General features: G+C 37.6%; 2 protein-coding genes across 2 annotated transcripts; both read left to right on the top strand.

The window, feature by feature from the left end:
• Nucleotides 1–33,966: 33,966 nt before the first annotated feature.
• Nucleotides 33,967–43,187, top strand: LOC110909069. Its single transcript, XM_022154076.2, has 6 exons — nucleotides 33,967–34,105; nucleotides 34,198–34,378; nucleotides 35,618–36,124; nucleotides 38,810–38,941; nucleotides 41,231–42,174; nucleotides 42,291–43,187. The coding sequence occupies exons 2-6, from the start codon at nucleotides 34,198–34,200 to the stop codon at nucleotides 42,810–42,812; spliced, it is 2,286 nt and encodes a 761-aa protein (XP_022009768.1). The 5' UTR covers nucleotides 33,967–34,105; the 3' UTR covers nucleotides 42,813–43,187.
• Nucleotides 43,188–57,006: 13,819 nt separating this feature from the next.
• Nucleotides 57,007–58,530, top strand: LOC110909068. Its single transcript, XM_022154075.2, has 2 exons — nucleotides 57,007–57,653; nucleotides 58,042–58,530. The coding sequence occupies exons 1-2, from the start codon at nucleotides 57,305–57,307 to the stop codon at nucleotides 58,125–58,127; spliced, it is 435 nt and encodes a 144-aa protein (XP_022009767.1). The 5' UTR covers nucleotides 57,007–57,304; the 3' UTR covers nucleotides 58,128–58,530.
• Nucleotides 58,531–72,089: the final 13,559 nt, after the last annotated feature.

Below are 72,089 nucleotides of genomic sequence, written 5' to 3'. Positions count from 1 at the left end.
ATCCTAACGGGTCTTTTAACATAGCCTAAGCTTAGACCGGTTAGTTTCAAAGAATAAATATGGTTTAATCGCGAGGAAGGCGAACAACCGAATAGGAATGTGACTTAGACCCTATAAGCTTGGATACTTTTATTACATGGGTAAACTAAACACATTCTGGATTTAGAGACTAAGATGTTACGGTTTGACCCGCTTCGGCTAACGTGCGTAGACTAGTCACATAAGCCGATCCGAACGCGAAAGTGCGTAACGGGTAACCGTATAAGTCATATGCAAGTTTTCCTGAGATTATATGCACCAAATGTGTTGTAATATCAGTAAGGTATGTCCCATTATGCCCCGAATGATTTTAAATTCAATTTACGCCTTATAAGGGCATTTTGGTCATTTTAAAGGGTATGAAAGAGTTAAACTAAGATTCTGAGTCTTATATCTGAATAAATCAGTAATTATACTTAGTTTATCATGTTATAACAGTAGGGTATCATATATATGTGAATTTTATTGATTACAACCATCTTATGTACCAAAAGGGCGTTTTGGTAATTTCACATAAGCTTAAAGGGTCAAAACTGGGAATCTGAGTTTCTAACTCTGGTTTACTGTTATAATATAAATTTTTATAAAATATATCAGTAGGTATTAGACCTTTTATATAAAAACTAGTTTTGACATATACTATGTCGTAAAAATGCCTAAAAAGGCGATTTGGAGCCATTTCCGGGTTTTAAAAGAAAAGCTGATATTTTTATAATTCCAAAAGGTTCAAAATGTTATATTTAACATAATAAATCAGTAGGAAAAAGTTTGGGGTCAAAAGGTTTTGTAAAACTCATTCAATGGCCGAAAAGGGCAAAACCGGCATAAGCTGAATTAAGCTTAAAACCTCTAGTTATGCTCATTCTAAAAATAAATAAAAATCTTTAAAATTCCCAAAATATTATTATATAACAGTGGGTATAAAGTTTTTGTATAAAATCTAAGTTTAAATAGGCTATGCGTTAATTACGCTAATTATTCACTAAGAAGGCTTCTAATTACGCTAATGAGCATAACTCTTAATCTAGACTTCAAACTGATGTCAAATTTTGGGAACAAGTTTATAATTCAGTAACTAAGATGTCTACCCTTTTATATTTTCAAAAATCATGATTTTTAGACCTTTGGGCATAATGGTCAACATATGTGCATTTAACGGAATCATGCATATGAACAAGATATCTAATGAACCGAGTTGTATAATCACTGGAGGATATACTAACATGTTTATTAGGTTCAAAAGAAGCGCTAAGGCAGTCTTAATCTTGACTAAAACGGGTCAGAACTGAAAGTCAAAGCGAAAGTCAAACTATGCGACTTTCGGTTCCGAACAGGGTCTAAACAGAAAATTGTCGAGTTGAACATGTTGGAACATGTTCTTATACTTAATACCAAGTTATATTAATGTTCAAACAGGTTACATGCAACCTACATTGCTAATTATGTATTAATTTGAAATTAAGCATCCTGTTGACTTTTTATAGTTAGCATTGACTCGACAATTGACATGCTTAGAGTGGGAATCTGGAAATACCCTTTTAAGGGTTTGTTACCCACTTAATTACCTTCCTAAAGGTATTCTTAATTCGTGATTTGACAGAGCACATTATGATTAATCACGAAGTCAAACCTTAATTACGATGGTTTGACTTTTACTTAATTAGTTAAGCTAGAATGGATTAAAGGAGGTTAAGAGCACTTACAAGAGTCCTAAGAAGGATTAGGGACCTAAAGAAAATGGGTTGCTGACCAGGAAAGCTCCAAGAGTGCCCTTGAGTGAAGTGTGAATGAGCAAGTCCTAAATGGTCACCACTCAAGTCCCTTTTATAGTGAACTAAGAGGCTTTAGATCATGCCAAGATAGTCTAGGATAGTTAGGAGATGATCCCAGGTGTCCCTAGAGAGCTATTTACTGCCTAGCAAGCCCATGGTTTAAGTCGGTTAACAGGCTGAACAGGCAGCTGTCCATTTTCTGCTGCCAGTGACCTCCTTACGGACCGTAAGCACAAGGTCTTGCGGTCAGTATGCTCCTCTTACGGACCGTAAGCTCAAACCTTTACGGTTCATAACCGACCCTTGCGGAACATGCCCAGGTACCCTGCTTACGGACCGTAAGCCAAAGGCCTTGCGGTCCGTATCCGATGACCAGAGACAAAAGTTTGGGAACTTTTAAGTCTTGACCATGCAACCTTGAAATGTCGGAATCCCCATGCTTTTACTGCAATGTAGGGCCCATTAACTCAGACCTTGCATGCTTGCATGCCTTCTACCATGCTCCCCTCAAAATTTTGGATTCTTATGGGATATAAATGACGGAAATAACAAGAAGGTCTTGGATTCTTTAATAATTGGGCAATTTTATTTAACCACTTCCAATTGCTTTTAAACAAAGGTTAAAATCAGAATTTTATTTAGAGTTTTGAAGTAACATTCCCAATAATCCAATTTCCGTATAAAAGATGGAACTCCATTTATTTAGAACAATCCGGTTAGTATATAAGATGTTTCGTCACACAATTGATGGGTCTTGGGACTTAAATTTCGGGTCGCTCAGAGGTGCTTTAATAACATGTCGCCCTTGGGCCGTTCAGAGGTATTTTTAATAACATGACGCCCTTTTTAAAATCCTACCATACATATATTTACTTGATCCGGGTTCCTGACACGTGTCCTCCATGATACGTGTCTTTATTCTATTGGACAGGAATTTTCGAGGTGTTACATCCTCACCCCCTTAAAAGAAATCTCGACCTCGAGATTTACTGAAACAATTGAGGGTATTTCTCTTTCATCGTGGATTCTAATTCCCACGTATAATCAGGACCTCTGCGGCCCTCCCATTTGACCTTGACAATGGGTACATACTTCCTTCGAAGCTTCTTTACCTGTCGGTCCTCAATCGACACAGGTTTTTCTATAAACTTCAAGCTTTCGTCTATATGCACATCCGTATGCGGTATGACTAGCGATTCATCAGCTAGACATTTCTTCAGATTGCAGATGTGGAACACGTTATGAATACCACTAAGCTCCTCTGGTAAGTTCAACTTGTAAGCCACTGATCCTACACATTCGATGATCTCGAATGGTCCGATATACCTCGGGCTTAACTTACCTTTCTTGCCAAATCTCATTACCCCTTTCCATGGTGATACCTTGAGCAAAACTTTATCGCCAACCTCGAACTTGAGGGATTTTCGCTTACCATCAGCATAGCTCTTTTGCCTATCACGGGCAACTTTTAGGTGCTCACTAATCTGGGTAATCTTGTCCGTTGTCTCCAGGACTAATTCTGGTCCTGATAACTGGACGTCTCCTACCTCTGCCCAACAAATGGGTGTTCTGCAACTTCTACCATATAATGCCTCAAAAGGCGCAGCCTTAATGCTGGTGTGGTAGCTATTATTGTAGGAAAATTCGATCAGAGGTAGGTGCCTATCCCAACTTCCTCCTAGGTCAATCACGCATGCACGAAGCATGTCTTCCAAGGTTTGAATAGTACGCTCACTTTGCCCATCCGTCTGAGGATGATAAGCTGTACTAAAATTCAATTGCGTACCCAGAGACTTTTGGAAACTCTTCCAGAAATGAGATGTGTATCTGGTATCCTTATCGGAGATGATAGATACTGGTACGCCATGCAGGGATACAATCTTATCCACGTACAGTTGGGCTAGCATGTCGGAACTGAAAGTTTCTCTAATGGGTAGGAAATGTGCTGACTTGGTCAGTCGATCAACTATCATCCAAATAGTGTCATTTCCTTTCTGCGTCTTAGGCAACTTGGTGATTAAATCCATTGTTACCATTTCCCATTTCCAAGTGGGAATTTCAGGCTGTTGTAGCAATCCTGACGGTTTCTGATGCTCGGCCTTAACTTGAGCGCACGTCAGACATTTAGCCACATGGGTGACTATAGACTTTTTCAAGCCTATCCACCAATAATTTGCCTTTACATCCTGGTACATCTTATCCGCTCCAGGATGGACGGAATATCTGGAGATGTGGGCTTCCTTAAGGATGACGTCTCGAAGTCCTCCATAAACAGGAACCCATATTCTTCCATTTAGTCTCAGGATTCCGTCCTTGCCATAGGATAACTGCTCTTCAGTTACTCCTAGCTTTTCATTAGGGTAGTTAGCTACTAATACTGCCTCTTTCTGTGCGGCTAACAACCTTTCATTTAGACTGTTCCTGACTTCAATGCTTTTGGCATTGATCCTGATTGGTTTTACCCTCTCCTTTCTGCTCAAGGCATCTGCGACTACATTAGCCTTGCCTGGATGGTATCTGATTTCACAATCATAATCATTCAGAGTTTCCATCCAACGTCGCTGTCTCATATTCAATTCCTTCTGTTTGAACAGGTGTTGGAGGCTTTTGTGATCGGAATAGATCACACATTTGGTACCATATAAATAGTGTCTCCACAACTTTAGTGCAAATACAACGGCACCCAACTCGAGATCATGGGTGGTGTAATTCTTCTCATGCACCTTCAATTGTCGTGAAGCATAGGCAATGACCTTGCCTTTCTGCATTAACACACAACCCATTCCGGTGTGTGATGCATCACAGTAGACTAAAAATTCATCAATCCCATCAGGTAACGTCAACACGGGAGCGTTACTCAATTTCTGCTTCAAAATGTCGAATGACTCTTGCTGCTTAGGTCCCCAATTGAACTTGCTATTCTTGCGAGTCAGCAAAGTTAGGGGTGCTGCAATTCTTGAGAAATTCTCGATGAATCTCCTGTAGTAGCCTGCTAAACCTAGGAAACTGCGGATTTCCGTAGGCGTCTTTGGCTCCTGCCAATTCATGATAGCTTCAACTTTAGCGGGATCCACCTGAATACCGCGCTCACTGACCACATGTCCAAGAAATTGGACTTCTCAACCAAAATTCACATTTTGAAAATTTTGCATATAGCTTTTCTTGATGAAGCAATTTCAAAATGCAACGGAGGTGCTTCTCGTGGTCAACTTGATTCTTGGAATAAATGAGAATGTCGTCGATGAAGACGATGACAAATTTGTCCAAATATGGCTTACAGACGCGATTCATGAGATCCATGAAAGCGGCAGATGCGTTAGTGAGCCCGAAAGGCATCACTAGGAACTCGTAGTGACCATAACGAGTCCTAAACGCAGTCTTGTGCACATCTTCATCCTTAACCTTCAACTGATGATATCCCGACCTCAGATCTATCTTGGAGAAATAGCTTGCCCCTTGAAGTTGATCAAACAAATCGTCGATCCTAGGCAAAGGATACCTATTCTTGATAGTAACCTTGTTAAGCTCTCGGTAATCGATACATAATCGCATCGAACCGTCTTTCTTCTTGACAAATAAGATCGGCGCTCCCTAAGGAGACGAACTAGGTCTAATGAAACCCTTGGCTAGCAAATCGTCTAGCTGTGTTCTTAATTCCTTCATCTCCGTAGGTGCTAGTCTATAAGGTGCTTTAGCGATAGGTGCAGCTCCAGGAATGATATCGATCCTGAATTCCACTTGCCTGTCTGGTGGCAAACCAGGCAGTTCTTCTGGAAAAACTTCAGGGTACTCCGAGATAACGGGAATGTCCTCAATCTTGGGCTTCTGTTCATCAATGGTCACTTGTGCCATATAGATAACACAACCATTCTTCAAACATTTGGATGCTTTGAGCATAGACACTTGCTCAGGCAATCCATGATGTGTATCTCCCTGAATGGTGAGAGGCTCACCGGATGGAGTCTTGATTACTACTTGCTTCCTATTGCATACAATCTGGGCTTGGTTATGCGATAACCAATCCATGCCCAATACTACATCGAAACCGGCTAACTTAAAGGGTAGCAGGGAAAGAGGAAAAGAGTGGTTCCTAATGGATATAGCACATCCATCTAATACGGTTGAGACGGTCTCTAAAGTTCCATCTGCCAACTCTACCTCATAATTTTCACTTAAGGCTTTAACAGGCAATCCCAATAGCTCACAGAATTTTCTATCCACAAACGATTTATCTGCTCCAGAATCAAACAATACTCTTGCGTAAACGTCATTAATGAGAAACGTACCAGTTATGACGTTATCGTTTTGGATGGCCTCCTGCACATTCATCTGGAAGACCCTAGCATTGGTCTTCTTCCCATCTTCAGTCTTCTTGACATTCTTTGGGCAGTTGGTCTTGATGTGCCCCTTTTCATTGCAACTGTAACAAGTTGCATCTTTCAACTTCTTTCACTCAAGAGTTCTGTGCTCAGAAGACTTACATATCCCACACATCTTGGGTTGGGATTTCTGTTCGAACCTGCACCTCCCAAAATGGTGCTTCCTACAAACCTTGCACTTGGGCCTATCGCCCGACTGTTGCTCGCTCCTCCTGGCCTCAGATCCCTTCTTACTGTCACGGTTTCCCCTATGTTTCTTGCTCGATCGACGTGAATTATCATCTTCACGTTTCCTCTTGTCAGAATCCGCATTCTTCAAGGTTCTTAGTCTCACTGCATCTTGAGTGAGGGACAGAGATAAATCGGTTACAGATCTGAATGTGATAGGTCTAGAGGCCTTCACACTAGCCTTGATTTCTGGGGCTAAACCCCCAATAAAACGCGCGATTCTCTTGGGTTCAGGGGTTACCAGGTAAGGAACCATTCTGGACAAGGTGTTGAAACTGGTGAGGTATGCCTGGCAGTCTAGGTTTTTCATAACCAGAGATAGGAATTCAGATTCTATTCGTTCAACCTCATGCTGAGGGCAGTAGTTATCCTTGACAAGAGCAACAAATTGCTTCCAAGACATATTGTACAAGGAAACTTTTCCATAATCCTGGATCAACGCTCCCCACCAAGCTAGAGCCTCCCCCTTGAAAGACTGGGATGCAAACTTAACCATATCCCTCTCAGCACAACCACTGATGTCTACCACTGTCTCTATCTCGTCAAGCCATGTCATACAGTCTACTGCCCCTTTTTCTCCAGTAAACTCTCGAGGTTTACAAGATACAAAATATTTATACGTGCAACCCTTAGCACGTGGGGCTTCATCAAACACGATCTTCTTGGGGTGAACACTGTTTTCATTCGAGGAGTGTCGGTCATCATCTTTCTTAGATTTGGGTGGAGTAGGTGGTGGTTTGTTGTGAGCTTCAGAATGATTCTTTGGTTTAGCATGCGGTGTAGGTAAGGTTCTACAACGGGTCTCACTGTACTCACTGTACTGTCGTTCTAAGGCTTTTGCAACCGCATCATTCACAATTGCTTTTAACTCAGCACCAGTTACTAGGAATTTTGCATCATCACGGTTCCCTACCGGATGGCTATTGACTTCCTCTGATCCAGCCATGTAGCTTCAATTGCTACATATAAATGATGGGCAAGGTTTTAACTCAAAGGCTCTTATAGTATTTTATGTTTTATTAACCAAGGTTTTAAATTGCCATTTTAGGTTAATTCGTTAAAAGATTAGGATTTTACTATTATCCTATGATACTTTATTATTGGCACATAAGGCCTAGTCACAAGGACAGTTAAAATAAATAATTAAGATTTTATAGTATCTAGGTGTGTTAGGTTGAATCATAGTTCATTTCCATTTAATAACAGGGAGTCATAAGCTATCACTGTCCTTAGTCACGGAGGACATTTAATTATTGCCCACAGGCACTTCACTTCAAAGAAGTGGTTAAATAATTAAGGGAATTTAAAATTAACCCTTTATGAGAGATGGCATGTGTGACTTTGCTGATTCACAGTTTGCCAGAATCTTTAACACACTAACAGATGTTAATATTTGGAATCTATTGTGTGGGTTGTACCATCTTGGCCAGGTTTGCAATAACACAAAGGCTAGGTTTTACCTCCAAGATTCTTTAATAATCAACGCAGAATAGTCCTAAATTGAGATGTTAATTATGGATCTTAACCTAATTATGGAACTACCATCTTGGCCTTGTTTTATAAACCAAAAGGCTAGGTCTTGGTTCTCTTTAGATTTTACCAAATTTAATATAATGGCAGATCTTTTTAATTTTCATTAATTTTCATATTTCATGCAGATAATTAATCAAAATGAAAACTTAATTAAACCATCTCATAAATTGTCTTAAACAAGTACAACATTTGCCCAAAACGGGACTTCTAAAAAAAAACAAATGCCCACGCAGGGGCGGAATTCAAGAACAAACCCACGCAGGGGTTAACTAACCAAACATGCTCACGCAGGAGCAGAGTACAAAATAACAAGCTCACGCAGGAGCTGAATACTGAAGCAAAAAGTCCACGCAGGGACTGAATTATAACTAAATAAAAATAACAAGGATCTTCAATAGTCCCTCCTTTTGGACTTTCCCTTGATCAGATCTGATAGTCCTTTGAAGAATCCTCTGTTGTGTCTGCGCTCAGTCTGAATTTCTCGTTCACAACGGTCTAGTCTCTCAAGGACTTCTTGCTGGCGTTCTGGAGGAATTATCTGTGGCTGTGGCGGCTGGTACACCGGTGGAGGAGGCGGCGGATGCTGGTACCCAAAAGTCGGGTAGCCAATAGTCCATAGGCCACCATAAGGCCCCTCTGGGTGACTAGCGTTGTAATCCCATGCTTCCTGATATGGATCCACACTAGCGTAGTTGTAGTTGTAGTGGGTATGCGCCGGTTGCTCAAAAGGATTATACGCCGCTGAACCGGCGTAAGCAGGGATTGGGTTATCGAAACCCAACGGTGGTGCCACAGGTACTGAGTTGATTTCTGGAATGGGGCTTGATGGACCCCCCAATTGTGGTTCTTCTTCTTCCTCCTGAAGTGGCGGATAATGGCTGCCACTTGATGGTTGGGGTGTGCTGATGCGGACACCTCCTCGCACGGACATCCGTGCGTTCGACCTCCTCCGCCTCGGTGGCTCCGGAGGCGGCTGCTGTTCCACTGGTGGTGGTGGTGGCGGAGTAACTGCCACGAAACGAGAATCCTGAGAAGGATCCTGTTGCTGTTGTTGCTGCTGCTGGTATAGGGACGAGTGGTGTGAGGGGGTAAAATACCAGTCGATGTTTCGGAACCTCTCCTCGTAGCTATCTGGACCGCGATAAGGCGATCCGTGGAAAGATGATCCGTCTGAGATCTCTATCGGGTGGTTGGGCGTCCCCGTAGCAGGCTCCATAGGGTCAGTATCCTCGTCCATATCGTTATCCCCAGAGAAGTGGTCTTCCGGTCCAAGTGGGTTAAAACCCACGGGTTCTGGAAAAAAGTTGGCCGGATTGAACCGGCTCTGGAAGGTTGGGGTTGGGTCACCAAAGGAGTGGTGAGAGTTGGATCTCTGCAGAGGTATAAAGGCTGGTGGTTGGTCGTTGGGCTCGTTTTCTGATTGGGGCCCAAAGGAGTGCTGGTAAGAAGGTGAAGAGCTGAGGGAAACTGACCGTCTCCCGGGTTCAACATAGAGCCTCCATGGCTCTTGCGGGCTGGTGCTCATAGTAATGGATGGGGTTCGCCGGTGCGAAGGCCCGGCTTCGTGATCATGACCCGTGACGGGTCCCTTGCCTCGACCGCTGAGAAATCTTGGTGGCATGATGACCTGCATACATGATTTAAATAACAACCACAGTATAATTATAAAAGACTCAAAATAAAACAAAACAGAGTTGGTCCTATGTTCAATGTCTAGACTTGGAGCTCGAAGAATGTGCAATTTGTGCACTGAGATTAAACACAAAAGGCTAGTGTTTAATTCACTCAGTGTTGGCTCTGATACCAACCTGTCACACCCCGAATTTCCACGTGTCACCGGTGGGCCCGGTGGGGGATTAACGTGACGTAGTTGATATCATCATAGTCAAACAACACAAATTATAATGCACAGCGGAAGCAAAAGAAATAGATTTATTTCAACCATCGAATGTAATATTTAAGTATCACAAGTAGTCGAAATAGATCCACAGGCGGATCGGAATAAAAGGAGAAAATTGTTCAACAGATAAATGCATCCCAAAGCTTGCGAGACTCTATGATGCTAAGGAGAGACCAGCCTATTACGTAGAGCACCTGCACTTAATCTTTTTGGGGAAAATACGTCAGTTTACACTGGTAAATACAATTTAACTGACTCATTTTGAAAAGGTTTTAAAAATTGATTTAAATGCTCAAGGCACAAAACATTTTATAACTTGGGAATAATTAATCAAAGTTAAACTTGTAAAAGATTTACATGTTTGTTGTGCGTTCGGTCGCCCGAGTCGTGTCGGGTTTAAGGTTAATTGACACACCACTTAGTATAAGTTCGCGGCGGGAAGCCAATGTTTATACCTTAATAATGGACATAATACCGGGTGTACGCCTACACCCGGGTGTCAAGGTCGTGGCCAAAAATGATGCCAAGGATATCCGGGACATGGTCAATAAGCTCCCAAAGGCGTAAAAACAAACAAAACCAAGTTTTCAAACGGGTCACATTGATAATACCCAACTACTAATGAATTGGGGTCAATTGCCCGACCAAGCGGTATTTTATATACCGTACCCCCAAGCCCGTATAGGGAAAATAAGTTAAAAGTATTTACCTGAGAAAGTATAAACCACAAAAGCAAAAATGCAAGTGTCTTTTACTGGGCTCCTATTCTGGAACGAAGGTTTATAACAACCTATTAGAATCCTAACGGGTCTTTTAACATAGCCTAAGCTTAGACCGGTTAGTTTCAAAGAATAAATATGGTTTAATCGCGAGGAAGGCGAACAACCGAATAGGAATGTGACTTAGACCCTACAAGCTTGGATACTTGTATTACATGGGTAAACTAAACACATTCTGGATTTAGAGACTAAGATGTTACGGTTTGACCCGCTTCGGCTAACGTGCGTAGACTAGTCACATAAGCCGATCCGAACGCGAAAGTGCGTAACGGGTAATCGTATAAGTCATATGCAAGTTTTTCTGAGATTATATGCACCAAATGTGTTGTAATATCAGTAAGGTATGTCCCATTATGCCCCGAATGATTTTAAATTCAATTTACGCCTTATAAGGGCATTTTGGTCATTTTAAAGGGTATGAAAGAGTTAAACTAAGATTCTGAGTCTTATATCTGAATAAATCAGTAATTATACTTAGTTTATCATGTTATAACAGTAGGGTATCATATATATATATGAATTTTATTGATTACAACCATCTTATGTACCAAAAGGGCATTTTGGTAATTTCACATAAGCTTAAAGGGTCAAAACTGGGAGTCTGAGTTTCTAACTCTGGTTTACTGTTATAATATAAATTTTTATAAAATATATCAGTAGGTATTAGACCTTTTATATAAAAACTAGTTTTGACATATACTATGTCGTAAAAATGCCTAAAAAGGCGATTTGGAGCCATTTCCGGGTTTTAAAAGAAAAGCTGATAAATTTATAATTCCAGAAGGTTCAAAATGTTATATTTAACATAATAAATCAGTAGGAAAAAGTTTGGGGTCAAAAGGTTTTGTAAAACTCATTTTATGGCCGAAAAGGGCAAAACCGGCATAAGCCGAATTAAGCTTAAAACCTCTAGTTATGCTCATTCTAAAAATAAATAAAAATCTTTAAAATTCCCAAAATATTATTATATAACAGTGGGTATAAAGTTTTTGTATAAAAATCTAAGTTTAAATAGGCTATGCGTTAATTACGCTAATTATTCACTAAGAAGGCTTCTAATTACGCTAATGAGCATAACTCTTAATCTAGACTTCAAACTGATGTCAAATTTTGGGAACAAGCTTATAATTCAGTAACTAAGATGTCTACCCTTGATGGTTTTTTCAAAAATCATGATTTTTAGACCTTTGGGCATAATGGTCAACATATGTGCATTTAACGGAATCATGCATATGAACAAGATATCTAATGAACCGAGTTGTATAATCACTGGAGGATATACTAACATGTTTATTAGGTTCAAAAGAATCTCTAAGGCAATCTTAATCTTGACTAAAACGGGTCAGAACTGAAAGTCAAAGCGAAAGTCAAACTATGCGACTTTCGGTTCCGAACCGGGTCTAAACAGAAAATTGTCGAGTTGAACATGTTGGAACATGTTCTTATACTTATTACCAAGTTATATTAATGTTCAAACAGATTACATGCAACCTACATTGCTAATTATGTATTAATTTGAAATTAAGCATCCTGTTGACTTTTTATAGTTAGCATTGACTCGACAATTGACATGCTTAGAGTGGGAATCTGGAAATACCCTTTTAAGGGTTTGTTACCCACTTAATTACCTTCCTAAAGGTATTCTTAATTCGTGATTTGACAGAGCACATTATGATTAATCACGAAGTCAAACCTTAATTACGATGGTTTGACTTTTACTTAATTAGTTAAGCTAGAATGGATTAAAGGAGGTTAAGAGCACTTACAAGAGTCCTAAGAAGGATTAGGGACCTAAAGAAAATGGGTTGCTGACCAGGAAAGCTCCAAGAGTGCCCTTGAGTGAAGTGTGAATGAGCAAGTCCTAAATGGTCACCACTCAAGTCCCTTTTATAGTGAACTAAGAGGCTTTAGATCATGCCAAGATAGTCTAGGATAGTTAGGAGATGATCCAAGGTGTCCCTAGAGAGCTATTTACTGCCTAGCAAGCCCATGGTTTCAAAATTTTACGTTTTAAGTCGGTTAACAGGCTGAACAGGCAGCTGTCCATTTTCTGCTGCCAGCGACCTCCCTACGGACCGTAAGCACAAGGTCTTGCGGTCCGTATGCTCCTCTTACGGACCGTAAGCTCAAACCTTTACGGTTCGTAACCGACCCTTGCGGAACATGCCCATGTACCCTGCTTACGGACCGTAAGCCAAAGGCCTTGCGGTCCGTATCCGATGACCAGAGACAAAAGTTTGGGAACTTTTAAGTCTTGACCATGCAACCTTGAAATGTCGGAATCCCCATGCTTTTACTGCAATGTAGGGCCCATTAACTCAGACCTTGCATGCTTGCATGCCTTCTACCATGCCCCCCTCAAAATTTTGGATTCTTATGGGATATAAATGACGGAAATAACAAGAAGGTCTTGGATTCTTTAATAATTGGGCAATTTTATTTAACCACTTCCAATTGCTTTTAAACAAAGGTTAAAATCAGAATTTTATTTAGAGTTTTGAAGTAACATTCCCAATAATCCAATTTCCGTATAAAAGATGGAACTCCATTTATTTAGAACAATCCGGTTAGTATATAAGATGTTTCGTCACACAATTGATGGGTCTTGGGACTTAAAATTCGGGTCGCTCAGAGGTGCTTTAATAACATGCCGCCCTTGGGCCGTTCAGAGGTATTTTTAATAACATGACGCCCTTTTTAAAATCCTACCATACATCTATTTACTTGATCCGGGTTCCTGACACGTGTCCTCCATGATACGTGTCTTTATTCTATTGGACAGGAATTTTCGAGGTGTTACAGTGCTTGCTATCATTATGGCTATAAATAGCATTGCAAAATCCATTTTGAACATCTCCTCATCGGCATAACTATTTTCTCTGATCTTGTTGACGATTTTCTTACAACTAATCGGGGTCTTCACAAACCGGGTTTTCCATGTATCCACACGTTTCTCAGCATCAGCACGTCCTTCTGCATCGCTCACCACCTGTATACCTCCGTAAGGTACACCCATTATTCTACGAATGCCCTCTTTATCAACTTTTATTTTTCTGTCCCCAAGATTGATTTCCATTTTTTCTTTATCTAGCCTATCGACCACAAAATACGCCAACGATGCATTTATGTCTGATACTTTGAGATTCAGTATCTTTCCAAATCCCATTTTACGAAACACGTTTCTCTGCCACCTCGTCAAGATGCTAACAGCTTCGAACAATTTGTTAGGTGACGTACGCGTCCTTATCGACGGTAACTCTTTACAACGCTTCGCTCTCGCACATTTCTTGCTGTTACTTTTTCCTTTTTTGGTTGTCCTTGCTTGCTTCCTTTTTTTGAATTTGAAAATCTGGTCAACCGCATTCATCTCACAATCTTCTTCGTAATCTAAACAATTATCAAAACCGTTAACAACTTATTATAACAACTTTTCTATACATATATCAATGCAAACAATACCTCCTTTCATGTCTTCGTCTTCGCTGTCCATGCGTTCCGCGTTAGTCGTCTTCTTCATTCGTTTCCCACAACCCTCGGTAGCTACATCAAAATCTAATCAATACACATTTTCCCATTATTGTATACACAGTCAATTTTCATAACAGTTGACTACATATGTCATAATTTCACTTACATCTACCAGCCTTTTCCTTCCCATTTCGGGATGTGTGTTCCTCATTATTTGTTTTCGTCTTGCATACCTCGTCGTGTCCTGAAGTAAAAAACCACAACCATTAGGACGCTAAATAGAACTTCGGGCGCATAGGCCTCGATTTGTTACGGTAATAAATATGAATGCATATATGTTATACCGTCTTGTATATTGGAGAAGGGCACACAGACAACTTTAAATGTTTGACCACTCGGAAGCCTACATGCTTTTCATTTAAATCTCTTTCCTAAAACTGTTACATACACACAAAAAGCAACGGTTACACAAGCACTTTCACACGTTACGATGTTTAAACAACCAATCTACCTGTGCTATTACTAACACCCACATTTGCTCCTTCATTCCTTTTAACATCATCCATCTTAATACCTGTTTAAACATAGGGGCATACAAAAAGTGCGTTACTATATAGACCAAAATTATTTACAATGTGTTACTATATAAATTGAAAGTATCTAACATACAAACTTTACATGCAAAGTAAATACTGTTTGATAATCTTTTAATCTAAAGCCAACATACAATACACTTATGTACATCTTTTCAATTACAAATAACATCTGTGTACCTATCGATATGTACTTGAAAACCCCCATTTACACATACATCAAATTGGTATACACCTTAACTACATTAATATCCACATATGTACTTCAGTTAAAAACTTGCTAATTATACCCTCTTTACATACAGTACATAGGTGTAGACTAACAACCTTACATCATCATACGAAGATAAAAACCAAGCTACAACCAATGGATACACTTGTGTACTCCAACTATAACTTTTTTTTATCTATTTTCTATGAAAAAAATCACATTTTTACACACACATCAAACTGTTGTACACAATAACTACATGAAACTTCACTTGTGTACTTCATGTTTATACTCATTTTTCTGAACAAGATAAATATACCTTCTGTAACTACCATATACACAAGTGTACACAAAAAATTTATCACCAAAATATGAAGAACACATGCATCCCCCAACCCATGGCTAGACTAAGGATTTCCGGTGACAGAGTGCATCGTCGAACATCCGATTCCGAACCCACATTCCGACGGCACAGGGTGCTCATGTCATTGAATGAAAACTCAGCCAAAAATACAATCTTATACGACAATCACTCTATTAAACATATAACACAACACCATATTGATTCCAAACGATCCGGTTGAACAAACCCTAACTTTTCGATTATCTAAAACAACGAAATTAACACTAATGTACATCAATAATCAGTGTAGTGAAGTATAAACTTATTGTCTTCAACCTTAGGTTCTCTACCGTCGCTGGATTGCTTCTCCATCAACATTGTTCTAATCGCCGGTTTGGGGTTTTTTGAAAGAGTGATATTCTGATAATTAGCTAGCTTCAAGGATATTTAGTTATACCTATTTTACGGGGAGAAAAAGATATCTCTGAATCAAATTATAACAATACGTTTCTTTTTGCCATATTTAAAAAGGTTGTAATTTGACATAAATATCCCTACTATTTAATTATACCTATTTTATTTTATTAAATAATTAATAAATTGGATTACAATCAAATCTGAAGATCTAACAAAACCAATGGCTAGGATTTGTTCATTTTGTTCACAACTTAACCCTTGCTCACTCTAGAACCCTACCTTATATATATATATATATATATATATATATATAAATATATATATATATATTGAAAAAGTATATCGTACATTACGGCTTAACGTACTTCACGTACACCAACGTGCGTGATTTATTCTATAACATGCGTGATTAATGTTTTTAATATGCGTGATTATTGTGTTTTCAACATGCGTGATTTTGGGTTTTTAAGTTATAACGTGCGTGATTTTAAAATGAACGTGCGTAATTACCTGTCGTACGTGATGTACGTTAAGCCGTAATGTACGTTAACCTTCCTCATACATATATATATATATATATATATATATATGGGGAGGGGATCAGGAGAAAACTACATATAAATGAGAAAACTAAATAACTAACTTAAAAAGCCTAAAGAACATAACAATTTTTTATTAAAAATCGCTATTTTTTATATATAAAAAAAATTAAAAAAAAAACTTGTACTGCACATGTGCATTATATGTGTACTACACATGTGCATTACATGCTTAAAATTAGCTTTTGAGTATAGTTTAGCTTTTAGGGTTAGGTTTTTTGGAGGTTTAGGATTAGGTTTTTAGGTGTTTTTATTAAAAATCGCTATTTTTTATATATAAAAAAAATTAAAAAAAAAACTTGTACTGCACATGTGCATTATATGTGTACTACACATGCGCATTACATGCTTAAAATTAGCTTTTGAGTATAGTTTAGCTTTTAGGGTTAGGTTTTTTGGAGGTTTAGGATTAGGTTTTTAGGTGTGTGTGTGTGGGGGGGGGGATGGCGGGTGGAGGTTAAGGTTTTTTTTCAGGTTAATGTTTAGAGTTTAGTTTTAGGTTTTCGAGAGGGGGGGTGGGGGTTTAGGTTCTTGTGGGGTGGGGGTGGGGGTTTAGGCTTTTGGTGAGATGATGAATTTAGGTTTTTGGTGGGGGTGGGGGGGTGGGGATGGGGGTTTAGGTTTTTGGGGGTGGGTTAAGTGGTTTAGGCTTTTGGTGAGATTATTGCACATGTGCAGTACAAAAAAATATTTTTTTAAAATCTTTTTATATATAAAAACTAGCGAAAATTAATAAAAAAAATTGTAAAAAAAAAATTGGTATGTTTTTAGGCTTTTTTAGTTAGTTTTTTTTGTTTTCTCATTTAAACTAGTTTTCTAATGATCCATCCCTTATATATATAGGCCGGTTAACGTATAAAATGTCTTAACGTGCGATGCGTACACGATGCATCGTCAACATGCGAAATCTGGTAACTAAACACGCGAATTTGTTTTGATAACATGCAATATTGTTTTAATAACATGTGATAGTACAACACAAATTATAGTATGTTGTTTTAATAACATGCGAATAAGATAAGAAAGAATTACAACACAAAGAGTGAATTACAAGTTTTGTCCTTTATCTTTATACCTAATTTCAGCCGTTGTTTTTTATGTTTAAAATTGATGAGTTTGTCCTTATTGTTTAAAAATCCTACATGTTATGTCCTTTAGTGCTAACCCAGTTAGATATTTCTGTTAAATCTGATCATGTGACTTTCATGTGAGGGTATCATTGTCATTTCATCTCTACATGTAAATAAATTAATTACCCAAAAATTTAAAAAAAATACTTTAAAACAAAAGATTTAAATAAATAAAAACGTTACCACTTACCACCACCCCGCCGTTACCATTTACCACCACCTGCTTCCACCACCTCCAACCCAGCCCAACCCACCCATCTCTCTCATGGCCGTAAGCCACCAGCCTCCGGTTTATTCTTTATGTCTTTTCACACCATATAAAACACCAAATAACCCAATTTACGAAGTTAAAAAATAATCCCAAAAATTAAAACTATACCAACCAAGCAACAAATAGAATCAAACTAAAAACTAATAATAAGCAAAATTCAAGTTACATATTGTATAAGAGCTCACAAAAATCATCACATCTCTTCCTCTCTCTTTCTCTACCTTTTGTAATAACAACCACCATCAGACACCACCATCGGACACCGCCACCGCCACCACCACCACCACTACCGGGTTTCATCGATCAGATCTAAAAGGAGGCAGTGGCTAGAATTTCAAACCTGAAAAAAAAGGGCTAGGAACTGAATTTGGGGTTTTAACACCTGCTACCTACAGCGATAACCACCACAACCAGCCACCAATCTGCCGCCACCACTAACACCGACAACCAAAACCACCTAATCAACCACCATAACCTACCGTCAATACCATCCACCACCATTATACCACATCCACCATCGACATCTTCCCCAAAAAACCCACCACCGCTGAATCCCACCACCGTCTGTCAAAATCACCCCACTTTTATTCACCCTCCTGCCCGCAAACCCCAAACCCCGTACAATCTTTCCACCCAAACTGTCACACCCTGGCTTTGCGGAAGCGTGGTTAATTTGGTGTGACTTCTTAATACCATAGCTTAATCATAACAAAGCTATATGAATTAAAAACATGCAAGATCATCCATTAAGTTTTGAAAACCAAATACAATACCATTGTTTTAACGGGAAAACACCCTAACAACCTTAACATTGTTCAACAAACATAAACATCAACATAAACACAGTTTAAGGACTGTGACTTGTCCAGGAAAGAGTCACATTCCCTAAACCCCGGATGACCTCGTACTAGTGCAGCGGGAAAACGTGCCATACCGTGCCAGATCCTTTAATTCCCTGAAATACATGTAAGTTGAAAAATCAACAATAATGTTGAGCGAGTTCATGTGTAAGTGAGTAAATAAACCTTTGTTCGTATAAAAATCCTGGTATGTAGCAAATAAGGAAAAAGAGATCACCAATGGTTTGCAAGGCCATTGATATGTGTGAAATGCAAGTAGTAAGGCTCAAACCTAGCAGATTTATGCGTCGGGTACAAAGTCATCCCAAGGTCCGTTATGCTGGGCCTGGGACTGGGCTCGCTACACCCAAATAGATCTATCGCTCCTGCCCCTCGGTCCTACCCTGAGGATTAATGACCTCAAGTTTCCGCCTACCCATTCACATGATATAAAGTAGTAAACCTCCTTACGCTAACCATACCATGTATAAAGTATTCATAAACATTGTAACATGTATTTCACCCCCGCAGTTTAGAAAACTGAAAACAGTTAAGAGAAAAGGGGGAAATGAACTCACAGTCGGTGCGTCTCTACCAAGTATACTCCAAATCAAGCAGCTGTGCAACGACCTACATGTACTAATTCTATTAGACGGACGGCCGTGCCTTAGCTTTATGGTTTAGGTTTTTGGGAAATAGTTAGACAACTATTTCGTGTTTACATTCCGTGCATACTTGGTAATTATTTTCCTTCCCAAGGATGGGGGATTTAATACATTTGTGTTCGAAATATATTATTAAGTCTTACTTAATATATATTTATTTCCAACTTCAAAATATAAATATTTTTCTCAAAAATATTATATTTTCATTTCACATAATTTCCCCAAAAATAATACGTCGACAAAATTACGCGTTCATAAATCTTTCCGTATAATGCGTAAGTGACGTTTTAACGATCGAGTGGTAATAATAATTACCGATGTAACTTATATATTTATTGTGAAAGCGTTCGTATTATTTTGGATTCGTTAACGTTCGTAAATATTATTTTTACTCTAAATATAATATTTATACACTTCACAAAATAGTGACAAATAATGTTGTGAGAAAATATATTTACTAAATAAATATATATTTATCACGTTTAAGTTTGTGAAAATCCCACCTCCGATATTTGTAAATAAAGTCGTGGCGAAACTTATATTTCGAAAACATGTCAAAAAGTATTTCTAACACTTATAGTGAAAATATTTCTAAGTGTTAGGTTTTTGGAAAAATTTCGCCAGAGTTTCCCCTGTAACTAGAGGTGGCCACGCTTTCAAGCGTATCATTTTCTTTTACAAAACAATTCAACAACTTCTTTATTTGATCAAAACAACTTTCATCACAACAAACTAGTTAACAAGTATGTAAATTGCATAAATCACATGAACTTGTAGTTTTTCCAAAATTATAGTGTAAATCTCATCATTTTTAGCGGATCTTTATATAAAGTAATTTGATCTTGTAAAAACCTCGTTTTTAGAGAAAATCCGTCTTTACAACTTCTAATCATTTTTACAAAATTGTTATTTTATCGAAACTTTTGTGTTACACAAGTGCTTACACACTTGTGTGTTCTAAAAATCATACTTGTAAGTGTAAGATCCGTTTTTAGAAAACATGATTTCTGTGATATGTGGTTCTTTGAAAATACCACCTGCAGATACGTAGATCTGCTAGTTTTAAATACTATTTCACAAGTAAAACACTTTTACACAAGTTCATGATTCGCGTGTGGTAGAGTTTCACCTTTTAACCCTTGTTTTATTCAAAACAACCTTATGTCATGATTCATGACCATGACCAACCCGGGTTAAACGATGATCCGAGCTACCACAACATAGATCTGGTCCAAATAATCACAAGATTCAGATACTACAACATTTACACAACTCATGAGCTTTTAACCATCTTTTACATGCTTTTTAGTAGACTTTAAAGCTTCAAATTGCAAGATTCCGAGTTTTAACCATTACATAACATATTAACCACTCTAGATTAGTTGAAGAGAGTGTTTTAAGTGACATACCACTAGCTCGAGGCTAGGGAAGAATCTACACGCAAATGAGGTGGATAAAAGCTAGAGAAAGAGGTCCTTCGCCTTCCGTTTGCACCAAGCTTCCTAATACGGGATCCTTGATGCTTGTGTATGCTTGGAATATGAAGATCAAACTCGAAAATGGATGTATGGGGGAGGGGGGTTTCGGCCGAGAGGTGTAGAGAGCAAGAGAGTAGTTTGTGTGTTGTATTATGTGTTGTGATTATCTCATGTGCCATTACTTACTACTTATAGACAAATGGGATGATTATCGTCCAAGATATCTTGTGTCTTTGTGATATTAAACATCTAGATTATAATAATCAAAAGTATTCAAGGCTTGTCTCCCCTAGTTGGGGCCGATTTCAATGGGGGGGGGGGGGGTTCTAGTTCGTTTGCAACAGAATTGGTTAGATACTAGTTAAGATAAGTAGGTTAGTTAAGTAGTTAACTCGGTTAGTTGTGTCTAGTGTTTTATGGCAAGTGTTAGGGTGTTCAGGGACCCTAACTGGCTCAGAAAAAGATAAACAATGTTCATGACAATATTTTCATGTCTCGGGTAAAGTCCGGTTGTTCGGTTGGATAGTAATCCGTTAAAGCGCTTAATAAAGCTTTTAAGTGTCATTAACGCCCTTTTTAGTGACACAACTTATTCCTGACACTTTGGAAGGTGTCTAGTAATATTTTTCTCATGTTTTGGCACTTTATTAGCTAGCCAGGGGCTGAATTGTTCATTAAAGTGCTGTGTTTTGTGCTTAGTGTACGTTTTAGGCACATCCAGTCATTGTAACTTATTCCTAGAGACACAGTTCTACAACCCTTGTATCCCTACACTCACTATGGGTGTAGTAAAATCTTTCTGGCTCATACAGGCCTTAGAGGCAATATCTGCCTGATGCTGGCTTTATCAGCATGTTCAATAGGTTATCCGTTCATAGTGCTACTGTGCTTTTGTGCATCATGTTTATCACTAGAGTTCAGTATGTAAATAATGTAGTGACGGAAATCAAAGTATGATGCAGGAATATACAAGTATCAGAAATCAAGTAGCAGTTCATCAGTAATTTCAGTTACGCACAGTAATCAAGCAGCAATTAATTATTAATTAAACCGTACGGATACCTGGTTTAGTGAGGGTTGTCACATTCTCCCCCCGTTAGAAAAATTTCGTCCCGAAATTTTAAGTTCTGCTTCTAGTCGCAGGGTTCTTGGGAAATAAGTGGGGGTATTTCTCTTTCATTCGGTCCTCACGTTCCCAGGTGTATTCAGGACCATGTATGGCATTCCAACGAACCTTGACGAGCTTGACACTGCTCCGGCGGGTCTTGTTCACTTTCCAATCCGTAACCTCAATGGGTTCTTCAATGAAATGGAGCGTGCCGTCTACATGAATTTCGTCGGTAGGAATGACAACGGTATCTTGCGTTGGACTCTTCCTCAAATTTGATACGTGGAACGTATCGTGAACACCATTCAATTCGGCAGGTAGATCCAACTTGTATGCTACGGACCCAATTCTTTCCAGAATCCTGAACGGACCAATATACCGCGGATTCAACTTTCCACGCTTCCCAAAGCGTGCCACACCCTTCCAGGGTGATACCTTCAACAAAACCATATCGCCAACCTCAAACTCTAGAGGTTTCCTGTTTCGATCCGCGTAGGCTTTCTGACGGTCACGAGCCGCACTAATGCGATCTCGGATCTGTGCAATCTTATCTGTGGTTTCCTGGACCACATCAGGACCAACCAACTGTCTATCACCTGCGTCTGACCAACAAAGCGGTGATCTGCATTTGCGCCCATATAGAGCTTCGAATGGCGCGGCACCAATACTGGTGTGGTAGCTGTTGTTGTATGAAAATTCAACCAAAGGCAAATGCTTATCCCAGCTACCGCCCAAATCCATAACACATGCTCTCAGCATGTCTCCCAAAGTCTGAATCGTCCGCTCGCTTTGACCGTCGGTCTGCGGGTGAAACGCGGTGCTCATATTCAACTTCGAGCCAAAAGCTTCTTGGAAGGATTGCCAAATCCTTGAGACGAACCTTCCGTCTCTATCAGAGATGATCGAGAGAGGTACTCCATGGCGTGTAACAATCTCTTTCATGTAAATTTCGGCCAACTTGCTTGTATTATCCTTCTCTCTGATAGGTAAGAAGTGTGCGGACTTCGTTAGTCGATCCACTATCACCCAGATAGTGTCATGGCCTCTTGGCATTCTTGGCAACTTTGTAATAAAATCCATGGAGATTTGTTCCCATTTCCACTTGGGAATCTCTGGTTGTTGTAGAAGTCCTGAAGGCTTCTGGTATTCCGCTTTGACCTTAGCGCAAGTTAAACATTTGCTCACATAAACAGCCACATCGCCTTTCATCCTAGGCCACTAGTAATAATCCTTAAGATCTTGGTACATCTTATCCGCTCCAGGGTGGATAGAGTACCGCGACTTGTGAGCTTCATCGAAAATAAATTTCCTTAAGCCTCCAAACAAAGGAACCCAAATCCTTTTCTCAAAACATAACGTTCCTTCCCCGTTTGGTACCAATAACTTCTCCATCCCACGGAGATATTCCTCTTCAAGGTTTCTTTCCTTGAGAGCCTCTTTCTGCGCTGCACGAATGCGCAAGGAAAGATTGGTCTGAATAATCATTTCTAAAGCCCTAACCCTTATGGGCTTGATCCTCTCCTTTCGACTTAGGGCATCGGTGACCACATTCGCCTTCCCTGGGTGATACTTTATCTCGCAGTCGTAGTCATTCAACAACTCAACCCATCGTCTTTGCCTCATATTCAACTCCTTCTGGTTGAATATATGCTGTAGGCTCTTGTGATGTGTGAAGATCGTACATTTCGTACCATAAAGGTAGTGCCTCCAGATCTTTAAAGCAAAAACCACTGCGCCAAGCTCCAAATCATGAGTGGTATAGTTCTTTTCGTGCACTTTCAACTGACGCGATGCGTAAGCAATAACCTTTTGGCGTTGCATCAACACACAACCCAATCCTTGACGCGAAGCGTCGCAGTATACCACAAAATCATCCGTACCCTCTGGTAGTGCTAAGATCGGCGCATTACAAAGCTTTTCTTTCAATATCTGAAACGCTTCTTCCTGTTTGATTCCCCAATCAAACTTCTTATCCTTCTGCGTGAGGAGCGTTAATGGTTGAGCGATCTCTGAAAAATTCTCAATGAATCTTCGGTAATAGCCAGCCATACCCAAGAATTGCCGAATCTCGGTTGGCGTCTTTGGCGTTTCCCAATCCTTGATCGCCTCGATCTTGGTTGGATCCACGTGGATTCCATCTCCATTTACCACGTGCCCAAGGAATTGCACTTCTCGTAGCCAAAACTCGCACTTAGAGAACTTGGCGTACAACTGTTCCTTCTTTAGCAGCTCCAGAATGGCTCTTAAATGCTGCTCGTGCTCAGCCTTCGTCTTTGAATAAATCAAAATATCATCGATGAATACAATCACGAACTTATCCAAGTACGGCTTACAAACTCGATTCATTAGATCCATGAACACTGCAGGTGCCTTTGTCAACCCAAACGGCATAACGAGGAACTCGTAGTGTCCATATCGAGTTCTGAAGGCTGTCTTTGGGATACTCTCCTCTTGTATCCTTAGCTGATGGTATCCAGATCGAAGATCGATCTTAGAGTAAAAACTTGAGCCTTGCAGTTGGTCAAACAGATCATCAATCCTTGGCAGGGGGTATCTATTCTTGATCGTCAACTTGTTCAACTCCCGGTAGTCGATGCACATCCGAAAACTACCGTCCTTCTTCTTGATAAACAAAACTGGAGCTCCCCAAGGCGAGAAGCTCGGTCGGATAAATCCCTTGTCTAACAACTCTTGAAGTTGTGTCGACAGTTCCTGCATCTCAGACGGAGCAAGTCTATAAGGTGCCTTAGCCACAGGCGCGGCGCCTGGAACTAAGTCAATGCGGAACTCCACTTGCCTCTGAGGCGGCAAGCCAGGCAAATCTTCTGGGAAGACTTCTGGGTATTCCCTCACGACAGGGATGTCTTCGATCTTTGGTTCTTCAGCTTTCTTATTCACAATGTGTGCCAGAAAAGCAACACATCCTTTCTGCAAACACTTTCTTGCTTTCAGGCAGCTAATAATTCTTAACGGCGTCTCACGGTTCTCTCCGTGAACAACAATGGTCTCACCATCATCGGTCGGGATATGAACGACCTTCTCATGACAAACTATCTCGGCCTTGTTGCCTGATAACCAATCCATTCCTACTACCACGTCGAAGCTTCCCAACTTGACTGGTAGTAGATCCAGAGCAACTCACGCTCTCCCAATTCAATCACACAACCCCTGACGACTTCATTGGCTTCTACTAACTTCCCATTAGCCAATTCAATCGAGTACGGAACATCTAACTTACTAGCGGCTAAACCAAGCATATTCTTAAACTCTAATGATACGTAGCTATAATCGGCACCAGTATCAAACAAAACGGATGCATAGCGTTGGTTTACAGGGAACGTACCAGTGACAACATTGGGATCCTGGCGCGCTTCCCTTGCTTCAAGGTTGAAAACCCTTCCGTGGGCTTGGTTCAACTCTGGGCAATTCCTCTTGTAATGCCCAAGATCACCACAGTTGAAGCATTCGGATCTTTGCCCATTTCCACCAGCATTTCCAACTTGATTGTTCCTCTGGTTACGATTTACAGCGCCTGCTTGATTAGCATTGTTGACTCTATTCCAATCACCTCCATTGTTCCCTTGTGGGCGATTTCCATTTCCGCCCCGGTTGGTGTTTCTGTTTCCGAATCCTCCCTGGCCTCTCTGGCCAGCTATGGCCCAACAAGAATCCTTCAAGTGGCCAGTCTTTCCACAAGCTTCACAAACTTTCAAACCACAACGGCCAGAATGGTGGCGCTGGCAGGTATTACACTTGGGTTGGGTGCCCATGTATCCTTTTCCTTTCTTCCCACCACCAGCTGTAACCTGAGCTGGCATGCTTGATTCCCCTTTCTTAACCACACCGCTAGTGCCTTGCTTGAAGTTCGAAAACTTCCGCTTGTTACCTCCTGATGACTCCACATGAGTCTCTTTCTTCTTTGGCTCAGCTTCATCAAACTTGTTCAGGCGAATAGCTTCCTCGGTGAGAGCTACGCTCAAATCAATCGCCTCAGTAATAGTCGCAGGCTTGGAGGAGGTCACCATGCTTATGATTTGAGGAGCTAATCCCCAAATAAAACGTTCAATCCTTTTGAACTCTGGAGTGACCATGTAGGGGACCACATGCGATAAGTCGTGGAACCTCTGAACGTATTCTGCGATCTTTGGACCTTCCATCTTTAAATGCCAGAACTCTGTCTCCAATCTCTGGATTTCAGCGCGGGAACAGTACTTCTTGCGCATAAGTTCCTTCAGTTCGGTCCAGGTCAGCGCATAAGCAGCAGCTTCACCAAGCGTCTGTACTTGCAAATTCCACCAAGATAGGGCTCCATCCAAGAATAGCCCAGAGATATAGGTGACTTGCTGATCCAGTGCGCATTTGCTCATGCGAAGAATAGATTCAGTTTTCTCAGCCCAACGAACAAAGGCGACAGCACCTCCTGTGCCATCAAAATTGACTGGCTTGCAGTCCAGAAACTGCTTGTAGGTGCACCCTGCTCGTACAGTATAACATGTGAACGGCATTAGCATCTTTGCTATAGATATCCAATTAGGTCATGGTATGTCTAAATGACTTAGTATTACCATGAGGTGGGTTGTTGTTGTTGCCAGTGTTGCCAGAGTTGCTTCCACTCATTCCTCCTTGAGAGGCAGCATATTGTGCGTTGGCAGCAGCAATGATCTGCTGGAGTTCTGCCTGATTGGTAGGCATTTGCGGTTCTTGATGTCTCGGCGGCATCTTCTAAAGATGTGTTTACGTCGGTCAGGCCATAATAAAACGCGCGTATATAATAATAGTAATAGTACATAACATCTCATGTTATCAGTATATCATTCACATATCATCTCATGTCACAAATATCATTCACACAACATCCTGTGTCATAAAAAAAATAAATAATCAATCAAGCATCAAATATGATGAGAATACTGCGATTGCCATATATCGAGACCACATAGTAAGTGTATCAGTACATCACTGTGTCATACAATCATCAATCAACTAGGGGCTACATCACCCCTGTCCAAAAACTATATCAAGTCAGTGTCAAATACATCAAATACATGTCAACAAAAGTCAGAATCATCATGTAGTCTCCAAAAATGCTGTGTAGCCAAAAGCAATCGCGGTCCTCTCACCAACGTCTACCCAAACGGTACTGATGAGCTCTATACAGATGGCGGTGGAGGAGGGGGAAAGTGAGTGTAAAACAAATGACGTAACTGGAGCCAGTCCTCCTCCATGGCTCTCTGAGTACGAATGAAAGAAACAACCTGTTGCTCTAGTGCAAAGAGGCGTGCAGCATAATCTGGAGGTACAGGTCGAGAAGGCTGTAAAGGAGAATGTGTCTGACCGTGACACGGACATGGTGGCAGCTGAGCTCTCTCAAGCTCCTGGATGTGCTGCGTGTGGTGCTGAAAAACGAAAGACATCAACACGTCCTCAATAGTGTGCCCCACATGGAAGGGATGGTAGGGGTCGGTCGGTGGCATAACCGGTGGTGACGACCAAAGGAGTGGCGCACTGGTGGGATCAAAAGGTGCCACACGAAAAGGAGAAACAGGGGGTATAACAGGTGGAAACTGTGGCATGAAAGGAACAAATGTCGGCACATGCCCAAAGGGATGGGCCGAAGATCCCTCTCCAGGTCACGCTGGAGGTGTAAACTGAGGAACTGAAAGAGAGAAATCAATATGTCGTGCATCAGTGATGTGTGGGGGAATAGGTGGAACATCCTCATCAACAGGAATCCACCCGTGCTGTGCGTGCTCATCTGGTGGATCCATGTGTGCTGCGAACAGTGCATGCTCGGGCTCTAGTGGAACGGGATCAGGTGGGGGAGCAACAAAAGGGTGAACGGGTGCAATGTGATCAACAGGATGGTCAACAGGTATATCAACAACAGGTGGGGGATCAACAGGATCAGCAGCAACGACATGATCGCCCTCCAACAACGGAACATCCACGGGGTGATCGTCAACAGGTGGGTCAGCAAACACAGGCTCAATAAGAGGTGCGTCAGCATGAACTGGGTCATGCTCAAACGCATGGTCTAAAGCAGCTGCCTGCTCAGGAGCCATGGCAGGCTCAGGATCATCAAAAGCCATCTCGAAGTCAAACTCGGGGTCAATGGGATCGACTGGGTCAGCTGGATCCTCCATGGGCTGATCCATAGGTATAAACTCTATATCCTGATCCAGGTCGAATCCCGGGGGAAAGATAGGATCAGAATCCTCCACATCATCATGGTCAAACGCAAAACTAGGAATAGGAGCAACAGAGGATGCCTGGTCAGGATCTGAACCATGCGAAAAGTGTTGTGCGCTCAGAGTGTGGGAAGGTGCGGATGCCACAGACTCAAAGGAGTCTGGGACCGGGGAGTGCGCAGGCGAATCCTTGGCGGGAGCATCAGCGATCATCAGAAGATCGCCAGCAGGAAGAAGAGCCGCGTCCTGGATCTCATCCTCGATAGGCTCGTCATCATACAGATCAATGTCGCCGTCAGCCTCGGCGTCAAGAAGTAAATCATACGCAGGATAAACCGCTAAGGGTATGGGAGCTGGAATCTCCACTAACGGTAGGTACTCAACGAGAGGGCCATCTGCAGGCTCACCAGCACCATCAGGTAGTGCAAAGGGCTGGAAGTCGTCCTCATCAGTGCTAGAAACGTCCGACGTGTGCACCTCGTGCTCTGAAGAGGCTAGGTCATCTGATACTACAGGTATAGGTCCACTGGTGTCCGAATCGCCTGTACCGGGCGAGTCCATGAGTCTGTAACACAAACACAAATATGCACAAATAATCAGTCATACAATCAGGTAATCACATAAGTCACCAAGTAAGAAGTCACATAATTTTCCTAGTCCCACTAGCCTCCCAGTCTCTAAGACTGACACTCCTAGTCCCACTAGCCAAATTCTTCCCAGTCTCTAAGACTGCTCTATCATCTACCTCGACCTCTTAGATCGAGCCTCGGCCTCCGAGACCGAGCCTCAGCCTCCAAGACTGAGCCTACACTTCCTAGTCTCACTAGCCATCTACCTCGATCTCTAAGATCGATCCTCGGCCTCCAAGACCGAGCCTCAGCCTCCAAGACTGAGCCTAAAAATAATAAACATCTACCTCGATCTCTAAGATCGAGCCTCGGCCTCCAAGACCGAGCCTCAGCCTCCAAGACTGAGCCTAATCATAAATAAAATGTGCTCAACATTTGTTTATAAAAAGGTTTTGGATCTGGACTTAAGTGGTATGCAATAAAAATGTTTTCGTGAGAGCCCTAGTGATCATAGTCTAGACTCGAGAAGGAATCCTAGTTCGCTATGATCAGAGCTCTGATACCAAGCTATCACACCCTGGCTTTGCGGAAGCGTGGTTAATTTGGTGTGACTTCTTAATACCATAGCTTAATCATAACAAAGCTATATGAATTAAAAACATGCAAGATCATCCATTAAGTTTTGAAAACCAAATACAATACCATTGTTTTAACGGGAAAACACCCTAACAACCTTAACATTGTTCAACAAACATAAACATCAACATAAACACAGTTTAAGGACTGTGACTTGTCCAGGAAAGAGTCACGTGCCATACCGTGCCAGATCCTTTAATTCCCTGAAATACATGTAAGTTGAAAAATCAACAATAATGTTGAGCGAGTTCATGTGTAAGTGAGTAAATAAACCTTTGTTCGTATAAAAATCCTGGTATGTAGCAAATAAGGAAAAAGAGATCACCAATGGTTTGCAAGGCCATTGATATGTGTGAAATGCAAGTAGGAAGGCTAAACCTAGCAGATTTATGCGTCGGGTACAAAGTCATCCCGAGGTCCGTTATGCTGGGCCTGGGACTGGGCTCGCTACACCCAAATAGATCTATCGCTCCTGCCCCTCGGTCCTACCCTGAGGATTAATGACCTCAAGTTTCCGCCTACCCATTCACAAGATCTAAAGTAGTAAACCTCCTTACGCTAACCATACCATGTATAAAGTATTCATAAACATTGTAACATGTATTTCACCCCCGCAGTTTAGAAAACTGAAAACAGTTAAGAGAAAAGGGGGACATGAACTCACAGTCGGTGCGTCTCTACCAAGTATACTCCAAATCAAGCAGCTGTGCAACGACCTACATGTACTAATTCTATTAGACGGACGGCCGTGCCTTAGCTTTATGGTTTAGGTTTTTGGGAAATAGTTAGACAACTATTTCGTGTTTACATTCCGTGCATACTTGGTAATTATTTTCCTTCCCAAGGATGGGAGATTTAATACATGTGTGTTCGAAATATATTATTAAGTCTTACTTAATATATATTTATTTCCAACTTCAAAATATAAATATTTTTCTCAAAAATATTATATTTTCATTTCACATAATTTCCCCAAAAATAATACGTCGACAAAATTACGCGTTCATAAATATTTCCGTATAATGCGTAAGTGACGTTTTAACGATCGAGTGGTAATAATAATTACCGATGTAACTTATATATTTATTGTGAAAGCGTTCGTATTATTTTGGATTCGTTAACGTTCGTAAATATTATTTTTACTCTAAAAATAGTATTTATACACTTCACAAAATAGTGACAAATAATGTTGTGAGAAAATATATTTACTAAATAAATATATATTTATCACGTTTAATTTTGTGAAAATCCCACCTCCGATATTTGTAAATAAAGTCGTGGCGAAACTTATATTTCGAAAACATGTCAAAAAGTATTTCTAACACTTATAGTGAAAATATTTCTAAGTGTTAGGTTTTTGGAAAAATTTCGCCAGAGTTTCCCCTGTAACTAGAGGTGGCCACGCTTTCAAGCGTATCATTTTCTTTTACAAAACAATTCAACAACTTCTTTATTTGATCAAAACAACTTTCATCACAACAAACTAGTTAACAAGTATGTAAATTGCATAAATCACATGAACTTGTAGTTTTTCCAAAATTATAGTGTAAATCTCATCATTTTTAGCGGATCTTTATATAAAGTAATTTGATCTTGTAAAAACCTCGTTTTTAGAGAAAATCCGTCTTTACAACTTCTAATCATTTTTACAAAATTGTTATTTTATCGAAACTTTTGTGTTACACAAGTGCTTACACACTTGTGTGTTCTAAAAATCATACTTGTAAGTGTAAGATCCGTTTTTAGAAAACATGATTTCTGTGATATGTGGTTCTTTGAAAATACCACCTGCAGATACGTAGATCTGCTAGTTTTAAATACTATTTCACAAGTAAAACACTTTTACACAAGTTCATGATTCGCGTGTGGTAGAGTTTCACCTTTTAACCCTTGTTTTATTCAAAACAACCTTATGTCATGATTCATGACCATGACCAACCCGGGTTAAACGATGATCCGAGCTACCACAACATAGATCTGGTCCAAATAATCACAAGATTCAGATACTACAACATTTACACAACTCATGAACTTTTAACCATCTTTTACATGCTTTTTAGTAGACTTTAAAGCTTCAAATTGCAAGATTCCGAGTTTTAACCATTACATAACATATTAACCACTAAAGATTAGTTCAAGAGAGTGTTTTAAGTGACATACCACTAGCTCGAGCCTAGGGAAGAATCTACGCGCAAATGAGGTGGATAAAAGCTAGAGAAAGAGGTCCTTCGCCTTCTGTTTGCACCAAGCTACCTAATACGGGATCCTTGATGCTTGTGTATGCTTGGAATATGAAGATCAAACTCGAAAATGGATGTATGGGGGAGAGGGGTTTCGGCCGAGAGGTGTAGAGAGCAAGAGAGTAGTTTGTGTGTTGTATTATGTGTTGTGATTATCTCATGTGCCATTACTTACTACTTATAGACAAATGGGATGATTATCGTCCAAGAGATCTTGTGTCTTTGTGATATTAAACATCTAGATTATAATAATCAAAAGTATTCAAGGCTTGTTTCCCCTAGTTGGGGCCGATTTCAATGGGGGGGGGGTTCTAGTTCGTTTGCAACTGAATTGGTTAGATACTAGTTAAGATAAGTAGGTTAGTTAAGTAGTTAACTCGGTTAGTTATGTGTAGTGTTTTATGGCGGGTGTTAGGGTGTTCAGGGACCCTAACTGGCTCAGAAAAAGATAAACAATGTTCATGACAATATTTTCATGTCCCGGGTAAAGTCCGGTTGTTCGGTTGGATAGTAATCCGTTAAAGCGCTTAATAAAGCTTTTAAGTGTCGTTAACGCCCTTTTTAGTGACACAACTTATTCCTGACACTTTGGAAGGTGTCTAGTAATATTTTTCTCATGTTTTGGCACTTTATTAGCTAGCCAGAGGCTGAATTGTTCATTAAAGTGCTGTGTTTTGTGCTTAGTGTACGTTTTAGGCACATCCAGTCATTGTAACTTATTACTAGAGACGCAGTTCTACAACCCTTGTATCCCTACACTCACTATGGGTGTAGTAAAATCTTTCTGGCTCATACAGGCCTTAGAGGCAATATCTGCCTGATGCTGGCTTTATCAGCATGTTCAATAGGTTATCCGTTCATAGTGCTACTGTGCTTTTGTGCATCATGTTTGTCACTAGAGTTCAGTACGTAAATAATGTAGTGACGGAAATCAAAGTATGATGCAGGAATATACAAGTATCAGAAATCAAGTAGCAGTTCATCAGTAATTTCAGTTAAGCACAGTAATCAAGCAGCAATTAATCATTAATTAAACCGTACGGATACCTGGTTTAGTGAGGGTTGTAGTATCTTTAAATGTAAAATTACCAAATTATCCTTACTTTATTCATAAAATTACCAAATGCCCTTTTAGCTAACAGATATTTTGGATGAAGTTAGAGGTGTGGAGCAAACTGGCAACAAAACCGAAACATCAGGTAGTAAAATGGCTATTTTTAAAGGTTTGGGGCAAAACCGTTGAAGTGACCAAACCACATGGAGCAAAACGGAAGTTTACTCTTTTATAATTAAGTGGAACTTATTTTATTAAAACGTTAAGAAATATTTGAAATAAGATTTCTAACATACAGGTTGTAAAAATTTAAGGTTTGTATATTTATAGGATGTTGAGATCTGTAACAAATGTTAATATAACATTTTCTTTACTAAAACTGCATAGTATGATTTCTTCATTATCTTTTAACAATTATTAGTTCCAGACTTATTTGTTTTAACTTTTAAGAACAAATGATTGAATGACGATGTAGCAACTAGATACTCATGTATAGTAAAATCTCTATAAATTAATAATATTGGGATCGAGATATTTTATTAATTTAGCGAGATATTATTATATCGATAAATTAATAAATTATTAATTTAAAGAGTTGGCTTATATTCGTGAGCAACTCTCGAATTAATGAATCGACCTTCAAAATTTCCATATCCGTTTACATTACCTATTTGAATAAAACAGAAACAAGGACCTTCAAAATTCCCAAGTACATTCACACATTAGTGAACTTGTCAAGTTCAATATACATAGATCTAGATTGATCATTATACAATATCTAATGACAAATTTTAAAATCACATCAATTATGTCTTCTAAACTAGAAGGTTTTCAAAAGGAAGGACAATAAGGCTACGGAAATCGTCGAAAAAGTAAAAGCTAAATCATATTGGTGGTATAAACACTGGTCGGATTGTAAAAATCTTGACCAGAAGGAATGATATAAAAACCCGATGTATATGTTGTAATGGTTTGTCCGCAAGTCCTTGTTTTGAGGACCTTTTGCGTTTTTAATGAAAGTGAATGTTAAAAAAAAAACTAAAAGTTGTTAAAAAATCAACGATGACCAATCAACAACGAAAACTGTTATGCGAGTATAAGAGAGATCACCAAGGATGCACTCAACAAGATTTGGTGCAGTGGGTTGACAAAACTTTCGATTCAGTCAAGGAACAATTTCAAACAAGTGACTATAGATTCATTTTTAACAGACAATCCTAAAAATTTGAAATATTTTAATAATTATTAATTTATAGTTTCGTTGGGACCGATATAGTTACATTGTGATTTCAAAAAAAAAAAATTATCTTATCATTTTATCGATTAGGGTCCAATTTTATACTGATTTCAAGTTGAGACCGAACAAATTATTAATTTTATCAAAGTTATTAATTTATTGAATATTAAATTACAAAGGTTCTCCTATACCTCAAATAATTTGAAAAGTCTTGGTAAACACATGCATACACACACTAGTAGGCCCCTTTACATGGCACATTATTCTTCTAATTTTGTACAGTAGCTGACGTTGACCATTGACTTAAAAAGCAAGGTTTTACATAAATCAAGGAACAGATGTTCAAACCATCTAAAAGCTCAAGGCCTTTCAATTTTCAATCATACTTAAAAAATCGTTCTGGTTTTAGGTCTTGTGATCGGTGCAGAGGTATAACATATCAGTTGACCCACTCAAATCCTCTAGTCATGCAATTGTAGTAAGGTTTATAATCATTATTAATTAATCTTGTGACCGTGCAGATGAACCAGCAGCCTCCATCACCAACCCAGCCGCAGCAGCAGACCTCACCACCATCGCAACAGCAGCAGCAACAGGCGCAGACGCCGCCACCACCCCATTCACAGCAGCCCCCACTACAACCACATCATTTGCAGCAGCAGCCACAACAACCCAACCTACCTTGCTTTGATCTAGTTAGGGGTATGTGTTAGCCATTTAACTCTTTTGTTGTTTTAATTCTTGCTTAGGCTATTTGTTATGGTCTCACATTTTTAGAAGTATAAATAATGATTAATAATTAAATTTTGAAATATTTTTTGTTTGTGGGAAGTATTAGTGAAGATTAAAAATTCAGTTACTAATCTTACTTTTTCTATTTAATTTTTTTTTTTTTGGTGTAATTTTTGGCGTAAGATTATGAGGATTTTCTGCTGATGGGGAACAAGGGAAACATGATTTTCATATTCCTACGCCAACGTGGCATAGGGTCTCACAAAATAGACATCTTGGTCAAATTAGCTTTTTTGTGATGTTCCCTTCTGGATATTTTGGTAAAACAAAACCGCAATGACTAACTTGTTAATTTTGTTGTTCAAATTTTATTCACATCTAAATGCACTTTTCTTGGTCAAATTAGCTTTTTTGTGATGTTCCCTTCTTTTATTTATTTATTTTATTTTTCAGGTTAATTTTCTTGGTCAAATTGGCTTTTTTGTGATGTTCCCTTCTTTTATTTTTCAGAAATTTCAAGGGAGATTCATGCATTATTATAACTAATTCGTTTTTGGTTCTCATATATAATTGATGGGACTAAATGTGAGATTTTTATTTTTAACAAATTTAGAGTCAACTGTTAATAAGTTAACCAGATTGGTTCCTAATTAAAATTAAAAATTTTCAATCCTAAATTAAATAAAAGAGTTAATTACTGTTTTCGTCCCTGTGGTTTGTCAAAAATCACTATTTCAGTCCATTAGTTTAAAAATTGCGATTTCAGTCCCTGTGGTTTTACTTTCGTAACCATTTCAGTCCCTATGGTTTCACTTTTGTAACCATTTCAATCCATTTATTCTGTAAGTACAAGGACTGAAATGGTTACGAGGTGGACTGAAATGGTTACGAAAGTGGAACCATAGGGACTGAAATCGCAAATTTTAAACTAATGAACTGAAATAGTGATTTTTGACAAACCACAGGGACGAAAACAGTAATTAACTCTAAATGAAAACTGAAATTTTGCATCTAAATTAGTGAAAGATAACCATTATAAAATTTGGAACTTTTGTAGCCTTCGGAATTTTCCCGTTTAGTTTTGATTCCATAAAAATAAACTTATAACCTGTTTGAAGTTAGCATTCTTAAACCAAATTTAAGGATTCAAACTGGCCATATGCATTAAAATTGATGTGATATAACTATTTGCGTTGGAACTTATTACAGGAAGTAGAGAAGAATACCTCAAAATTGGTGTCCCTTTGTACGAAGCATCGATTAAATGTAACTGGAAAGCTGCTGAAGCTATTCTTGATAAGAGACGAGAGTTGGTGGGGTATAGTATCACTGAAAATGGGGAAACACCGCTTCATGTAGCGGCATCCGCAAAAGGTGATCCGAAACGTGTAGAAGAGTTTGTCAAAAACTTGGTGGGTATGATGACTCAAAAGCAATTGGAACTACAAAATAAGAATTACAACACCGCCCTGTATTTAGCAGCTGCAGCTGGAAACGTTGAAACCGTTAAGATTATGGTAAAGGAGAACAGGAAGTTGCTGACAATCATTGGTTCTAATAAAACAATGATGCCATTGTATGCGGCCGCTTTGTTTGGAAATAAAGATGTTGTTGCATATATTTATGAAGAATCCAAGAGTTTGTCTGACGATGAGAATTGGAGTCGTGAGAGGCGTGGCTGGCTTCTTGAAAAATGTGTTGAGAATAACATGTTCGGTAAGCATTTTAGTATTTTTTTTAATAGCCAACGGAACTTTTTATTAACTCATAACCAATACAAAACAAAAAAGAAAACACCCAGCCAGAAGCTGGATTATACAAAAGAAAAGCTTAAACATAAACAAGTTACCAAACTACATTAAAATCCCACCATTCTTGACGTGTAATCGAAGTATACTTTGATCTCACCTTTAAACTTTTATACGAAGCTTCTTTAATCTCCTCCGTCATTAATTGTACCGGACCGTGTTTGTTTGAAAATACTTTTCCGTTCCTATTCTTCCATAATGCCCACATTGTTTGAATAGCTATTGCGTGGATCGCTTTCCTCGCCTTTTTGCTCCTTTGTAGCCCAAACAGTTCTTGAAATAAATATTTTATGCTTCCTTCCAGATTTACCATTGGAATGCCGATCCAATTTGCAATCTTATCCCAAATTCTTTTAGCGAAATTGCACTGAATGAGAACATGCTCCGCCGTTTCCTCTGCCGCCCCGCAAGCATTTTAGTATCTACTTGAAGTTGCAGATTTTAGTTTTTCTAGTTTATCGTAATATGTAACGGGTTTTTTTTTTTTTTTTTGAACGGATAACAAAAATTTTATTCAAAAGAAAAAACAGTGGATTAACATAATGTCAACCCACCCATTAGAGCAACAAGAAACTTACACACCCATACACAATAAATCAAAGTTACACCATCTCTCCCAAGTAAGATCCGATACCTTAGATCTACCTTTACACCAAAGAAAACTAAATAACTTGATCTCCTCCTTTTTGCTCCTTAAGTTCGCTTGCTTCCGGTTGAAAACCACGTCATTTCGACTTCTCCATATACACTAAACAACCGTGTGAATGATTGTATACACAGCTGCCCTCCATTTCTTTAACCTCCTGAATTGCTTATGTAGATTAACCTGATTCTTGACACCAAAGGCAAAGAATGCCTGGAGCCTACCCCAGCAAGCTACAAAATCCCATATCACTTGCACCATATTACAAAATATAAACAAGTGTTCAGCCTTCTCATCAAAATCCCCACAAAACTTACACCGGATAGAATCAAGATGCACATTTCTCTTCGGCATATCTGTTATAGTCAGCAAGCGGTCAAGACATCATTAATGGAGCCCATGATGTAGCGTGTGAAATGATAATGAAGAATTGATCACGTTGATTATGTGAATACCCGTGATAATCTTCCTCAAACCCCAAGTTCAACCCAAAAGGCAGAGAATTTGAAATGGTAAAATGGTTTATTGCAAAAATTGATGAATGACCATCCATATTACATGAGAAGAACATAAATAAGAACAGAAATCCAAAACGAGCCAATAAAAAGCCATGGGCCAAACACAAGCCAAAAAACAAAGTGCATAAATCATGAAAAGGAACACAAAATTGCCCGTAACTCTCACTAGAATGCGTGTTTTGGACCGAGGGTCCTTGCCTTGATGTGCTCCTCATTTCACGTTTCGATTTGACTGGTCGAACGCTAAAACGCAAACTCGTAGCCAAAGTTATGGTCATTTCGTAAATCACTCTTGGAAGCTCGATCATGGGCCTCCAGAAATGCTATAGCTTGATCTTCCACACTTTGGCCTGCATCAGCCTATCTATTCTACTCGAAACTGGTCCCAATATTTACAAATGTTGCACTTTGAATCTGATTTCGGAAGCTATGTATTGTAAAGCAACCCGATGGATCCAACAGCCACAACCATTTATCACCACCTGGACTTCACACCCTTCGAGAGCTAAGGACAGATCCTATAATTCCCTCATTTCTTCAACAAAAGCCGGTTGTCTGGACCAACAGAAATCAAACACCCTCTTCCCATTGACCACCTTGCATCGTTTTTCCACTGTGACCATTTGTACTTCTCTATAATGAACATGTTTGGAAATCTACTGAATAAATGAATATTGGACACCCAACAATCCAACCAAAAGGATACCCGATTACCTTGGCAAGGAGACGCCCTGAACAATCTAACCAAGTCTAAACCAGCCGCCTCTACATCCAACTTCAGCTTACCAATCTGCTTCCAAGGCCCAGATAATGACATTCTGGCCGTAAAAAGTTCAAAGACGAAGAGCTCTGATCAAGGCTCCATATATTTTATTTTTTTGAACGGCAAAGTTTGCTCCTACTGTATGACACCAATAATCCTAAATTATTCTCTCTTGCTCAGGTTTGAACCCGAGACCTCCCCTCTAAGAGCCATATGTCTCTACGAAGTGAACTAGCCTCACGTTGGTGATGAAAGCTCCATATTACCTTCCTCCAAAGTAGGATTGCCGTGGCTTTGGATTCTTTTTCACTTGCATTGTTATAAAATTTTTTTTAAGGTTAAACTTTTTTTTTTTTTTTCATGTATGTTTTTTTTTTTTTTTATCGAGAAAAATATCATTCCACACGAAAAAGGGCAATTACACCAACCAGGAATTTTGGTCATCGTGAACCAGATTTGGCAACTCTTCTGTGCAGTGGTAGATTTGGTAGTTTTTTCTGTGCAGTGGTAGCGATTAAATTACCTTACACAGAATTATATTATTTTACAAAGAACTCCTTAAGACCTTTACATTTCTTAATATTAAGTGTAATAATCAATATATAAATCTTTGGTGATTTTTGTTGTATCATTTACCCTAACAAAAAGATTGTTAATTCTTTTTCATAGACGTGGCACTGAAGATCGCAAAAAAGCACCCGCTTCATGACAATGGTAGATCAATACTCAGAATTTTGGCTCGGAAGCCTGAAAGATTTCAGGAAACAAAATCCAACTTCATGGGTGCGGCCATCAAGTCAGGTAAACAACCTCTCAAAATGATATAATTTTATGTCCACAAAAGTTTCTTTTTTCCTTTTTAAAGGCAAACTTCATTAGAAAAAACGCACACCCCAAAACAGGGCCGGCGGCCAACAAAACAAAATGTGATTGTACATTCCCATGATAATATATGATTCTTTTGGTTTTCCACTATTATTATATTTTTTTGAAAAATTTCCACTATTATTATATGAAAAGCATTTTTAACCTTCAAAGTGTTTGGAAAACGGCATGCATAATTTGGAGAGGGGTATATACAGTAGAAACTCTATAAAATAATACACTTGGGACCATCAAAATTTATTAATTAAAAGAGTTATTAATTAATCGATAAATTAATAATTATTAATTTATATATTAATTAATATTTTATTAATTTATAATAGAATACTTAGTTTACAAACACCTTTCAAACTTTCACTTAATTATTTATTGTATACAATGCATGTATATCAAATGAACGGCCCAATTTGAAAGAAACCTTCAATCTCCCACCTTATTATGCTTCTTGTGTTCAATGTATCACTTTATGGACATTAAAAATATTTTCTATATAAATACAAGATCAAAATAGGTTAACACAAACAAATCATACACACAACATGGCTTCCCATCTTAAAGGTGTGAAAAAAACAACAATGACAGACGAGATTCGAAGAGCATTATGCAAGCACAACAAGGATAATCCAAGTCTCACTCAAAAGCAATTGCAAGAATGGGTTCATATTGAACAATTTCTTGTTGAGCTATGAGAAAACAACACCAGAAGTTCTTACCATGCTAAGGAAAATTAGAGACGAGATTAAAGGGGAAATTGATTTCAACAAAAAACAAAAGACAACTGAGTCATTTTTCAAGAAACCTTCATAAATCATTCATGTAATATGCTATATATAAGGAATTATTAATTTATATTTTTATATGGGGTCTAAAGAAATTATCAAAAATGTATTATCTTATAATTTTAGCGAATTATTAATTTAGCACCTATCCCCGAGTCGGGACCGGCAAAAAATATTATCTTAGAGAGTTTATTAAATAATCGAGTATTAATTTATCGAGTTTCTACTGTATGTGTGTGTATAACACACCATAGTTAGATATGTTTATAACTACACCACATATATGCATAATTACGCATTTGTGTATAAATGATACGCCACAATTGCACAGCCTAGGGCACACGAAAGGTGTCATTTTGTCGCTCGGTTACAAGTACAAAAAGTATTCATTGAGTATAAAAATCAACAACAACATAAAACAGAAAGTGTTATGCAACAACGAGATTAGTTATCTGTGAAAACAAAGTGTTATAATTTGAATGTTTAAAAGACCAGGTGATTTCCCCATATACATGGCGAAGCATCACAACGCTTTAGTTGGTGGTTAATGATTGGCGGTTAGTGTTATCAAACATGTCTCTACTTGCAGTTACCACTACTTGATGTTAGAGATAAGTCTCAAAATATTTTAGTACCGAAGCGGATAATAAAATTGGGGTCCATTTATTAAAAAAAAGTGTTTTAAATCCTAGGAAGGCTATGATTCCTTTTAGTAAAAAAAGTGTTTTAAATCCGATGAAGGCTCTATATACGCATAATTATAGATCACAAACCTCAATTTCAACAATCTTAAAGCCAAAATAACCTACATTTAGTGAGTTTTTCTTTAGAATTGGGGCCCTAGGGATGTGGGGGCCTAAAACAATTGCTTTATTTCATTCCCCCTTGAGCTGGCGCCGGAGCTAAGTAGCTAACAACCAACTGCAACTCTTGGTTAGTTGCTACTGATCGATCTTAATTGCATTTGATCTTAGTTGTAACTTATCTCAGTTTTCCTGAAACATTTAGCAATCCATACAAATACAAAGCATTTCCAATGAAGGATTTAAGGAAAAATAGAACGTCTACGCGTTGGTCGGGCTTCTCAATCCCCGCCAGGGACGTTGCCTTTTGGACCTCACCAGGGCCAGCCCCCGGTACCGAACCAAGATGGTGGTGCCCTGGTGAAATCCCCATGGTTTAGAGCCTCTGTCTCTAATCAGAAAAGTGCGTAGGAATTGAAATACGTTACACGTTTCTGGGTGTTATCACTGCTGATGCTCTTTCGTAAATACGACAATACAAGTAGAAACCTTGTTAATAGCTTTTTTTTTTTTATAAAATAATTAGATTTATTTTAGATGCTGACATTTTATATAATGAGTGTTTACTTGCTAATATTTAGTAATTAGTAACACCAATTGGCTTTTTTCTGTTTGTCCTTCAGTTTTTGGATTCTTTGGTATAAAGATGAGAGCTCCTGAAAAGGAGAGTGCATTGCCATTGCTAAGATTCCTTTGGGATGATATTGTGAAAAAATCTACGTCGGAAATTGATGCAATACTTAGAGGGCCACCAGATACGAATGACCAAGACAGTAAGACATCTTCTAAATGGGCCGTTCAAACTATGCAACTTCAGAAAGTCATTATTGAATATGTAGAAAAAATGAATACTGAGACCAGGAACATAATTAATAAGGGGCTGACAGATTCGACTAACCAAGATACCAGTTCGGCTACTATAAAGAAAGAACAAGCTCTAGCACTACAAAAACTTATTTCCGAAAGTCTTGTGAACATGCATCATGAAACCCAAAAAATAATCAAAGATCCCTCGAGTTCGATCAAGAAAGACAACAAGCCAATATCTAATAAGGAACACTTGGCTCAAGAACTACAAAAGCTCATCTTCAAACATATCGCAGACATGCATGACAATACCCTGAAGATAATCAATACCGTTCAAATTGAAAACCGAGCACGGCTACTGCAACAAGGCATTTTTGAATGTATTGAGAAATTGCGTAAAGAAAGTGAAGTAAGAATTACAAAGTATGGAAAGGACGCATACTCTTCTCGGGTACTGTTTATTGCTGCAGAAATGGGTAATACTAATTTTTTGATTGAGCTTATCCGTGGATATCCTGATCTCATATGGAAGGTAAATGATAACAATCAAAGTATATTTCACATTGCTGTCAAACACCGTCACGAGGGTATCTACAACCTACTCTATGAAATAGGCGCAATGAAAGATTTGATAACCCCTCTCAAAGATCTAAAGGATAATAATATGTTGCACTTAGTTGGAAAGATTGCCAAGCAAAATCGACTTAAAGATATATCAGGAGTGGCGTTACAAATGCGACTAGAATTGTTATGGTTCCATGTACATATTCCTCTCCAATCTGCTAGGATACTATTCTTTTTTCTTTCATGGTTAATTTGTATAACCTGGAGAAAGTACTTTATAACTAGTCTAGTTTGTTTATGTTTATGTTTCAGGAAGTAAAGAAAATGATCCCACTTTCATACAGAGAACGGGAGAATGAAGATGGTCTAACACCACATGAGTTATTCACCAGGGAACACAAAGATCTAGTCACACTAGGTGAGAAGTGGATGAAAGGAACGGCTAGTCAATGTATGGTTGTTGCAGCGCTTATTGCAACCATAGTATTCGCAGCAACTTTTACGGTTCCCGGTGGATATGCTCAAAACAATGGCATCCCTTTCTTCCATTCAAAAGCAACCTTTGTGGTTTTCGTTGTGGCAGATGCCATATCTCTAATCTCATCCTCAGCTTCAATTCTCATGTTCTTGTCTATTCTCACGTCACGTTATGCTGTATATGATTTTCTGGAATCGTTGCCTAGAAAGCTCCTATTCGGTTTGGCAACTCTTTTCCTATCTATAACAACCATGATGGTCGCTTTTGGTGTCAGTTTTTTCGTACTTTATGATTCCAATCCTTATCTGCGTGCTTGTTGTGTTCCCGGCCCTCCTATATGTACGGTTGCAATATAAGTTGTTTATCGATGTAATTCGCTCGACATATCGTTCTAGGTACCTGTTTAAGCCCAAGAAATCTGTTCTTTACTATGAAAACCCCAAGGTCTAACCATATTCGTTTCAAAAGCATAAGTGTTTGTAAAACTGGTAGTTTTCACTTCTCATTATTTTTCTTGCAATGGAATATTGGGAAGTACGAAGTCTGAATTCAGTACCCCGTTTTCTGGGATTCTAAAAACATTGAAACAAAAAAACCATCATATTACAAAGAATTAGATTTGGATGGTTTTACGCAATTTTTGTATGTCTGAAGATCGATGTGATTTTATAAAGTGGTTGTCATTTTTGCTTATGATTATATATTTTTCCAAATATGAATAACTTTCGCTAGCTAGCGTGCATGATCTTATGACTTTTTGGATGTTCATGGTTTGATTTAATCCAATCCAATCCAATTAAATATTTTTTACAGAAAATTTAATTTTTACTCCTTCTGGGACTAGAACTCATGACCTTCTCAACTTATGTGCTTCTAGAAGTTTTGCTTCTCCAGTTAAGCCACCAACCCATGATATCCAATTTAGGGATGAGAGTGGCACCGAAACCGTAACGAAAATACCGGTACCGAAAATTGTCAAAACTGGGTACCTGTACGGGACCGGTATGGAAACCGGTATTTGAAGGTAAAAATCGATATTTTAATGTTACCGATACCAAAAATGCCTAAAAGTGGGTACTGGTACCGAAAAATTCGGTAAGGGAAATTTGATACCATTACCAAATGCTCATCCCTAATCCAATTAGATAAAAGTCTAACCCAATAACTTTTGGTCTCTACCAGTACTAAGTACCAAGTACCAAATGCTCATCCCAAATCCAATTAGATAAAAGTCTAAGTCAATAACTTTTGGTCTTTGAGATACAAAAAGAAAATGTCTATGTTGCCTTAAGAACCGAACCAAACTGGCCAAATTATATTCGATTAGGATGGACAGTGTGGTGGCGTGGATAGGGGGCAAGCCCCTCCACGCTTGAAGGGGTATGGTCCCATATCTCGCACCAAAGTAGTCGCGAGTGACCATCACCCTTATCAAATACTTCCATCAGCAAGGACTTATTTGTGTCCATGCGGGCACGCGCGAACGTAGCTGGGCGTTCCAATCGGTCAAGTGATGAGAAAACTTACCTTGTTATGAAAATGGTTGTTTCGTCAATACAAGGGATGCGGTAACAACACCAGTTGCCGCACATAGCGATGCGGCTAAGCACCGCATCCTATACTTATCTCCGTCAAGGCAAGGGACGCGGAAACAACCGCAGTTACCGCACATAGCAATGCGGCCCGGCACCGCATCCTATTTGACGACGCAAGTGGGACTGACACTTTGACTTAAGCGTCCAAAACAGCAAGTGACACTGACAACAGTCACATGTCCAACCCACACGTAAGCAACGCTGGCACACAAACTGAGAGCCACAACGGGACGTGGCACCACCTCCGTGACCTACGCGCCTGACATACCTGCAAAGGGTTGCGCGTTGTCAGTCTAGCCACTCAATTACCCTCCTTCACTATTCGGCTATATATACCCATCCCGGACCAGGTTTGAGGGATCGCTTATCTACTCTCTCACACTTACTACTATCACACACTTTGCTCTCAAGCAAATACTGATTCTCACGCCGGAGAGTGGTAACAAGGAGCACCCCCACCCTATCCTCCTTGTTACGAGTCACGGTGTGTTTCCTTGTGCAGGAGACAGATCAACGAACGATTCAGCCACCAATCCTCGGAAAGAAGGGATTAACCCTACTTGACGAGACCAGTGAATTAACCCTCCTAGGTTAACCACTGTTTCATCAACGCCCCAAACACCATCCCGCACCAATTGTATGGTCAACCTTGTCTAAGCCACAGGTGAATTTTCGACGGGCGTGGGTCTCTTGACTTGGGGGTTGATGGAGAAATTGTGTGGTTTTTCATAAAAGGACCATTAATTAACAACAAGATTTCCTTATGACAACGTTGTCCCTTTCTAGCAACCCCTTCCTATTTCCTCGTCTCAACTTCCGCTACCAAACACCCCTCACCAACAACAACTTCCTATATCCCCAACGAACCCTACACCTGAGTTCGCTTTGGAAACCCAACCATAAAATATGGGTGAACCACCGGTACATTTAATAATATTCAACAAGAAAAGCTCTAGAAAAAAGAAGTATTTGTGCGCTTTTTCAAGAAAAATATAATCAGAAAAAGGAGAAAGAATTGACGAAAGAAAAATGAGATAATTTGAAGTTCCTCGCTATGTCGATCACGTTAGCGGACCCAAAAGACAAATGTACGTGTGACATTATGGAAAAAACAGGTGCTTTCCTGATTCGATTTACTCGAACCCTGACTACACTTGTACCCGTTAGGATATAGACATATGATTTATGTGTTTACAAACATTATGCCGACACCTGACTCAAAACGAAACCTGAAACATGTGTTATATTATTTTGACCCAACTCACTTGAAACAAACCCAACCCCGAACCCAAACCCATTTCGTGATCCTCTACCCTCAGCCCAAGAGAACTAAACCCAACTCGCCCCCTTTACACCCGCGGCCCAGTAACCAATGGCTCACTCCCATCTCGGCCCAACTCCCTTCTATTGTTTCTATAACCGTACATGATGTGCGTGTGTATGATAGATGCATGAAATCAGATCAAACCCTAACCTCCTCACACGTACCACAGCCTCCATCTCTCCCTCTCGCTACTCTCTTTCACTCTCGGTTCTCTCCTTCTTCGCATTCAGGTCCGGCCGGCAAGCATCAGGACCCAATTAGGACGTAGTTGACCATCCTCTTATATCTCCATTAAATCTAACTGAGCTTAAACTAAGGTGAGTTCACACTTTAACTAAAAGCATGCATTCCCGGGTTTGGGAACTACACTCTCCCTTGATTTGGGACTGTAATGACTCTCACTAAAATTAATACTTATTATGTTAATTGTATAAAAAGGAAACCCTAATTAAGACACCCAAGTAATCCTGCACAATCCCTAAAATTTTCAGAATAATCAGAATCAGGATCAGGGCCCCTAAAACTCAGGGGGGGGTATTCCCTACTTGACGATTATCCTCTTAACTCGTTGTCAAAATTAAAATTTTTGAATTCATCAACTCAGCAGGCCTAGTCCCACGCGTGGCAACCCTATGACCCTTAGGTGTCCCTTACGGACCGTAAGGGAATAGTCTTACGGTCCGTAAGCATGTCAATTTTGGTGTATAAATAGCAGGCCTTGGGACTTGAAATCAGAAGTTAGAACGACGTAAATTCTCGTTGTATACGTCGAGTTATAGCCGAAATAGTCTCCAAATCACTAATTAGTATAGCGGGATGCTGCTACGATGCCGGGTATTAACTCGATCGCTGTTCAATTCTTTTCTTTCCGTCAGCTTTTATTTTTGTAAATAATAGCTCGGGATTTTACCCTCTGAATCCCTAAACTCTGCCCGTTATTAGGGTAATAACTCTAATCACTGGTACGATACTCTATCCGATCGGTTGAAACTATCCGAAAGGATGTTTAAGTGCTATCCTTTGTCATTAGTCGTGATTCCGACAGGATGTTTAAGTATCACCCGAACTCGGGGAATACTCTGTCATTCGTTGTGAATCCGATGGATGTTTAAGTGATTACACTTTGTCATTCGTTGTGAGGGTTTTATCTCGTGATTATCGTTAAAGTTGAATTGAGTTAATACACTAATACGAGTTCCATTGTATCTAGAAATTAGAACTCGTAAGCAAGGAGCTGCTAGAGTACTTAATAACTAAGTAAACTTAATAGTTAAATAAACTTAGCAGCTAAGTTAGCTGAGTAGATTAATTAATCTATTAATTAAGTTAAGTATGATTAATTAATCAAGATTAATTATGTTAATCAAGATTAATTAAGATTAATCAAGCTAAGCAAGATTAATTAAGCTAAGCAAGATTAATTAAGCTAATCAAGATTAATTAAGCTAAGTAAGTTATTTAGTTAAATAGATAAGCAAACTTAATAGTTAAGGAAACTTAATAGTTAAGGAAACTTAATGGTTAAGGAAACTTCCTAGCTAAGGAGTAAATCTACATATAAATAGGAAGCTTAGGATTCATTTTCCTTTGTTCATTTCTTCTATTCTTCTCTCTATACGTTGGTGTTCTAACCAATAATCACCGATGCGATGTTATGTTCGATCGATTCAGGAACCAACTAACGGATGCCAAAGTATTATACTTTGAGAGTTCGTTAAACGGATGCCAAAGTACTATACTTTGTGATTTCGGTAAACGGAATCCAAAGTGCTACACTTTGTGAAATTCGTTAAGGTTCGAATCTCGTGACTACCGTTAAGGTTTGATTTGGGTTTTACATAAATACGTATTCCATTCTGTTAAACTATATGTTTAACTACCAAGAATACTCCCAACTACACACTTACGATCAAACAAACTATTAAATCATTAGAAGATCCAGAATAATAAAGTGCATGCTTAAATTTATTGGAAGAAGTAGAATCAAGAAGCTTGTTAACTCAATCCTGCATGCTTATAAAGTGAGTCATTCTCTTTTTATCAACTGTTTTACAATACTCCAAATTATTTTCCAAAGTTATAATTACAAGGATTAAGTCTTTGTAATCACCAAATTACAGCCGGTATGTGGGGTATTGTGCACATTACTATTGTTATCAGTTTAGGTGAGCGTACCTAATTCATGAAACGTCACTTTTAGGTGAACGGACCTATTAGTGATTGACGTCACTTGTGGGTGAATGGACCCAACAGTGATATGACCACAGTCACCGAAACGAGTCGAGTGACAAATACTTTGGGTAGTTGGTTGATATGGAAACATTGTAATCGCTCTTAATACTGTAATTTATAACCAATGTGTCATTTTTAGTAAACTGAATGATTCACTCAGCATTTCCCGCTGACGAAACCTTTTTAAAACGCGTTTCAGGTAATTACAGTAGATTGGAGTAAAGATTGGATCCGGCACTGAAGGACTTCAAGAATTGGCTTATTTTATTAATTAAATCAACTTAAGAAATATTGTTTTTGGGTTTATCCCTTATTAAAAGCTACCTTTGTAAAACATGGAATTATTCCATCTAGGGTAAATTAGTTTTTGAGTCCCTGTGTTTTAGTGGTTTTAACTAGTTGAGTCCAAAAGCAAAAAGTTTAACGACTTGAGTCCCTATAAGCATTTTCATTAACCATTTGAGTCCTTTTGGGTCCAAATTTTAACCTTTTGAGTCCAATTTTTTGGACTCAAATCGTTATAAAAAGAACAAAATTGGACTCAAAACGTTATAAAATAAATGGCTAGGGACTCAGGGCGTTAAACTTTTTGATTTTGGACTCAAGTGGTTAAAACCACTAAAACACAGGGACTCAAAAAGTAATTTACTCTTCCATCTATTTAAATAAAATCCGGTGTTTTCTAAACTCTGATATTTTTCCTAACTCACGGTCCTGATGAAATTTCCGCTGCAATATTTTTCAAAATAACTCACCGGTACCACTGGACTGCTCGCGGCTCCCGATTCCGTCCAGGGTGGGTCGGGGGTCGTGACAGTAAAGGTGGTATCAGAGCTAAGCCACTGCTTTAAGCCTGTAAGTGTTGTGATAATAATACTTAAGCTTAAATAAAAAGAGTTAGGAGATTGCTATTAACTGGTAGCACATCTGATAGCATTTAGACTTGAACATAAGAAAAGACGCCTTAGTAAAAGCTAAGCCACTTGTTTAAGCAATTAAGTGTTGTAATAATACCTACGTTTAAACGGAGAGTTAGGAACTTAATATTATCTGATAGCACTCTAGATGATATTTAGACTTGAACTTAAGAATTTTGCCTTAATATAAGCTTCAAGTAAATTTCTTATATAAGTATAATGTAATGAATATTGGTATGCCATAAGAATAGTGAATAGAACATTGCAAGGTACGATAAATAAGCAATAACTCATAATTGCTATTAATTTTGCTTATTGATATTACTTGGTCTAGAATAAGATATGTTACGGAAATATAAATTTCCTTGATTCTGGATAAAAGCCCTAATAAAAGAGGCACTTTCAAAATCTTAAAAAGATACTATTTATGGGAAATAGAAAATCTTCTCCGGCAAAACTGGGTATAGAGTAGCAGACTCTCCAGCTTGTCCGGATATACTGAGATTACCTCTCCGGCGCGAACCGGATAAGACGGGGTACATAGTATGTCAAACAAGTGACAAGATTTCCCTAAATAATATCATGAGCTGATATCTGACTTGCTTTGGAAATATGAATCTATTATATACATTTAACCTTATGAAAGATATGTATATTACAGCATGTGAAATATATAATATAGATATATATATATCTATAAAAAGTTACAAAAGTCAATTAAGAATAAAGCACAAACAGATGTGTCAATAATAAATCTAAATTTCTTTATCAGGAATCTTTTTTCCGATATCAAACAATATTCCGTTTGATCATCTACCTCGTAACTCGTGCGACAATATAAACAATGGAAACCCATTTAATTGGGACATCATCAAAAGTAAAAGAAATTCTAAAAGAGTTACCATATACGATTTATGCAAGTAAAAAACATATAAAGTTGTGCTAATGCACAAGAAAACACATGAAACTTAAATTATATGTCCACAGACGTCAAAGTTTATCACACACGACTTCCAAAGCAAGACCTTTGAAAAATATAAATTTGGGCACGATAATAATTCCGTCAGTAAAAGAACTCCTAATAAAAAAAAGCGGCACTTTGCCACATGATCTTACAAACGATCAAAATATCGCTGAGGTACGTTGGAACAATATTTCACAACCATCGGTGCACAGTTTAGTTATAGTCATAATTATTGGCACTACAAAAGAAGTCATCTACCTTTGCAAATCTCCTATTTCATTTCATTTCATTCGACATTCCTTGGTAATGTCACTTAACAAAGGTTATCACACGAAATTCCAGATAAAGCTCTTATATTTCTTTCGGTACAATTCTGACTTCTGCCTATAAATAAGTTGACTTTCGTGTTTCTACTTCTTTTAATGGTCATCATACCATAAAGATTTCTTTCATAGTAGCAAATATTGGTCCATTTCATTTCTTGATAAATCCACACGCTACACATGCACTGTTTGTTGTGCATGTGATTCATTTGAATTATGAAAATCATAGGAGGGCATCAATCCAATTTGTTGTTTTATCAAAAGTTCAAATATCATTTCACTATACTTGATCTTTGTATTGTAAAACACGTTTTTACAAAGCAATGACTCTTTTATATCAAAGCAATGAATTTCTTGAAAAACTCGATTTTCTTTTAAAAGTATACATAATTTTTGTTGTGATCATGTTTGAACTTTCTTATTCAAACTCGTTATATTCAAAATCAGTTAACTTGCTCACAAAACATATTCCATTCAAGGTCCCATATGATGAATTGAAGCCATCATATTCAAAATAATCCCAACCAGCACTTCAATTCTCTTGAACTATAACATGCTTGTTGGTCTTCAACTTCATTAAATCATTTTCTTTACATCACGATCACCTTGTAGTGACTTTTTCACAAATTTGAAGATTGCGCTAATCTCGTTTACATTTATGACTAGTTATTATTATTATTATTTTTAATTAATATTTGTAATAAAATATTAATAATAATGGTGTTAATATTATTTTTTTTTAAGATTATTGTCAAGGACAGGTATTGGGTAGCCTAGCCGTAGTTAGGCATGGACTGGCCACCTATGCTTAAACAAGGCAGCACTAACCAATATCCAACCATGATAATAACTATTTAATGTACATAAAAGTCGTCATACTTATTTAGTAAATTTCAAATATATATAAATATATTTTTATGTTATATATATATATAGAAATATATATACTTTGTACTGTAAAGAGAAGATATATTTTCATAAAACAATTAAAGGGACGAATAAAATTATCTAAATAATTGTCTAAGCATTCATGAACAAGACATATTATAAATAAATGTTCATCTTGATTAATATTTCACAACCATTAAATACTTATAGAAATATTCTTTTATATATATATATATATATATATATATATATATAGGTAGAGGATCCTGTAAAAAGTGCTCAAAGTGTGAGAAGTGTAAGAAGTGTATTATAACACTATATATAATACTATATAACACCATATAAACACCATATAACAATATGTAACACCATATAATACCATATAACACTATGTAACACTATATATCATTATATAATAAATATAACACTATAGGTTGTCTGATAGCATGTCTATGATAGATGTATAGTGTTATATTTGTTATATAATGATATATAGTGTTACATAGTGTTATATGGTATTATATGGTGTTACATATTATTATACGGTGTTTATATGGTGTTATATAGTATTATATATAGTGTTATAATACACTTCTCACACTTCTTACACTTTAGGCCCTTTTTACACTATCCTTACCCTATATATATATTAAAACATCAAATGTTATTTACGCAAGCCAATATTTAAGTATGCTTGATATTAAAATAAACATTTATTATTTTACTTTTATGATTTCAAATACCCTATTATAAAATCTTACAGTTAAACATACTTGATTTTAAAAATGATAATCGTAAGTTCTAGAATATTGGGTAAACCTATCTATAAAACATATATCATTATATTGTCAAAATTACCACGGGTTTTGATATTTTAAACCTATCTATATTTATTTATTTTTCTACTTTATGATAACATAAAAGGAAAAGGAATTTAATAAATCAAAATATCACCTATCTTTAATCAAACATTTTGATTAAAATCATCTGAATACAATTATGTATTAAGACAAAAATACACTAACTTTATTGTCTTTTCATGTATTCTTACAAATCACCCATCTCAGCACATTGATTTTCTCATATCATAATTCAATATTTGACGAATCATTTTCATGTTTTCAATTCATTTTGAACCTGTCAATCTTGAGTCTTCCTTAGGTACCAATCAAGGTAAGTTTTCTTCTGACCAAGAATTTTATTAATTCCAAAAAGTTCTTCACATTCATTTAAAAAAAAATCTATTGATCATATATCTTTTGGCTTGAACATAATCACCTTAGGAACTATATCATTTCATTAGGAATGTCTCATCTTTTGAAATATCCAGATTCGCTTCCTTGAAACTCTCAATTTCAAAAACGGTAAATTTATTCGGTCATCATAATTATTGAATTCTTTCAATCATTACAAACACTTTGTAGCGTCCAAATAGATTTGTAGCCTGTGCTAAACCCTATTCAAACGCCATTCGTTTGATTTGTCATATTCTTGGTACAATTATGTACTCAGATTACGATACACTAAACTCTATTGTCCAGTACCATTTAAGTAAACGATATTGATTTTCGAATAATCATTAACAAATCACTTTCCATACTTCCATTCACAAATAGATATTTATCAATTCAGAATCTCCCCCAATTGATCAAAGTAAGTTCATTTCGGATATTGAATCCAATTGTTTCTATAAACCATTTTTATTTTTAAATTCATACCCCTCAAAATATCTTTTGATTCCATTCCACGATACATTATTTCTCTTAATTAAAAGAAGAAACATAACCGCAAGAAAATATCATAGTCCAAATCTCGAGGACGAGATTTTATTAAGGTGGGGAGGATGTAACGACTCTCCCTAAAATTAATACGTATTATGTTAATTGTATAAAAACGAAACCCTAATTGAGACACCCAAGTAATCCTGCACAATCCCTAAAATTTTCAGAATAATCAGAATCAGGATCAGGGCCCCTAAAACTCAGGGGGGGGGGGGGTATTCCCTACTTGACGATTATCCTCTTAACTCGTTGTCAAAATTAAAATTTTTGAATTCATCAACTCAGCAGGCCTAGTCCCACGCGTGGCAACCCTATGACCCTTAGGTGTCCCTTACGGACCGTAAGGGAATAGTCTTACGGTCCGTAAGCATGTCAATTTTGGTGTATAAATAGCAGGCCTTGGGACTTGAAATCAGAAGTTAGAACGACGTAAATTCTCGTTGTATACGTCGAGTTATAGCCGAAATAGTCTCCAAATCACTAATTAGTATAGCGGGATGCTGCTACGATGCCGGGTATTAACTCGATCGCTGTTCAATTCTTTTCTTTCCGTCAGCTTTTATTTTTGTAATTAATAGCTCGGGATTTTACCCTCTGAATCCCTAAACTCTGCCCGTTATTAGGGTAATAACTCTAATCACTGGTACGATACTCTATCCGATCGATTGAAACTATCCGACAGGATGTTTAAGTGTTATCCTTTGTCATTAGTCGTGATTCCGACATGATGTTTAAGTATCACCCGAACTCGGGGAATACTCTGTCATTCGTTGTGAATCCGATGGATGTTTAAGTGATTACACTTTGTCATTCGTTGTGAGGGTTTTATCTCGTGATTATCGTTAAAGTTGAATTGAGTTAATACACTAATACGAGTTCCATTGTATCTAGAAATTAGAACTCGTAAGCAAGGAGTTGCTAGAGTACTTAATAACTAAGTAAACTTAATAGTTAAATAAACTTAGCAGCTAAGTTAGCTGAGTAGATTAATTAATCTATTAATTAAGTTAAGTATGATTAATTAATCAAGATTAATTATGTTAATCAAGATTAATTAAGATTAATCAAGCTAAGCAAGATTAATTAAGCTAAGCAAGATTAATTAAGCTAATCAAGATTAATTAAGCTAAGTAAGTTATTTAGTTAAATAGATAAGCAAACGTAATAGTTAAGGAAACCTAATAGTTAAGGAAACTTAATAGTTAAGGAAACTTAATAGTTAAGGAAACTTAATGGTTAAGGAAACTTCCTTGCTAATGAGTAAATCTACCTATAAATAGGAAGCTTAGGATTCATTTTCCTTTGTTCATTTCTTCTATTCTTCTCTCTATACGTTGGTGTTCTAACCAATAATCACCAATGCGATGTTATGTCCGATCGATTCAGGAACCAACTAACGGATGCCAAAGTACTATACTTTGAGAGTTCGTTAAACGGATGCCAAAGTACTATACTTTGTGATTTCGGTAAACGGAATCCAAAGTGCTACACTTTGTGAAATTCGTTAAGGTTCGAATCTCGTGACTACCGTTAAGGTTTGATTTGGGTTTTACACAAATACGTATTCCATTCTGTTAAACTATATGTTTAACTACCAAGAATACTCCCAACTACACACTTACGATCAAACAAACTATTAAATCATCAGAAGATCCAGAATAATAAAGTGCATGCTTAAATTTATTGGAAGAAGTAGAATCAAGAAGCTTGTTAACTCAATCCTGCATGCTTATAAAGTGAGTCATTCTCTTTTTATCAACTGTTTTACAATACTCCAAATTATTTTCCAAAGTTATAATTACAAGGATTAAGTCTTTGTAATCACCAAATTACAGCCGGTATATGGGGTATTGTGCACATTACTAGTGTTATCAGTTTAGGTGAGCGTACCTAATTCATGAAACGTCACTTTTAGGTGAACTGACCTATTAGTGATTGACGTCACTTGTGGGTGAGCGTACCTAATTCATGAAACGTCACTTTTAGGTGAACGGACCTATTAGTGATTGACGTCACTTGTGGGTGAACGGACCCAACAGTGATATGAACACAGTCACAGAAACGAGTCGAGTGACAAATACTGTGGGTAGTTGGTTGATATGGAAACATTGTAATCGCTCTTAATACTGTAATTTATAACCAATGTGTCATTTTTAGTAAACTGAATGATTCACTCAGTATTTCCCGCTAACGAAACTTTTTTAAAACGCGTTTCAAGTAATTACAGTAGATTGGAGTAAAGATTGGATCCGGCACTGAAGGACTTCAAGAAGTGACTTATTTTATTAATTAAATCAACTTATGAAATATTGTTTTTGGGTTTATCCCTTATTAAAAGCTACCTTTGTAAAACATGGAATTATTCCATCTATTTAAATAAAATCCGGTGTTTTCTAAACTCTGATATTTTTCCTAACTCACGGTCCTGATGAAATTTCCGCTGCAATATTTTTCAAAATAACTCACCGGTACCACTGGACTGCTCGCGGCTCCCGATTCCGTCCAGGGTGTGTCGGGGGTCGTGACAGGGACTACTCTATATTCCTTGGTTGGAATATTGTCTATTAAATACCATAGTTTATATTTCATGTCCTTAGCAGACTAAACGGACATCTATCTGAAAAGCCCGTACGCATTATACCGGTTAGTTAATGGGTTTGGCAAACGGGGTACTTGTTAATAACACTATTAGGTTCGACAAACCTCACACCATGCTGGGAGCCGAGCGTAAACTTTTGACCTTGACTTTATATCAATGACGATAGACATTGATATGGGGCACAACAACTTACTACAATCAAGTATTTGATACAACATAGTTTAGTGGCTTAACCGTGGGTTAGCTACTATGTTATGTTTTTAATAAACTAGTGTATTTGAAACTTACATTACTTTAAAACTGAAACTGTGAACTCACCAACCTTTGATGATACACTTTAGCATGCTTTGCAAGACGTTAGGTACAACATGGGAGCGTGCAACATTTGGAGTGTCATGGTTGGCATTAAACTATTTGCTTTAAATTTTATTAAACACTGTTGTTTTTAACTTATGTCTGGATTGTACGTTTAGCTTTCGGTGTCGATTTAAACTATGTTTTGGACATTTAAGTCTTAGTCACTAATCGTGTTGATTGTGATGATGTTGATAACTCATATACTTGGTTCAACATGATTAGTGCTTGATCCTAGTCAGTCGCATGTCTTGCGGTAAAACCCCGCATGTAAATTTTAAGAGTGTGACAATACAAGGATATGAAAAAACAAATTATGGAAACATTTAGTCTTAGTAATGTTTTTTAATTTTTAATGTCTTTAATTATTTTCCATATTTCTTCTAATTTAATGTTTTGTTATTGTTTAAATTAATATCAATGTCTTTTTTTATTTAATTGTTTTTTAAGAATTACAATAAATAATATTTAATAAAAAATACCCTTTGCCCTTACCATGAGATCTTTTTTTATTTTATGTTGCTTTTTATTAGACTGCTTGGTATGGGAAACGGTCTAGGGTCGGCGAGGGCTGGCGACGCCCCAGCACATCGCCCCCTAGGTCCGTTCCAGTCGTCTTCGGCTTGCCTCCGACGCCCAAGACGGGTCTTTCTCTATCTCCCTTTATATATATATATATATATATATATATATATATACATAGGACAAAGATCCGTTAGGAACCACCCTTTATTGCGAGAACCGCGAGAACCAGTGTGAACACAAACAGTAATACCTAAAAAAATCTAAAAAACACCCAAAAAAATTTTTTTTTATTTTTTTACTATTTTTTATATAAAAATCGCTACTTTTAGTATCCAAAAAAAAAAAAAATTTTTTTTAAAGTAGCGATTTGAACATAAAAAATAGTAAAAAAATAAAAAAAATTTTAGATTTTTTTTTAGATTTTTTTTTGATTTTTTTAGATTTTTTAGGTTTTTTGGGGGTTTAGTTTTTAGCATTTTAGCTTGGGGGGGGTGGGGGGGGGGTTTAGGTTTTTGGGGGTGGGGGTGGGGGGTTTAGGTTTTTGGGGGGGGGGTGGGGTGGGGTGGGGGGGGGGGTTAGGTTTTTTTTAGGTTTTTTGAGGGTTTTAGTTTTTAGCATTTAGCTTGGGGGGGGGGGGTTAGGTTTTTGGGGGGGGGGGGTTAGGTTTTTTTTGGGGGGGGGTGGGGGGTTTAGGTTTTTGGGGGGTGGGGGGTGGGGGTTAGGTTTTTTTAGGTTTTTTGAGGGTTTTAGTTTTTAGCATTTAGCTTGGGGGGGGGGTTAGGTTTTTTTTTTTTGGGGGGGGGGGTTAGGTTTTTTTTGGGGGGGGGGGGTGGGGGGTTTAGGTTTTTGGGGGGTGGGGGGGTGGGGGTTAGGTTTTTTTAGATTTTTTTAGCTATTTTAGCTTGTGTTCACATTGGTTCTCGCGGTTCTCGCAATAAAGGTGGTTCTCGCATGAACCTTACCCTATATACATATATATATATATATATATATATATATATATATATATATATATATATATATATATATATATATATATAGGATAAAGATCCGTTAGGAACCACCCTTTATTGCGAGAACCGCGAGAACCAATGTGAACACATGGCAAATTTGTAATTAAGTGACATCTAATAAAAAACACGCACTCCTCTTATTTCATCCCCTGTTCACTATCGTCATTTACATTCTAGGGTTTCGCTGGAGATTTTTCATAATCAGCGACGGAGATCTTCGGCGGTGACTAATCTCTCTAGATTCACGGCGGCGATAGGCGGCGATATACACATCTTACAGGGGATTCAATTGGGATACTGATTTCGGCGTTTGTATACTGATTTCGGCTACACATGGCTTTGTCTGACTCATCTCGTGTTGGATTTGAACCTACGGCATCTGATGATCATCATACAACATTGTCTGCATACAATCCACATCCCGATTCTGGTTTTTTTGGCCCATCTGATGTCAATTTCAATCCTATTTCTGCCGTGGGTCCATCTGATGTTGATGTCAATACCTTACCTGCAGTTAATCCAAATGAAAGTTGCAATCCTGTGTTTACAACAGTTGCAAATCGACACACCTTTCATGGGTTTGAAATACAGACGTTTGATTCCATGTTTACACCAGGCAACGTAGGCTCTGAGACTGCTAATTTACCTGATCAATCATTATCAGTTGACACTGCATCTACTGGTAACACCACATCTACTGGTTGCAATTCATTCAATTTGTGACTAAATGTATTATGTTGACTGGTGTATATACTTTGTAAATGATATTGTATTAACTGTTATGCACATATGCATTATACTTACTGTAATGATGTTGTATTAAATTATATGCACATGTGCATTATGTTGATTGTAAATGATATGGTATTAAATCATATGCACATGTGCACTATGTTGCAAATTAGATTAAAAGTCTACTTTCTGTTAAATTTTAATAAGTGTAAGCCTCTAATCATGCAAAAGAATGTTTCAGTACTAATCTGCGAAAACTCAGATAGTTTTATCCTTCTATCAGGTATTAAACTTTTGATTGATTGATTGATTGCTTAAAGTTCTGTTTTTTTTTTCAGTTTCTCGAGGATTTTATCAATGGGACGGAAGTTTCATCTCTTTTGGACTGCATTCGTCTGACAGCAGGACCTTTGCATGCTCTTGATGCTGCAACACGTCCTGCATGGGCTGCTCCGGTTTCTGCAGTTTCTGGTGCGGCTTCATCTATCCCGACACTATCAAGAGCAAATGTTAATGGGCAAATGCCAAATGGTACAAACCCAAATGTTGGTCATGTCTATGGTCCCGGTACGGGTCCTGGTGGAAACCCTGGTGCATCTGCCATGTTAACTGCTTCTACTGTGGCTAGCGGAGGTGGCATGGGAATCGTTCCTAGTACTCTGTTACCGATTGATGTGTCGTTTGTTCTTCATGGCCCGTATTGGATTCGGATAATATACCGGAAATATTTTGCGGTTAACATGAGGTGCTTTGCGGGTGATCAAGTTTGGTTGCAACCTGCAACGCCACCGAAAGGAGGTCCTACAGTTGGAGGTTCTTTACCATGTCCATAGTTTCGGCCCTTCATCATGGAACATGTTGCTCAGGAGTTGAACGGTTTAGACCCGAATTTCGATGGTGGTCAACCATCAGCCGGACCAACTAATTCCAACAATTCGGCTGCGTCTCCTGGTCCGCAACTCTCAGCCCCAAATGTCACCCGAGCAGGCCCTACGGTAATGTCTCTCCCAGGAAACCAACCCGTGGGATTTAACCGTTCTACAAATGCCATGTCAGCATCACCAAATTCACTCTTAGTGCGCAGAGCTACTGTGACAGTTCCTGCTCATGTTAGAGGAGAGCTGAATACCGCCATTATCGGGCTTGGGGACAATGGTGGTTACGGTGGTGGTTGGTCCATCTGCTGATAATACACTTGACAGTCACAATACACCTACAAATACAGAACATCAAGAGTTGCAATTCATTCGATTTGTGACTAAAGGTATTATGTTGATAACACCCATACTCGTCACTGATCATGCACATGTGCATTATGTTGATAACACCCATACTCGTCATCCGTAAACTGTTAACCATCATTATCATGAACATGCACATGTGCCAACAATCCATAATCATCACATATAAACTGTTAACCATCAGTACATAATTATGCACATGTGCATCACATTACCAACACCCCATACTCATCACCAAAAAAATGTTAAACATTTATACATCGTGCGTATACACACCATCTACCATATACCATATTAATCATAATCTTATATGCTTTTCTCTTTTTTTCTTTATACAGGAACAATTACGACTTCTACACCTAATAGCACACCATATTGGATACCCGATGTTGATGCTGCATACATCCCTATTATAAACAGTACGTTTAACAGTTGGGAGTACGTTGAATCCAATGATACTGATGAAGATGTTGATGATGATGCTAAAGACCCTGCATATATATATGAACCTGAGTAACCTCGTAGACATTCATCCAGGCGTCATAAAACATTCAACGATTCTTGATTATCCTATATATAATGACAAATAGTTTCTAATCATTATTCTTTTTGTTTACAAACATTTTGCACTGTCTGTATACGTATTCATATGTTATGATTGTGATCATGATACTTTGATATCAATTAAATTACTTATTATACATAAGCGTATGTAATTTCATTATTGACCACCTAACAAATATTACCAACATGGTTACTGTTTTGAAAAATGCACATGTGCATACATATTTACTGTTTCTCCTCACATGGTAATTGTTTCAAACAATAAACATGTGCATACATGTTTAATGTTTCACTACATATTGTTATTGTTTCGACCAATGCACATGTGCATACATGAATATATTAACTACATGTAATTCGTTTTCCTTTACATATACATAATCATATGCAATGTGGTACCCCATACGTAATAGGGTACCACATCCGTAATATGATATGCTATATCAAACTTTGCACATGTACAATACCAACATTTTCTATACCAAACAACATAATACATCGAATATTAACAAACATACCAATATACCTGAACAATCAAATAAAGTTTTAACCCATCAACCACCATATAAGACATCGTATACGTCAAACTTCTTATATCAACCATTATCGTAAAAAACTACCCACATATTACAATCAAAAGACATCAAGAAAACAAAAAAAAATGTCTTTATAAATTGCATATCCACAAACTACCTACATAACATTCGCATTAGTTCACAACCTCACACCTTCTGATCTTCTTTCCATTTCATAACTATCTTCCAACACTCCTCCTGTTTCAGCGCCTCTTCGTCCATCATTTTCCCTGGTATTTTTCATCCGTTAACCTATTAATCAAATACGCCTTTGTTGTCAATCCATGAGCAGTTTCGAATAATTTTTTCCTGCATACATTACATATTTTACATTAATTATTTCATGTATGCACATGTGAAATAAACATATTACATACAATATGTACAATGTTTATGTTTTAAGGTAATAATGCACGTGTGCATATGCCTTAATACATTCATATTAACTTAATCTGACAAAATATGCATATGTGCATAACTATGCACATGTGCATTAACATGACTGACCTTATCAACAGGTTTATTTCAATAACAAAACTTAACCCTTACCAATCAAATTTCGTAATACCACCAATCATATTTAACATTAACTAGCAACAAAACCATTATGACAAACTATGCACATGTGCATAAGTTTTTTTTTTTAAATGTAAATGTTATTCACAGAAGCCAACATCCAAAACAGAGGCGGTCGAACAAACCACTACATCAAAACGTAAAACAACTCAACACAAGAACCTAAAGACCGGAGACTAGCAGCTACCTTATATCGAAACTACACCACTTTTCCAACTTACGGACCTATTTTTTGGACCGATTCTTATACCATAAAAACCGATGGGCTTAATATTACGGATAATCTCTCCGGGTTTAACTTGAGTTTCCAAGAACCTTTTATTGTTCCTGGCTAACCATATACACCATCTTGTCACGAACATAATGCCATGTAAAGCAACTTTCACTTCTCTATCCAGATTGCAAAACTCAGAGTCAATTATGATATCTTTAACCAAAAACAGGATAAAAGGACTCACCTTGCACCACTGACTGATGTGATACCAGACCCTGCACGAACAAAGAAGGTGTTCAGCTGTTTCATCGCCATCTTCACACAGACAACATTTCACGTATCCGCCCCAACAGTTTCGATCCTTGAATCACCCACATCTAACATCCATAACATCATATTGCCTGTTCCTTTTCCAGTTGTTGAGCACACCCCAGCATTCCTATTGCTTCAACGCCTCTTCGTCTAACATATGCTTAACTCTATCATCTGTTAATCCGTGTATTTTTTGCCATAGATGATCTACAATGAGCATGTGTATCAACATTAATTTATGATCAACATATAAGATATGCACACGTGCATCATTATATACATGTGCATAAACATTAAATACCTTAAGAACCTATGTTGATAAATTATGCACATGTGCATATTAACATATTCTGACAATCTATGCACATGTGCATAACTATATATCACACAATTATACCTTATTAACATATTCCAAGATGAAATACATGTTAGCATAACTGTGCATAACCATATAGATCAAAGTCATATGCATCAACATTATCTACCTTGTTAGACTATTATTGCAAACTATGCACAGGTGCATATTAACCTATTATAACAATTTATGCACATGTGCATAACTATATAGATCACAAATTTAGTTTATCATCCTGTTATGTGTAATCATATTCTGTCAAGATATGCACATGTGCATAACTATATATCACACAATTATACCTAATCGACATGTTCTGTGTAAGCCTGTTCGGTTAGAAAATATGCACATGTGCATATCTATATAGATCACAACATTACCTAATTATCTTGTTCTGTTTCTGTTAGAAAATATGCACATGTGCATATCTATATATATCACAACATTACCTTATTATCCTGTTCCGTGTAAGCATATCTTGTCAAAATATGCACATGTGCATAACTATAGCTATGCACATGTGCATCGACATGACATAACTTGACATAACTTATCAACAGTTATAGTTCAGTAACAAAAAACCCTAACGCTTACCAAATCAAGTTGTGTGTTGCCCATCATATCTAGCATTATTCACGTAACATTATTCATCAAGAAAAACTACATGAACAAACACATAACTACCCCAATACATATAGTTCTATCACAACATTCGCCCCTGTTCACTCAAAAAATCATATATATAACACAATTTTCAATATTGCAGATATGAAACAGGTATGAAACGACTGTTTAAGTGTCATAATCACATAATAACATATCTGAATCGATGATTAAGAGTTGTATTGTCACATACGACTACAAAACAAAGTGTATGAACTTACAAATTCACAGAACGGTGCAACAACGAATCGTGATTCCGTTAGACGTGATTCCGTTAGACGCGATTCCATTAAACGACATATGTTCTTCAAATTATCCCTATCTGTACAACAAATCTTGATGATTATGGTCGTTTTTCCCTAATTTCGAATCGAAGAGGAATGTGAAATCGATGATTATGTTCTTTTTGCACTAATATCGAACATACGATGAAGTTTGATGATGAACTACTGATATTGTGGAGCGTCGAACTTGATTTTTTGTAAATCGCTGTGATGAATCGCAGATTGATGATGCTTGTGGGATTGTCGGACGTGATTTCTTGATAGATTGTGATTAAGTTTTTGTTTGAAGTCCAGTAGTACAGATGCAGGGAGAGGAGGAGCGACTAATTTACAAGTTTTATGTATTTACAAAATTGCCCCCTGTTCACATTGGTTCTCGCGGTTCTCGCAATAAGGGTGGTTCTCGCATGAACCTTACCCTATATATATATATATATATATATATAGGGTAAGGTTCTAGAGTGAACACTAGGTTGAGAGTGAACCGTGTGAACTAATCTGGGCCATTGGATTACATCATCTAAAGATATTTAAACAATGGAAAGATTGTAAATATAATGTTGTAACCTCCCTTTAAATTAATTGACAGAAGGGTATTTGCGTCTTTTGTAAATTGCATTTATTAAACAATATAATCAAAATCCCTAAAATCTCGTTAGTTTCCGTATATACAAGATACACAGCTGTTAGTGTGTACACATGTGTACAGTTTCGCAAGTATTAGTTAATACAAGATACACAGATTTTAGTTTATACACATGTGTACAGTCTCGCTAACTATTAGTTTATTCAAGATACACAACTGTTAGTTTATACACATGTGTACAGTCTCGCTAACTATCAGGTTATATAAAATACACAACTGTTAGTTTATAAACATGTGTACAGTCTTTTATACATCTGTGTATTATATTCAAAAATGGTTACATATGTGTATATTAACAACATATAGTATATTATGCATGCGCATGAGTAGATTCATATAAAAATTATGAAATACAGGAAAACGAAACATATCACATGTATGCAAAAATAAATAACTTTATCACATATTCAAAAAAAAGAGTTGTCACACCCCGATTTCCACGTGTGTCACCGGTGGGCCCGGTGGGGGATTACCGTGACGATGTTGGCAACAATATAGTCAAACCACACAATTATATAATGCACAGCGGAAGCTTAAAGATAAATAAATATATATTTCAACCTCTGATTGTAATATCAAATGTATTACAGAAGTCGAACGTATCCACAGTGGATCGTAAATAAACATAAGTATTGTTCCATCAGATACTGCAATCAAGCTTGCGAGACTTATCACGACGCTAGGGAGCTAATACCAGCCAATTTACGTTTAGGTACCTGCACTTAATCTTTTTGGGGAAAATACGTCAGTTTACACTGGTAAATACATTCAACTGACACATTTGAAAATGTTTATTAAAATTGATTTGAATGCACAAGGCACAAACTCTTTTATAACTTGGGAAAATTATAATAAAATCTTGTGAACGTTTTACATGTTCTTTTATGCGTTCAGTAGCCCGGGTCGTGCCGGGTTAAAGATTTATAGACACACCACGTTTGCGTAAAACCGTAGTATAAAAACCAACGGCTACGTCTTTTAATTTAATGTCGACAATTTATACCGGGTGTACGCCTACACCGGGATGTCGATGGTCGTGGCTATTTCGTAAAATGATGCCAAGGATATCCGGGACAACGGTCATTAAACCCCCCAAAGGCTTATAAGCAACAAAACTGTTTAAATGAGCCGATCATATTTAATCAATTAACCACCTAAGCGATGGAATTATATAATGCTCAATCAAGCGGTATTAATATACCGTAACCCAAGCCCATATAGGGGAAATAAGTTAAAGTATTTACCTTTGCAAGTATATTTCCTTAATTGGATTAAATCACCGATAGCTTTTACTGGGGCTCCTAATCTGGAACGAAGGTTTTAATTAACCTCTTAGAATCCTAACGGGTCGTTATAATGGCCGTAGCCTAGACCGGTTGGTTTCGATATATATATATATATATATATATATATATATATATATATATATATATATATATATATATATATATATATATATATATATATATATGGTTTAATCACGTGAAAGGCGAAAACCGAGAATGAAGTGTGATTCTGACCCAACAAGTTCAGAGACTTGTTTTATATGGGTTAATGGTTCACACTCTGGATTTTGGGGTTCAAATAATATAATTTGACCCGTATCGGCTAATTTATGAAAACTAGTTTCATAAGCCGAACCGTGCGCACAATAGGCGAAACGGTTAACCATGAGAGTCGTACGCTCATTTCCTAAGTCAATATGCCTTAAATGGGTTGTGGTATTAGTAGGATACCTTCCGTGATGCCCGTAACGAGTTTAAGTTAATATTATGCCCCGTAGGGGCTTTTCGGTCATTTTAAAGGCTTTAAAAGGGCTTTTCGAGTTCTACAGGAAATCTGAGTTTCCCGATCAGCTTATAAAGCTTAAAATACTTTATTTATTATTTAGAACCAGTAGCAACTGGAATCGGGTCAAAAGACCTTGTAGAACTCATGTTTTGGCCGAAAAGGGCATATTCGGTATTTACCGAACCGTAGCCATAACCGCGGGTTATGAGCGAGGTAAAAATTATTAAAAATCTTTAAAATTCCCAAAATATTATTTTAATACAGTGGGTAAAAGTTTTGGTGACGAAATCTTGGTTTAGATAGGTGTTATGCTAATTGCGCCGTTAATTAATAAAGTTTACTTTAAATGCGCCATTTAGCATAACTCTCATTCTAGACCTCGGATTGACGTGAAACTTTAAGGACATGTTTATAATTTAATAAGCAAGGTTTTGGTCCGTTCACGTGTCCGAAATACTCGTTTTTATTTTAAAAGGCCGTTACGGTCAACTTTTAGGCGAATGACGGAATTGCGCAAAAGACTCGGATAACTCATGAACCGACCACAGAGGTTTATGCCAACATGTGACCTGGTCCTAAGAGAGTCCTAAGGTATATTTATACCTCACTAAAACGGGTCAGAACTGAAGTCAAAGCAAAAGTCAAACTTTTGCGACTTTCGGCTCCGAACCGGTTCAATATAGCAAATGATCGATTCAAATGAGCGCAAACAAGTTTATTTACTTATTATCATGTTTTATGATTATCAAAACAGGTTCCATAACATCTACATTACAGATTATGCATAAATCGCTAAAATAGCTTTCTGTTGACTTTTTAACCGCACGTTTGACTCGACATTTGACATAGTTAGAGTGGTGATCAGGGGGAACCATTTTAGAGGTTTATTACCCACATAAATACCAACTCATAACCACTTTTGATTCGTCATAAGACTGAACCATTACTGATTTATTGTAAAGTCAAACCGTAGTTACGACGGTTTGGTTCTTAGCCATTTACTAAGGAAATGTGAAACCACAAAGGGTTAGATCACTTACAGAAGTTGATTCTTGCTTAGAGAGCAGAGAAGGGTGCTTGGGAGCTCCTTAGAATGACCAGAGGTGTATGTTTAAGTTGTGTGAATGTTATGTGCAAAAAATGTGGCTATTTATAGCCAATGCCATGCATCAATGATCATTACAACCACCCACAACAGTCCAGGGATGATGGGTAGGTGTCCCAGAGGGCTATGGGTCGAGTAGGGGGCGCCCATGCCTCATTTATTGGAGATTGATCGTTCACTATGCTCAAAAGTCAAGAAAACATCAACTTTCTGCATCTGGGCGTCTAATGCGGCCCGCATGGAAGTTCCATGCGTTTATAATGCGGGCCGCCTGGGATCTAAATATCAGACGAGTAAAAGAGAAGGCGCGCGGCCCGCCTCAACTTAACCAACATGCAATGCGGGTCGCGTGAGGCCTGTTTTTCAGATTTTTAAAATCTTTTGAAATGATTACGAAATCCTGGTAATTAATAACGAAATCTTTCGTAATGATTTACCTGACCTTTCGGGTTTGAAGGGGTAACTTTGCGGTTTGGCCCTCGGTTAATTACAATTAAGGACCTCGTGTTATTTACCCGCGTTGTTAAGTCCCCGTTTATTTTATTAATTGTTCAGAAAGTCTTAACTTTCATTATTGACGCTTTTAACCCTTCTCATACGAATTCGAGTATAACTCTTTCGTTTTAAAACGGAACTTCGCGGAATTTATACAGTATATTCTAGTGAGCGTATATTACTGTTACGAAGTCTTGGGAACGTTAAAGGGTCACTCAGAGGTAATATTTAACATGTTGACACAGTTAACCCCTGTAGCTCGTAATCTCTCACTTTCTTCCGCGTTTCGCTTCCGTACGATCTATGATTTATTCGTTTGAAGGTACAAGCATTTATTTAGGGTTACTATTCAGTATATTTACCCTTGTTGACATTTATAACCCTCGAATTTATATACTTTCAAGGTTTGTCAAAATTAGTCCTTTATTTATTATAGATGCCACGTGTAAACAAATGACACGTGTTAACACATCATTGGACACAAAAATTCGAGGTGTTACAAGAGTTAATACCCAAAAATAATTACAATTTCAATCTCAGAGAAAATTTTCAATATTTATTGAAAATTATAAAAAGTTAAAAACAATATATTATGATATCTATACATATGGATAATAAAAGAAAAACAATATTAAAGCTAAAACTAAAACAAAATCTATGGATAAAGAAATGATAGAGAAATAATTAAAAATGAGAGAGAGAGAGAGAAAGAGAGAGTTAAGAGAGAAGAAAATTAAGGGATTTTCATCAAACATACTTGGCTAATGTCAATCTTACCCTTGTAATCAAAAAAATGATCAAGGGTCGAGATTAGTTCACACAGTTCACTCTCAATAAGTTGTTCACTCTTGAACCTAATCCTATATATATATATATATATATATATATATAGAGAGTAAGGTTAACATACAAAAAGCCTTATCATACATCACGTAGGAGACAATGGTAACCGTTGGATCAGGGGTATAATCACGCATGGGACCACATAATCACGCATGGGACCACACAATCATGCATGGGACTATAATCACGCACGTTCTATAATAATAACGCACGTTATATTTTTTGTCATGTATGTTAATGTAGGTTAAGCCTTGAAGTACATTATACTTTCTCTCTCTCTCTCTATATATATATATATAGGGGTCCGCTAAAATGAGAACCACCTCGAGTTGTAAGAACCGTGGAAACTACACCGTACGAGGCGAGGTGGACCAAATTTTTTTTTCACAAACATAGATGCGTGTATTATAAACACATTTGTAAAAAAATTCAAAAAAAAAACTTTTTGAGCACCACAAGTGTGTGTTTACGGGTAACGTAAATTTTCCGGTAGGATTTACGGTACCCGTAAACACAAACTTGTGGTGCTCAAAACTACACATACGACATTTTTTTTTTTTGAATTTTTTTTACAAATGTGTTTATAATACACGCATCTACGTTTATGAAAAAAAAAATTTGGTCCACCTCGTCCCGTACGGTGTAGTTCTCACGGTTCTTACAACTCGAGGTGGTTCTCATTTTAGCGGTCCCATATATATATATATATATATATATATATATATATATATATATATATATATATAGGGGGCTGCTAGAATGAGAACCACCTCGAGTTGTAAGAACTGCGAGAACTACTTGATCCGGGGCGAGGTGGACCAATTTTTTTTTTCAAAAACGTAGATGCATGTATTATAAACACATTCGTAAAAAAAATTTTAAAAAATGCCGTGCGTGTAGTTTTTTACACCACAAGTTTGTGGTTTACGAGTTCCGTAAATTACGGAACTCGTAAACCACAAACTTGTGGTGTAAAAAACTACACGCACGACATTTTTTTTAAATTTTTTTTTTTACGAATGTGTTTATAATACATGCATCTACGTTTTTGAAAAAAAAATTGGTCTACCTCGCCCCGTACGGTGTGGTTCTCGCGGTTCTTACAACTCGAGGTGGTTCTCATTCTAGCGGTCCCCTATGTATATATATATATATATATATATATATATATATATATATATATATATATATATATATATATATATATATATATAGGGAGCCGCTAAAATGAAAACCACCTCCAGTTATAAGAATCGCGAGAACCACTATCAACCAATCAGATTAAGCCAACTAAAAGGGTATTTTGGTCTTTTCCCCCAAATGTCAAATCCCCACACTCTCTCTCTCCATTTAATGTTTCTCTCTCCTTATCCTCTCTCTCTGTATTTAGTGTTTCTCTTTCATTTGTCTCCCATAAAATACAATAAGATCTTCATCTCCAAAATTCAAAATCCAAACACTTTTCCCCTTCAATCTCTCTGCATCCAAATGAAGGGAGAGATCCCTTCATCTCCTTCATAAAAACTCCGGTCACCGGAGAGATCCCAGCCGATTCCGGCCGTAATTCCGGTGCCCCTTTCTTCTCCAACAAGCTCACTCAACCCTCCCTCCTTTCATCACTCTCACGCACACACCCCCAGCCCCTGTTTTTCTTCGAGTAGACGGCCGGCCACCACCAACCAGTGGTGCCGTACGGCGACACACAACATAGAAGCAGAGAGAGGGGTAGTTCGAAGAGAGAGAGGGAGACGACGGAGAACAACGGCTTGTGACGGCGGTGGACGTGGTCTGATGATGATGTTGCTGACGGCGGTGACGGCAGTGGACGCGGTGGCAGCGGTGACGGTGGTTTCGTCATTCACAGATCTACATTTAGGGCTTCAAAATCTCCTTTCAGAAAACATAAACAGCTCCTATAGATCAATTGTCAAGCTCGTTCTGTGAAATCGCTTCCGGTTATGGAGATGGAACATCTTGCCGAGCTTTCCGATGAGTCAGTTGGATCTCAGTCTGAGAAAACGACAACGTTTGGGCTGGGATGTGGCTCCTCTCACTCCGAAGGTATAGATCCTGATTCGTTTTTGGTTTGTTAAAAAAAATTAGTGTTTTTGTTGTTTTGATGATTTAAAAATGAATTTGAATAGCATATTTTTGTTCATCATAACGAGATTAGTTGAAATTTTCATATAAAAATTTCAGAAGTTATTCGCAAATCAATGTTCTTCATTGTTTGAATATGTTTTAGATGTAAGCTAAGTTGATTTGTTGTTGTTCATAGATGATAGGATTGCATATTTTTTCGAAAATGTTGAAAGGCGGTTTGTTTTCGAACAGAAGACACGAAAAAGAAGAGTTGCAGGTTTCTTCATTTCGGATATTGATAGAGGTTTTGGTATAGATCAGTAGCGTATGATCTGTTTATCGGAAAATATAAGTGGTTCTTAGAACGTTGGTTTGAATTGTCGTTAGTTGGAAGAAAAGGTTTCGTATAACTTGAAGAGATCGATTTTGGTTGTGATTTCGGATATTGATAGAGGTTTTGGTATAGATCAGTAGCGTATGATCTGTTTATCGGAAAATATAAGTGGTTCTTTTTAGAACGTTGGTTTGAATTGTCGTTAGTTGGAAGAAAAGGTTTCGTATAACTTGAAGAGATCGATTTTTGGTTGTGAATTGTCATTAGTTGGAAGAAAAGGTTCCGTAAACTTTTTAACGTAAAACGTAAACTTTTAAATGTAAAACGTAAGGTTTTTAATGTAAAACGTAGAAAGTTTAACGCAAAGCGTAAAAACGTAAAACGTAAAAAGTTTAACGCAAAGCGTAAAAACGTAAAACGTAAAAAGTTTAACGTAAAGCGTAAAAACGTAAAAAGTAAAACACAAACATTTTAACGAAAATCGTACAAAGTTAAACCGTAAACTTTTAAACGAAAAACGTAAAGTTTTTAACGTAAAACGTAAAAAGTTTAACATAAAACGTAAAAAGTTTAACGTAAAACGTAAAACGTAAAAAGTTTAACATAAAACGTAAAACATAAAATGTAAAACGTAAAAAACGTTTTTACGTAAAACGTAAAAAGTTTAACGTAAAATGTAAAACGTAAAAAGTTTAAAAATTTTAACGTAAAACGTAAACTTTTTAACGTAAAACGTAAAAACTTTAACGTAAAACGTAAAAAGTTTTACGTAAAAGGTAAAAAGTTTAACGTAAAACGTAAAAATTTTAAAAAGTTTAACGTAAAACGTAAAAACTTTAAAAAGTTTAACGTAAAACTTAAAAAACGTGGAAAAACGACGCGTTAAAAAAAACGAAGTTTGAAAAAACGGCGCATAAAAAACGTGTAAAAAAACGGCGCGTTAAAAAACGTCAAAAAAACGGCGCGTGAAAAACGTGTAAAAAACGGCGCCTTAAAAAACGTGGAAAAAACGGCGCGTTAAAAAACGTGTAAAAAACGGCGCGTTAAAAAACGCCGATTGAGAAAAACGGCACGTTAAAACACGACGCTTGAAAAAACGGCGCGTAAAAAACTTGTAAAAAAACGGCGCGTTAAAAAAGCGGCGCGTTAAAAAACGTGTAAAAAACGGCACGTTAAAAAAACGTCGATTGAGAAAAACGGCGCCTTAAAAAAAGTGAAAAAAACGGCGCGTCAAAACGGGACGTAAAAAGCGTGAAAAAACGGGGCGTAGAAAACGGCGCGTAAAACAGGACGGTAAAACGGGACGTAAAAAATGAGGCGTAAAAACGACACGTAAACGAGACGGTAAAATGGCGCGTTAAAAAAACGACGCTTGAAAAAGCCCGGCGTGCAACAATTGGAGCGCAAAAAAAATTGGCTTCTTAAAAAAACGGCGCGTTAAAAAACGACGCCTGAAAAAGCCGGCCGTAAAAACGGGGCGTAAATAAAACGGCTCTTCAATTTTTTTTTAAAAACAAAATCTTAAAAAAATTATTATAAAAATCTTATTTCAAAATATTCTTTTAAAAGAAATTGTTTTTAATAAAAAGTATTTAATGAATAGGACAAAAATGACAATTAAATATAATATATATAAAAAGACAAAAAAGACAATTTTACCTAAATACCCTTTAACAATAAAATATTAAAGACATAATAAAACAAAAAGAATTTAATATTACTTTTAACTACTTTTAATCTCATCTATTCATTTTGAAGATCTAATGGCCAGAAAGTGGTTCCCGAGGTTCTTACAACTGGAGGTGATTTTCATTTTAACGATCCCCTATATATATATATATATATATATATATATATATATATATATATATATATATATATATATATATTGGGGGCTGCTAGAATGAAAACCACCCCGAGTTGTAAGAACCGCGAGAACTACACCCCACGGAGCGCCGTTCGCCATGATTTTTTTTACAAGTAGATGTGTGTATTATAAAAACAGCCGTAAAAAATCATGGCGAACGGCGCTCCGTGGGGTGTAGTTTTTTACACCACAAGTTTGGTGTTTTTAATTTTTTTTCTTTTTTCTTTTTTTTTCACCAAACTTGTGGTGTAAAAAACTACACCTCACGGAACGCCGTTCGCCATGATTTTTTACGGCTGTGTTTATAATATACACATCTACTTGTAAAAAAAAATCATGGCGAACGGCGCTCCGTGGGGTGTAGTTCTCGCGGTTCTTACAACTCGAGGTGGTTTTCATTCTAGCGGCTCCCTATATATATATATATATATATATATAT

The sequence above is a fragment of the Helianthus annuus genome, chromosome 14 (genome assembly GCF_002127325.2).
Source record: "Helianthus annuus cultivar XRQ/B chromosome 14, HanXRQr2.0-SUNRISE, whole genome shotgun sequence".
NCBI lineage: Eukaryota > Viridiplantae > Streptophyta > Magnoliopsida > Asterales > Asteraceae > Helianthus > Helianthus annuus.
The sequence above is the reverse complement of the archived record's forward strand: the minus strand, read 5'-3'. Positions and strand labels throughout refer to the sequence as shown.

Coding starts and splice junctions, on each gene's coding strand:
- LOC110909069 (XM_022154076.2), top strand. CDS start 34,198: ATGAACCAGCAGCCTCCATCACCAACCCAGCCGCAGCAGCAGACCTCA. Junction 38,942..41,230: donor GGGTGCGGCCATCAAGTCAG/GTAAACAACCTC, acceptor TTTGTCCTTCAG/TTTTTGGATTCTTTGGTATA. Junction 42,175..42,290: donor TAGAATTGTTATGGTTCCAT/GTACATATTCCT, acceptor TTTATGTTTCAG/GAAGTAAAGAAAATGATCCC.
- LOC110909068 (XM_022154075.2), top strand. CDS start 57,305: ATGGCTTTGTCTGACTCATCTCGTGTTGGATTTGAACCTACGGCATCT. Junction 57,654..58,041: donor AGTTGACACTGCATCTACTG/GTAACACCACAT, acceptor TTTTTTTTTCAG/TTTCTCGAGGATTTTATCAA.